Consider the following 72,089-nt stretch of genomic DNA (forward strand, 5'->3'; position numbering starts at 1 on the left):
GTTCATGCCAATGCTTCCCGTTCTCTGCAGCTGCTGCTGCTGCTAAGTCACTTCAGTCATGTCTGACTCTGTGCGACCCTACAGACAGCAGCCCACGAGGCTCCTCTGTCCCTGGGATTCTCCAGGCAAGAATACTGGAGTAGTTTGCCATTTCCTTCTCCAATGCATGCATACCTACTAAGTCGCTTCAGTCGTCTCCGACTCTGTGCGACCCCATAGACAGCAGCCCACCAGGCTCCTCTGTCCAAGGAATTCTCTAGGCAAGAATACTGGAGTGAGTTGCCATTTCCTTCTCCCATTCTCTAGCTGTTCTGAAAAGCTATTGTAAAGAGTAACAAGAGTCCGCCCTCCTGAGCCCATGCCTCCTGGCTCTTTTAATGACACACGGTGTTGTTTATAGTTTGAAGTTGTTCATCACTTATGAATAAAGCTGGGATAAACATTAAAATACAGGGTTTTGTGAGCACATGAGGTTTTGTTTTGCTCAGATAAATACTTAAGAATGGCATGCTGAGATGAGTGGAAAGTGTATGTTTAACTTCATTAGAAATTGCTAAACCGTTTTCTAATGTGGCTGTACTGTATTGCTTCCCGATCAGTAGATTAATGAAAAAGAATATTGCTTCATTCTTCTTACAGTTATTTTGAGAGTTAAGTAAACTCTCATCTGCTATGAGAGTTTCAGATTTTTCCATACCATCATCACTATTTAGTATTGCTATGATACTTTTCGTTTTGGTTTAGCCTTTCTAATAAGTGTGCAGTAGTAATTCAGTACTCTTGCCTGGTAAATCCCATGGACGGAGGAGCCTGTTAGGATGTAGTCCTTGGGGTTGCTAAGAGTGGACAGGACTGAGCGACTTCACTTTCACTTTTCACTTTCATGCAGTGGAGTAGGAAATGGCAACTCACTCCAGTGTTTTTGCCTGGAGAATCCCGGGGACAGGGGAGCCTGGTGGACTGCCCTCTATGGGATCACACAGAGTCGGACACGACTGAAGTGACTTAGCAGCAGCAGCAGCAGTAACTGATTGTGATTTTAATTTGCAGTTGCCTTTAAATGATGAACGGTGTTAGCAGGTTTTCATGTGCCTTTTTTTTTTTTTGCCATCCATACATTTGTTTTTGTAAAACACTACAATATTTGCACATATACTATTGAGTTGTTTGTTTTTCTATTAATGAGTTGTGGGAACCCCTGATATAGACTGAATACAAGGAATATTTTTAATGAAGGCAATATATTTTTAATCATTTTTAATTCAAGTATAGATGTTATACAATGTAAGTTTACAGTATAGTGATTTATAAGTTTTAACAGTTGAATTTCATTTATAGTTATTTTAAAACATTTGTTGTATTTCCTGTGTTATAAAATTATCCTTATAGCTTATTTTATTTCTAATAGCTTATACAGCTTAATCCCCATATTGCTCCTCTACCCTTTCTTTCCTCTCCCCACTGGTAACCACTAATTTGTTCTCTGTATCTATGAGTCTACTTCATTTTTTGAATACAGGTGTTTTTTAAGACATGTGCCTTGCAAAAATCCCAGTCTGTGGCTTGTCATATTTATGTATATGTAGATTAAAAGAGCACAAAACGCAAAAAACAAAAAAGAGCAGATATTAAGATAGCATTCTGTATTATTAATGTAATACATTCTTTATAATTAATGAATCCATCTTGGTGCATTACTATTAACTAAATTCCATAGTTTTAAAGTTCCCTCTTTGTGTCACATAGTTTTATGGGTTTAGACAAGTGAACAATATCATATATTTATCTTTACGGTATCATAGAGACTAGTTTAACTGTTCTCAAAGCCCACTCTGCTTCATTTATTCACACCACCCTCAAAAACCCTGAGCCCCTGGCAAGGGAGAGGGAGAAGGACTAGGAATGGAAAAGTACAAAGTATGGAGTGAGAGTGGAGAAAATGTTTTTAAGGTTCCGCCTGTGCCCCCATAAAGATGTTTTGGCTGAGGTACCTGAGGAAGGCATTGGCCCAAGCTCCAGATAAAGAGACCTTCAGAATGAAGGCACCAGGCTCGGAATGCAAATATCCATAAGAGCATGGCTGCCCAGTAGAGTCTAAATCCTTGACTACAACTCCCTTCCAAGTTGGTAGTGAATGGATGGGAAAGGGAAGTTCTCTGTGCACCCTCTTAGGTAAAGCCTTTGTCATTATCTATGGTTGAACTTGAAAAATCACACTTGGGTTTTTTAGTCAAAAGTCAGTGTCTTCAGTAGATTTTATTGTTGTTTCAATATGAATACCCTTAAGACATATGATGTTGAATATCTTTTCATATACTTGTATGCCACCTGTAAATCTTCAGACACCTTTGTCCATTTTTAAATTGGGTTGTTTTCTTATTATTGAGTTTAAAGGGTCTTTGTGAATTTTGGATACAAGTTCTTTATTAGAAACATGTTTTGCTGATATTTTCATCTACTCTGTGTCTTGTCTTCTCATTCTCTTAGCAGAGTTTTGGCAGAACAGATTTTTAAAAATTTTTTTACTGAAGTTCAACTTACAGATTTTTAAAATTTATTTCATGATTTGTGCTTTGGATGTTGTAACTAGAATCTTCTCTCCAAAGCCAAAGTCACATAGAATTGTTCTTATATTATCCTCTAAAATTATTATAGTTTTCTATTTTGTCATTGGGTATATAATCCATTGAAATTAACTTTTATAAATGACATAATAAAATATATTCTTTCTCATCTGAAAAACTTGCTTTTTCTATATTGAGCCGTTGCTCTTTTGGCAAAGATTAGCTGATATGGGTGTGCTTCTGGCCCTCTATTCTTTTTCATTACGTTATTTTTCTGTTCTTTAACCAGTTTCATGGGATCTTCACTACTGTAGCTTTGTGAGTCTTGAAGTTGGTTAATGTTAATACTTTAATTTGTTCTTCCATACAAAGAGTGTTGTGTTGGCTATTTTGGTTGGTGGTGTTGTTCTGAGATAAATTTTAGAATCAGTTTGTTGGTATTCACAAAACATATGGGATTTCTTTGAATCTATAGACCAAGATAAGGAGAACTAACATTATAACAATGTTGAGTCTTCTATTCATGAACATGAACTATCTCTCCCTTTACTTAGATCTTCTTTGATCTCTTTTAGCAGAAATTTGTTGTTGTTGTTAAGTCACTCACTTGTGTCTGACTCTTTATGACCTCATGGACCGCAGCATGCCAGGCTTCCCTGTCGTTTACCGTCTCCCAGAGTTTTCTCAAACTCATGTCCATTGAGTCAGTGATGCCATTCAACCATCTCATTCTCTGTCACCTCCTTCTCCTCCTACCTTCAGTCTTTCCCAGCTTCAGGGTCTTTTCCAATGAGTCAGCTCTTCTCATCAGGTAGCCAAAATATTGGAGCTTCTGCTTCAGCATCAGCCCTTCCAATGAATATTCAGGCTTGATTTCCTTTAGGATTGACTAGTTTGATCTCCTTGCTGTCCAAGGGACTCTCAAGGGTGTTCTAAAAGAAATTTATAGTTTTTCTTGTGTTGATCTTGTACGTATTTTCTTAGATTTATGCATAACTATTTAATGTTTCTTTGGAAGGAATGATGCTAAAGCTGAAACTCCAGTACTTTGGCCACCTCATGCGAAGAGTTGACTCACTGGAAAAGACTCTGATGCTGGGAGGGATTGGGGGTAGGAGGAGAAGGGGACGACAGAGGATGAGATGGCTGGATGGCATCACTGACTCGATGGACGTGAGTCTGGGTGAACTCCGGGAGTTGGTGATGGACAGGGAGGCCTGGCGTGCGGCGATTCATGGGGTCGCAAATAGTCGGACACGACTGAGTGACTGATCTGATCTGATCTGATCTGATTTAGTGTTTGTCTTTTTAACAAGAGATGCATTGGTTATAGTAACACCCTTTTTCAACAACACGAGAGATGACTATACATGGACATCACAAAATGGTCAATACTGAAATAAAATTGATTGCATTCTTTGTAGCTGAAGATGGAGACACTCTGTACAGTCAGCAGAAATAAGACCTGGAGCTGACTGTGGCTCAGATCATCAACTTCTTATAGCAAAATTCAGGCTTAAACTGAAGAGAGCAGGGAAAACCACTTAGCCAACCAGGTATGCCTTAAATCAAATCTTCTATGAATATGCAGTAGAGGCGATGAATAGATTCAAGGGATTAAAGTAAAGCAGTGTGCCTGAAGAACTATGGACAGAGGTCCTTAATATTGTACTGCTGCTGCTAAGTCGCTTCAGTCGTGTCCAACTCTGCATGACCCCATAGACGGCCTCCTACAAGGCTCCTCCGTCCCTGGGATTCTCCAGGCAAGAACACTGGAGTGGGTTGCCACTTCCTTCTCCAATGCATGAAAGTGAAAAGTGAAAGTGAAGTCGCTCAGTTGTGCCCGACTCTTCACGACCCCATGGACTGCAGCCCACTAGGCTCCTCTGTCCATGGGATTTTCCAGGCAAGAGTACTGGAGTGGGTTGCCATTGCCTTCTCCAAATATTGTACAGAAGGCATAAAAAAAAAAAAAATCCCAAAGAAGAAGAAAAGCAAGAAGGCAAAGTGGTTATCTGAGGAGGCATTACCAATAGCTGAAGAAAGCAGAGAAGTAAAAAGCAAGGGAGAACGGTAAAGGTAAATCCAACTAAACACAGAGTTCCAAAGAACAGCAAGGAGAGAAAAGAAGGCCTTCTTCAATGAACGGTGTATAAAAATAGAGGAAAAAACAGAAGGGGAAAGACTAGGGAATCTCTTCAGGAAAATTGAAAATATCAAGGGAATATTTTACCTAAAGATGGGCACAATTGAGCACAGAAAGTGTAGAGATCTAGTGGATGATGATGAGTTCAAGAAGAGATGGAAAGAATACACAGAAGAAATGTACAAAAAAGATCTTAATGCATCAGATAACTGAGATGGTCATGCAGAGCCAGATATTCTGCAATGTGAAGTCAATTGGGCCTCTAGGAAGCACTGTTGTTAATAAAGCTAGTGAGTGCAATGGAATTACAGTACAGCTATTCAAAACCCTAAGGATGATGCTATCAAAGTGTTGCCCTAAATATGTTAGCAAATCTGGAAGATCCAGCAGTGGCCACAGGACTGGAAAAGATGAACCCTTAACCTAGCTCCAAGGAAGGGTAGTACTAAAGAATGTTCTAACCATCAGACAATTGCACTCACCTCCCAGGCTGGAAGGTCATGCTTAAAATATTGCACACTAGGCTTCAGCATTATGTGAACCAAGAACTTCCAGATGTCCAAGTTGGGTTCAGAAAAGGCAGCCAACATTTGATGGATCATAGAGAAAGCAAGGGAATTCCAGAAAAACAACTACCTCTGTTTCATTGACTACACTAAAGCCTTTGACTGTGTGGATCATAACAAACTGTGGAAAGCTCTTAAAGAGATGGGAATACCACATTTTACCTGTCTCCTGAGAAACCTGTATGTGGGTCAAGAAGCAACACTTAGAACCCTGTATGGAACAACTGACTGCTTCAGGAATGACAAAGGAGTATGTCAAGGCTGTCTGCTGTCACCCTGTTTGTTTAAACTATACACTGAGCACATCATAAGAAATGCTGGGCTGGATGGGTTACAAGCTGGAATCAAGGTAGGCAGGAGAAACATGAACAGCTTCAGATATGTGAGTGATACCATGCTAGTGGCAGAAAGCAAAGAGGAACTGAAGAGTCTCTTGATGAGGCTGAAGAAGGTCATGTGAAAGAGCCGGCTTAAAACTAAATATTAAAAAAAAAAAACAAAACTAAAATAATGGCATCTGGCCCCATTACTCTATGGCAAATAAAAAAGAAAAATATGGAAGTAGTGACAGATTTCCTTTTCTTTGTCTCTAAAATCACTGTGGATAGTGACTACAGCCATGAAATCAGAAGACAATCACTTCTTGGCAGGAAAGCTATGACATCTAGACAATGTATTGAAAAGAAGAGACATTCCTCTACCAACAAAGGTCCATATAGTCAAGGCTATGGTCTTGCCAGTGGTCACGTATGATTGTGAGCGGGACCTTAAAGAAAGCAGAGCACCAAAGAATTGATGCTTTCGAACTGTGATGCTGGAGAAGACTCCAGAGAGTACCTTGGACAGCAAAGAGATCAAACCAGTCAATCTTAATGGAAATCAACCCTGAACACTCATTGGAAGGACTGGTGCTAAAGCTTAAGCTCCAGGATTTTGGTCACCTGATGCGAACAGCTGACTCATTGGAAAAGTCACTGATGCCATGGACATGGACTTACGCAAATTTCGGGAGATGGTGGAGGACAGGGAAGCCTGGTGTGCTGCACTCCATGGGGTTACAAAGAGTCAGACACAACTGGATGACTGAACAACAACATTTGATTTTTAGAAGGTAATGGAATTGTTCCATTTTTCTAAGTTTTGTTTCTGAGCAGAGTTGTTCATAACATTTCCTTATTATTCTTTTAATATCCATGGGATCAGTGGTGACAACCCCTTTTTTCATTTCTGATACTAGTAATTTGTTTCTACTTTTTCTCTTAGTGACCCTGTCTAGAACTTTATCAACTTATTGATCTTTTTAAAGATTAAGTTTTTGGTTTCACTGGTTTTCTCTATTGATTTCCTGTTTTCAATTTCATTGATTTCTATGTTAATTTCATTTTCTGTTTTCTTTAGCCTTAAATTTAATATATTTTTCTCTAGATTCCTAAGGTAAACACTTAGATTATTGGTTTTAGGTCTCTTCTTTCTTAATATATGTACTAAATGTTATACAGCTTTTGTATTTCACTTCTTTAGATGAAGATATTAAAAAACTAAATTCCAATTTAAACATGCCGGTATCAGTTGCACGTTTATCTAAAGTGCAGATATGTACAGTAGCCACTACCACTGTCATTTTAGAATGTGTGCTTTTAATCTTTGACATGGATACATATCAGTTCAATAAAACTGCATAATTTATTTCATCAGAGATTTTTTGTCTTTGCCTGTTAGATAATTAGAATTTTTCAGATTATACAGTGGATATTCTCACAAAGATATTTAAACTTTTGGCTTTCCAAAAATCAGTCACAAGATAGAAAATTCACACAAAATCATTCTGTGGCTGCTTTCTCAATATTATAGAATGGTATACAATCATTTCTAAAATAGTTCTTTCCAATTTTAGTTATGCTATTTAATATTATGTCTTCAGCTTTCAATTATATGTTTATTATTAAATTTATTATTAAATTTCAATTAATGTTTCAATTAAACATTACTGTATGTATGTATAGATTTTAATATCTAATTAAATTTTTACAGTCAAAACTTTGTTATTCATTTCAGAGATCTGTGAATCAGAGAGAACTTGTTAACAGTGCCAAAAAAGAAAATAGTATTAGTAGAATCACTAACATAGATGTAAATGCTTATTTGTACACGTATTCAAATATATTGAACAACATTTTCTTTTTGTAAGCCTCATAGATCCAAAGTACTGTTTTTCTCACTTGATGTATTACAGTGTGTGTGCATGTGTGCTTCAGTCGCTCAGTTGTGCCCAACACCTTGCAACCCCATGAACCCCCAGGCTCCCCTCTCCATGGAATTTTCCAGGCAATAAAACCAAAGTGGCTTGCCATTTCTTCCTCCATGGTACCTTCTTGACCCAGGGATCAAACTCTTGTCTTCTACATCTCTGCATTGGCAGGTGGGATTCTTTACTATTGAGCCACCAGAGAAGCCAATGCATTATAGCAGTTGTTCTTAATAGGGATGGAATAAGGGATGGAATTTTGTTCTCAAGGATATGTTTGGCAGTATCTGGAGAAGTTTTTGGTTGTTAAAACTGGGGTGGGAGGTGCTGCCAACATCTAGTGGGTGGAGGATAAGAATGTTGATGAACATTTTACAATACACCCCACTTCCCCAACAAGAAATTATCCAGTCCAAAATGTAAATATTTTCAGAATTGAGAAACACTATCTTACAGTCTATTACAGAAGATATAGATACATAAATAATTACAGTTAAATTAACAGTAATAACTAGCTGATTCTAGGCATCATGAGGATTATTCTATTTAGCTCTCCTAATTTAGTTTTCAAACAACTCAAGTACTATTGTAATCACTTTATAGAAATATAAGGAAATCTACCTCATGTAGAAAGTAATCATTGTCAATCATTTAATTCACAACATATATTATACTAATAACAAAACTACTGGAGTTTCAACTATGTTCTATGAGTGATGGTAATGTCAAACTTATCTTACTTCTCGTGCAACCAGATATAACTAATATAGAAAAACAAGTAATTCACCAATTACCTGTGTTTCACAAGAGAAGGAAAGAATCACAAATTTTAATTGTTTGATAGTCAATACTTTATTATTCAATTCTGAGATCTCTGAATCAACAACTTGCTGCTGCTGCTAAGTCACTTCAGTGGTGTCCAACTCTGTATGACCCCATAGATGGCAGCCCACCAGGCTCCTCTGTCCCTGGGATTCTCCAGGCAAGAACACTGGAGTGGGTTGCCATTTCCTTCTCCAAAGCATGAAAGTGAAAAGTGAAAGTGAAGTCGCTCAGTTGTGTCCAACTCTTAGCGACCCCATGGACAGTAGCCTATCAGGCTCCTCCCATCCATGCGATTTTCCAGGCAAGAGTACTGGAGTGGGGTGCCATTGCCTTCTCCCAACAACTTGCTAACAGTGCCAAAATAGACAATAGTATTTGTAGAATCAATATAGTGATTCTGCTTTCCTAAAGGATCAATATTAGCCTAGAAAGCATTTAACTTTTTGAGCATTTACTTTGTTTCATTTATTGTTAATGCATTTTTTTTTTGTAAATGCTATCTTATTTACCTCTAGCTACTATCCTATGAAATGGACATTATACAGATTGCATTTCATGCTGAAAAAATGAATCTTAAGAAATATGGCAAAATATCACAGAACCAATCAATAGAAGAATGAGTTTATATCCTAAATGTGTCTGGCCACAAAGCAATGTTCTTTCTAACACTGTGTGGTTTCTTCCTATTTTTTTTTCTTAGAGAAGAGATATTTTGCCATCTGAGCCGGTGGAAAATAACTCAGATTAGTAACGATTACAAACTTCAACCAATGAATAAGTAATTCCCAAGGTGGTGGTTTAGTAGCTAAGCTGTGTCTGACTCTTGTGACCTCATGGACTGTAGCCTGCCAGGCTCCTCCGTCCATGAGATTCTCCAGGCAAGAACCCTGGAGTGGGTTGCCATTTCCTTCTCCAGGGAATCTTCCCAACCCAGGAATTAAACCTGGGTCTCCTGCATTGCAGGCAGATTCTTTACCAACTGAGCTATGAGACTTAGTAATTTCTAGGGACTAATTCCCAAGGACTAGTATATAAATTATAAGTTTTGAAGGCTAAGTTCCATCATTATTAAGATGCTGTACGTGTTAGGAGAGGCTTTGACTCGATTAATAGAAAGCCTTACTTATAGTGTCCTGTCCAATAGGGATTCCTCCATAAAGAGAAAACATAGGTGGCTACCTCCTCTAGTATTCTTGCCTGAAGAACCCCTGGACAGAGGAGCCTGGAAGACTATATAGTCCCTGGGGTCGCAAAGAGTTGGACACGACTGAGCGACTAACACTTTCATGCTTCATTCAGTTCTTCTCATTATAATAGGAGTGTTTCGGTGAGGTCTGTGTCCTTGGCCAGAACCTCTTTTATTCTCCTGAACTTTTTCTCATCGTAACAATTTGTTTGAAGCAGTTTCAAGCATTATTCTGTCACATGACAGACAGCAAGGAAGAGGGAAGCAGAAAGGCTTTATTTTCATACTTTGGGAGGGGGATGTGGGGAAGATGAGACAAAAACTTTTCCAGAAACTCTTAAGCAGACTTTCTTTACATTTTATTGGTCAGAACTATATCACACAATCACCTCTAGTTGCACAGGAGTTAATTTTTCCTTCCCATTCAAGGACAAGGTTGGGAAGTCTCTTAATGAGACAAAGAAAAGTAGCTCTACAGATTTTATAGTTAACAAAACAATTTCTCATGTTTTATCTCATTTGTTGTATCCATAATAAATAAAAATAACAGAATGTTATATAAATATCCTAAATAGTAATGCATTTATTAGTTAGCAAAAGCATTGCTTTTTTAGAGCTTTTATTTATTTATTTAAAATCTTTATTTATTTGGCCGCATCAGGTCTTAGTTGTAGCTTGCAGCGTCTTCATTGCAGCATGCAGGATCTTTGCTTGTGACGCACAGGCATCTCTAGTTGTGGCATGCAGCCTCTCTAGGTTGGTACAAGGGCTCAGTGGTTGCCCCATAGCATGTGGGATCTTAGTTCTCTGCCCAGGGATTGTACCCATGCCCCCTGCTTTGGAAGGCAGATTCTTAAGCACTGGACCCCTAGGGAAGTCCCACAACAAATTATTGAAGAGTATTTGACCATATATATGGGTTTATTTCTGGGGTCTCTATTTCATTGCCTTATTTGTCTTTATGCCAATATCATACTGTTATGATTACTATAACTTTGTAGTATGTTTTTAAGTCAGGAAATGTGAACTCTTCAACCCTGTTGTTTAACAAAATTATTATGACATTTTTGATTCCCTTGAAATTCAATATTAATTTTATGATAGACTTTTAAATTCTGTATATAAATGCTATTGGGATTTTGATAGAGGTTATGGGGAATATGTAGGTCACTGAGTAGTATGGACATCCTAATAGTTTTATATTTTTCAACCCATGAACACTGGATGCCTTTCCATCTGTGTCTTCTTTAATTTCTTTCAGAAATATTTTGTAATTTTCAGGGTACAAGTCTCTCATCTCATTAGTTAGGATTATTTCAATATGTTTTATTCTTTTTGGTGTTATATAAATGGAATTATTTTCTTAATATCTTTTTTGGATTGTTTATTGTTAGTGTATGGAATTACAACTGATTTTTTTTTGTGTGTTAATGTAACTTATCAGTCCTATGAAATAGTTTTTAATAGCACCACCATTTTCATGTGAAAAAAGAAACAAAAATGGAGATATTTACATGAATGAATCAGAGTTTAGAACCATATCTCAACTGACTGAAACTGTGTCAAGACATACAAGATCCATTTAACAGAAAAGATTATGATTTTTGCCTTATGGACTCAAAATACATGCTCAATCTTTGCATATATGTATAACTGAGATGACAGATTAACAGCAGTTCTAGAAAAAATAGCATTTCATTTTCATTGTGTGTGATGCTTTCTAAAATAAAATAAAGGCAATGGAGAGTGCCTTTTTAAAAGTAAGGCATACATTAATTAAGGATAAAATAGGTATGCCATTCTACATGTTGGCAAGACCACTTTCGGAATATTTCATTCAGTTCTGAGACTTGTGTTTTAAGAAGGACCATGATAAACCGTGGGAAGTCTTCTCAAGTACATTTTTAAGAGTTGAGGGTAGAGGGGATGAAAAGAGTGGGAGGTCTACCATCTGTATCTTGCAGCTGTAATACTATAGGCAGAAGTCATGCTGAACAAAACAGACATGTATGAATTGACCCTCAGTGTGTGAAGAGTCTGTGCTTTAATGATTTTGAAGAAAAGCCTTCTGAGCTGAAGTTCATGTTGAACTAGATCAGCTCTCACTAAGAAATTCTAAACAATTTTTTGCCCTTTTAACAAATGTTGTCCATTTAATTTTTTAAATTGGACAATATAAGATAAAACATTTCCATTATATGATTAAATAATTTATTCAAAATACTATAACAGTTTAAAATAGAATAAAATATATCCATATCTTTTATAGAGGTGTGAAAAGACTTAGAAGTCCTCAAGAACATTAAGAAAGATGACAATAGAACTGTAGAGGTAGGAAAGTAATGTGAAAACTTGGAATCACTTATGTAAAGATATAACTCAGAAAAGTAAGAAAATATATAACTCAAGAGAAAATACAGTCTATAAAATTTAGTCACAGAAACCAATTGTGAAAACATTGTCTCTGAACTTGAATGACAAAAATGTGATAAATTAGCAATTTATAAAAATTTAAATTTTACATCAAACTTAAAAGTAATAACATCTATATTTGAATTCAGTTTATTTTTGCTTAGTTCATTTTTCTAATTAAATCCTGGTACTAGTTATGTTGATATATATTTTAATTCATGTGTCTCACACATAAATGTATTACAGTTATTATGTATGTTACATCAAAATTGACATTTTGGATTTTTAAAAATGCAATGATTCTGTGACAACTGGACATTTATTTTCAATTATAGGAAATTTGTAGAAAGACCACTCTGAACTTCGTAGACTTAGATAGAAAAGAGACTCAAAATGTGTGTATGTGTCTGTGTGTGCACACATTTTTTATTTCACCCATCAGTAGTTACCCAGCATCACTTTGATTCTTTCTTCTTCGTATTGAAACACAGCTCAAAGCACCAAACCCATTCTCCAGTGATTGGGACAAAAGTAGGTTAGTAGAGTGGGTTGCTAGGAGACCAATGTCAGCGTCATCTATGACCTTGCAGGATGGAGAAAATAACTATAGATTTATCGAACTCAGTGGCACGTTGTTTGAGTTCTCTGCTCTGGCTGTCTTGTTTCATTTCTGTCTACTTCAGTGTTTTCCCCTTTCTCTTTTCTCTCTTTTTCTCAAACACAAATGTGAACATATAGAGCCATACAACTCCCTTTCTTGATACCTCCTAATTCCTCAAAGTTATTACTATGCTGCGTTTAACCACAACATTGTCTCTCAGCTAACAAGGCACTCCAACTGCAGCGTCAGCAAATTCTGATCTTTTTAAAAGGCTGATTCTTCATACTATCGCTGTAAGAAATGTAGAAATCAGTTCTATTGGGAACAGCATTATGAAAAATGTATAAACATCACAAAGTAATTTTGCTGTCACATTCAAAATGTTTTCTCAAAGTTGCATCCACAATTTTCACAGTTGAGGTGGCTTAGGTTAAATAATCTCATGCAGGCGAGAACTCTAACATTATTGTCATCTTCTTGGCATATCTTTTTTACAAATATTGTTTACAATATGGATTTACCAGAGAAAAGAATGCCTATAGACAAAGCTAAATTAAAAAAAAAAAAATCTCAGATCCCAAACCATTTTTGTTTTCATATTTCTAGATCTAATTCTTTTTAAAGAAATTATAAATTATACTATAAATAAATGGTTGGAAGTGGGATAGGGAGCTGTGTGCATGCACACACTTGTATATACATGATTATTTTCACCAGAGATAGAATCTTAACTGAATTCTTTTGAGAAAGCAGCCCTCATTCCAATTATAGCAAAAGTCCTGTAGTTTAGACTTCATATTATTATACATTTATATAGTTTAATCAGATAAAAACTGAAATAAATCAGATGTACAGATATATACTACCAGTACAAATATTTAGACTTTTGTTAACTATTGACTAGAAAAAATTAGTTCTGTTAAACTAAAGTATACTGCATTTCCAAAATCAATTGAATAGCTTTTATTAAACAGAGGCAGGCTACTCAAATGAATTGTATGGGAACACATGTATACCTGTGGTGGATTCATTTTGATATTTGGCAAAACTAATAAAAAAAATGAATTGTAAAATTTTATTTCAGAATGTGATTACCTTGTGATCACACAAAGAGAATTTTATGCATATCTTAATATATGTGATGGTCTGTATAATGGAATTTGAAATATTTTTTTGTATTTTATTTTTTAAAGTCTTAATAATGATCAGAAAATAGAAAATAGTTACTTAAGGTTGTTGTGTACATACTTACTGGATGTCTAAGAAAGAAAATAGAATTCACCAAATTTTTGAAATATGAGAGGACAGAAAAATGTTCATAATTAACTATTATTCTGTCAGTGTATAAACTAGTCCTTAGAAATGCATCAGTCTATTTTTTCTGTGTTTAAGGTTTTAATGATTTTCATAACCACTGATATATCACTTAGATAGCAAAATTTTACTGTTCTATATAAAAATATAGTGATTTATCCATGAGTTAGGCAAAAGGTATTTAGAGATTAATGGAAGGAATGAATACATTGAGAATACTAATATATTAACTAAAAATGGTGAGGTCTAATAGCTAAAACAAAAATCATTGTATGATATGTATTAAAATTCAAAAAAGAGAAGTAAGGAAGAATTTTTTGAAAAGATATTGGAAGCAGATCATGCAATATATTTTTTAAGTGCAATCATTGAGTTGTTACTTGTGAAAATTAAGCAGAAAATGGCACTCTAAGACCACTGTAGGATTGTGGATGCAAGTTCTTGGGCAAAAAGCAAATGTGTGATCAGACTGAAGAGAATAAGAATTAGGCAGATGAAGTAGGGGAACAATGAAGAGTCAAGTATTGGGTGAAGCATCAGTGGCAGCGCCTTTTGCCAAGTAATCTTATCTCTGAGTATATATATGCCTTCCTTACTTCCAGAAGTCACTAGTGGAGAAAATACAAATTGTATTTTAATATGATGTATTAATAAATACAATGTGGAAATCAATATCACATGCAATAAATGCAAATTTTATTTCATGCATACACTTGATATTCCATTTATTCATTAACCAGAGAAACATCTGAATACCTATTATGTGTTACATCTTTTTACATTTGATCTTTGAGCCTAAGTTAGACAAGTATGTAAAAACATAATTGCAACACAAAGTAATAAAAATTTTCTAACAAGTATAGCAAAGATTGCTGTGATGGTAGGGTGAATTTGCTTGTAATTGGCATATATGTTATTATTATAGTGGTCCCAGGACATGTTTGAGATATTCTGTAGAAACTAATGTGGTTCTTGGGATTTTGCACATTATAAAATTCTGCAAGTGGTGATTTGGTTCTGGTGACTCATTTATTTTCCAAAACAAAAGCAGAAAATAATATTAGAGGACCTGCCATTATATTAGAAATCATATATGCTTCAAAAATCTTTTGGTTTTCCCCTCATAATTCATTTATGGAAATTTCAACATAATTAAAAATGTTATAAAATAATTGTATTTCTGACCAAGCATTGACATACAGAAAATCAGATAGAGATAATATTGAGAAAAAGAAAATTCCAAAGATGCAAAGTTTTATCAACAAGAAACTTCCATAAGCACACCGTATAGCAAATCCTACAGGTTTTACCTTGAAGATATGTAATTACTTTACAGGTTGATTAGGTCTCAAGGGGCATGCAGAACATATAACACAACTGTCCTAGTTCAGATTTTTATCTCCAATGTACAAGTTAAGCTGAAATTTTGTAAATAATGGCTTAATATTACTTTTGTTTTCTTGAGGTTTGGAAAAAAATTTTGGAAAAAAATGCTGAGTTGCCATGGGTGCAGAGAGATAAATGGAGAATTTTTCCCCTCTTAGTTTTTTTTCACTAGCAACTAATCATTCAAATATATTTTTCTGACACAAGATATGAACATGCAGTGTCATTGAGAATGCTCTCTCGATAGTGTTTTCTCAGTAGAAAATTATTTATAAAAGCAAAATCTAAGAGTGATAATCTCCCCCTCCATCTCTTCTGACTCACAGGTGCTGCTTCTTAGAATCAGAGTAAATAAAGTATATTAGGAAGAAATGTATGCTATTAATGCATTCTTCAATTATTCTCTGCTTCAGGACTGACAATGCTTTGCAGTTAACAGAATTTTTTCATATTTCTCTGGAAAGCCATAAAGAAATACAGAATCAATAAGATGAGCATTTAAAATTAAGTTTGAGAAAATTTCTGACAAAGTAGCATGATCTTTAATAAATGCATTAGTTGTAAAAATAAAAGTGTTTTTGATCCATAAAGTTTACTAACTCATAAGTTAATGCTTAGAAAACTGACATAGAACACTAAGTTAAGAATGTTTAGGTAAGTAGAAAGGTATAATTTAAGGCAGTGAAAGGAAGTGGCCATCATATAAAGAAAATATCTCCCAGTTTTGTACAATTGTTTCTTGCTGAATTAGCAAACCCACAATTATCATCTCCTGTGACTTCCTGATTGGTCTCTGGGTACGTCAACTCTTGGAAAGGCTGATGGTCTGCAATCTCAGAGCTAAAGTGGGTCTTGTATGTAATTGAAACATTTAAGGATGTCTTAAATGGCTGCCTTTGAGCCTACAGGGAAAGTATACCAAATATAGGAATGGTGTAGGATAGCCCCAATGGTCTGGTTAATAAAACAAAGGCCACTGCAGAAAGTTAGTTATCAGAGACCTCGAAAGCTTTGCACAACTTTGCATTACATACAACAGCCATTTTAACTTTAAAACTGCAGGATTAATAACCCTGGGAGGTTTAAGAAACTAAAACCACCCCAAGGTAACAAATAGAAATTCACAGGGGCCTCTTTTGGTGCCCTATTGATTCTGTTAATTCAACATGGGATAATTGCAGAAAGTTACTGGAGACATTTAAAACTCCCTGAAGCACAGGTTTCTAATACTGGCCTATGGGCAGAGGGTCTACAAAAGCCTCTTACAACTGGCACAGCAAAGTGAGCACTGTAGTTTTAACCCTCAAAGTGTTATGTGCAGCACCTTCAATTACCCCAAAGGGAAAAAAAAATAATTGTACTTTTATACCAAGGAAAGGAATATTTGCCTATCACAAATCTGTAAAGGGGTGATCTTGGTTTACCTGTACTAATTCAATTAAGGGACAATCCTGCCACTCAATGATTTTTTTAAACATAAGCGGCTGTAATTTTAATAGTATTTTCTGAAAATTAAAATTGAATAGAGGTATTTGCCTATTTTTGATTTTTAAATATGGGTTCGCAAAGAGTCGGACACGACTGAGTGACTGATCTGATCTGATCTGATCTTGCAGTTAAAATGCATTTCTAATGTAGAATAGTTCTGAATTTTTTCCTTTCTGAGTTTGCAAAGGATCTTTGTCAACACTGATTTATTATTTTTTTTTCTTACTGACTGTTTGGGATTGGTGAGATGCTAACATTAATATTTATCCTCACTTCCGCCTTCTGAGCTCTAATCAAATTGAGAACAATTTCCAAAAATGAGATGAGAATTAAAGTATAATACCCCTCATGCAAAATGCTGGGCTGAATGAATCACAAGCTGGAATCAAGATCGCCAGGATAAATTTCAACAACCTCAGATATGCAGATGATACCATCCTAAAGGCAGAAAGTGTAGAGGAACTAAAGAGCCTCTTGATGAGAGTGAAACAGGCAAGTGAAAAAGTTGACTTGAAACTCAACATTCAAACATTCTTGAGCTCCAAAATGACTGAAGATGGAGACTGCAGCCAGGAAATTAAAAGACTCTTGCTCCTTGGAAGAAAAGCTATGACAAACCTCAACAGCAACAGCATATTACAAAGCAGAGACATTGCTGCTGACAAAGGTCCATACAGTCTAAGCTATGGTTTTTCCGGTAGCCCTATGTGGATCTGCGAGTTGGACCATAGAGAAGGTTGAGTGTTGAAGAATTGATGCTCTTGAACTGTGGTGCTGGAGAAGACTCTTGAGAGTCCCTTGGACAGCAAGGATGTCAAACCAGTCAATCCTAAAGGAAATCAACTCTGAATATTCATTGGAAAGAGTGTTGCTGAAGCTGAACCTCCAATACTTTGGCCATCTGATGCGGAGAGCTGACTCACTAGAAAAGGCTCTGATGCTGGAAAAGATTGAAGGCAAAAGGAGAAGTAGTTGTAGAGAATGAGATGGTGGATAACATCACTGACTTAATGGACATGAATTTGAGCAAACTCCAGGAGACAGTGAAGGACAGAGAAGCCTGGCCTGCTGCAGTCCGTGGAGTCACAAAGAGTTGGACACGACTTAGTGATTGAACAGCAACAACAGTGATCCCTCTTAATATTGTTAATATAGTAGTAGAAAAAGTGTCAACTTTGAAAACAAAGTGAGACTTCTTAATTCATCCTGCTTTCTCAACTAGTCCTTGGGTTGTGTTTGTTAGGAATGTTGGATGTTTTGAAAGGTAAGCCACCTTTTCAACCCCATGGAGAATAATAACCTTTAATATACCCCAGAACACAGCAAACTAGGGCTGAGAGAGTCTTGACCTTATTTGTTTTTCTTTTTAATTAATTTCATTGAAATATATTTGCTTTATAATGTTCTGTTACTTTCTACTATACAGAGAAATGAATCAGCTTCATGTGTACAATACCCCTTCTTTTTTTATTTCCTTCCCATTTGGGTCACAACAGAGCACTGAGTAGAGTTCCTTGAGCTATATAGTTCTTGTTTAGTTGCTGTCATGTTAGCCTCTTTTGCTACCCCGTGGACTGTAGCCTGCCAGGCCTCTCTGTTCATGGGATTTCCCACGCAAGAATATGGGACTGGGTTGCCATTTCCTTCTCCAGAGATCCTCCTGACCCAAAGATCGAAGCCCACATATCCTGCAATGGCAGGCAAATTCTTTACCACCTGAGTCACCAGTAAAGCCCTGAGCTATACAGTAAGAAACCTACATATCCATCAACAGAGGAATGGACAAAGATGTGGTACACATATGCAATGGAATATTACTCTTGACATTATTTGAGTTAATGTGGGCCTCAGGCAATAGAGCGGGAATGGTGGGAGAGAATGCACATCTCTGGTGGAAACACCAGTGGCAGAGCGGGATGAGAAAAAAGAAAGCTGAGACTGAGAATGTGGGCCATCTGTGAGCTTTAACTTTGGCCCCAGTACTCCAGTTAGTAAAGTCACTGCTCTTCTCATGGGGAGGAGAGAGTAAGAATGGAGAAAATAGTGGGCATTTCCTCCCCATTGCTTCCCTGACAGGATGGAAGTGTTGGGAAAGATTCCTATTTCATGGGACAAGGCAGGAATGTGGAAAAACATTTCTCTCAGTTCTTCTAAACCAAATAATGAATGGGCTATAATGAATGAATGAATGATGAATGTCTATAATGAATGGGCTATTTTAAATCAGGAAGAGCTGAGGACTGTGTCTTTGGCTTAGTATGAAACCTGGCTCCTAGTTTCCATCACATATGATTCATACAGTGCAATTTAAAAAGACATCTTTAGGAAAAATCAGCCTTTGTTTACACTGCAGTTTAAATTATGGGGTATTACCTGTCTTAATTGTCACAACAACCATTTTTTTCTCCCAGATATCTTGACAAGTATATTTTAGGGCAAGCCCCTTAGTATTAGGTATGACTCTATAAGAACAAAAATAAAAATGAATAAAACTTAGCTTAAGGTATATAATACAGAAACAATACATAAACTTGAAAATTACCTCAGAATAGGTACCTTATTGTAAGTTAAAGCTAACTTTATCTAACTATGTGTAAGTACATTCATCTATTTAAGTCACCTGAGGAGACCTGTGAGAAAATCTTGGGGATATCTTTAAGTCTTATTCTATGGCTTAGTGAGAGACATTAGTAAAAAAAAAGGTTTATAGTTTGAACATCTAATGTATTTTCTGTATTTTCAAAGACATATGGTCCATGGAATTATGTTATCTTCTAGGAGAGCTTTCAATCCCTGGTTGAGAAGGGAATGGTATTGTCTCATGTCAGTTTCTTACTTGCTGTCAATTAGTATAGTAAAACAGCCTTTGTGACTAATTTATCCTACAAAAGGCTCAGAAACCAGCGACACCAAAAGAGTGGATGAAAATTGTTGTGCAACATTGCCTAGATCAACAGCAACTCCTGGTGTTTTCTTATTTTTGCATGAACTAAACCTTTATGTACACCTTTCTGTACACCCATGTGTAGTACTTGAATTTGTAGCCAGGAAGAACTTAATTGGGCTCTTTCCTATCATAGTTTATATTTTTATAAATTTGATATGGCATATTTCTACCATAATTTATATTTTTGAATTTTTTTTTCTAAATAGGGAAAACAAACTAAAAAATGTTGGGTTTTTTTGGGATTGAATTTAATGCATATGGAATAACATGATCCTTCCAGAGCTTTGTTTATTTCTCTTCCTTTCCCTATTAAATTTTGCGTAATGTTCTAGGGTTACCCAGGATATCTCTGTTAAAAATAAATGTTTTTATACTATCTTCTCCCTTGGTTTTTATTTTGTCTTTGCTTTGATCTGATCACCTTGATTTACATACTTCCTTGTTTAAAGTGATATGTAAAATAAGATAATGACTAATAAGATTGAAAATTCTTTCCCTAATGCAATTATCCAATCTGAATAATATTGTTTCAATCCAATACTATCATTATTCAAGGAAAATTCACTTAGTACCACAAATTATTTCAAATGTTCTATAATATATATGCATATGTACCTATATACAATATGTATATGTATGTATATATATATACAGATCAACCTATTTAGAACCCTTATCCATTTACAGTTTTTCTTGCCACACCAATGATGTGATTAGAAGGATTTTTTTCCCAAAAAACAATTCATATTAGTTCTGAAAACCGTCTAACAGTTACTAGCTGTAGATGACATATTTTGAAAAATGTTTGAAAGGCAGAAAAGATAAGGCTGTATCGGTGGCTATAGGAAAGCAAAGATTAAACACCCAGGTAAGAAGGCTGCAAGCAGTGGTAAGCCCTTGGTTCTGAAAATGCACCAAGTTCAGAGTGAGCAAGTGCTACCAGAGTCATAGGCGGTTGTGTGGAAGGCAGCGATTAGAAGAGGCAGTTGGAGGACTGCCCAAGGTATAAGGGAACCTCGGAAGGTAAATCCCTCTACATTATCTGAGGCTACAGAGCCCTGGGTGTAGCACTCATTCTGACTTGAATAAGACAGCAGAAAACTGCTTTCTAAAAGAGGGTGGTGGACAAGTGATATGGATGTTGGGCCTAGAGAAAGAAGTGTAGCATTGTTCACATAGAGAGATAAATCAATAAAAGCAGCTTCATAGCTCCACCGAGTAAAGCACAGCAAAGCTAATTTCCTTGGAATGAAGTCCTTCTTAACTTTGGGAATTACAGGAGCCCCAGGCCAAGAGCCTGCCTTCTCTTAGCCCATGCTCCCTCCATAAAGGGATCCCCAAGTCACAGTAGAAATGACTCTTGTATGATGGTCTTCTTTTACACCTTCTATTTGGTAGAAAGGCATTTTGAGTAGAGTTGAAAGAGATAAATCTAAAAAAATAATTGACCAGAAGAAATACAGGAAATGAACAAAAATAATATATTACAAATTACAATGAATATTCTTTGACATAGTTAAGAGACTATTATATCTATAATGCAAGACCATGCTACCATGAATAAGGAGCAAGCATAGAACAAGAAGAAACAATTCTTGACAATTAAAAATATGATTGCCAAAGCAAGTAAGCAATAAATTCAAAGTCTGGTTGATACAATAGAAACCAAAGTCTATTGTAGAATAAATGAAGAAAAGAATCAGTGAATACATGAAGAAAAATCCACCATTATATACATTATCCTGAAATTTCTGAGCTTCAAGTGTAAATAGATATTTCAAAATCTTCTAGAGAAAAAAAACGGATACCTAGAAAGACAAAATTTTCCTCAGTGAGGGATTCGAAGAATGATACTAAATGCTAGAACTTAATGAAGCAAAACAAGTACTAGAGTTTGAATCTGAAAACTATGAATCATTTATGAGGCCAAATATATATATTTAGTTAGTTATTAGTTAGGCAAAGACAGAGAATTTAGTCCTGTTTTTAGCATTAATCTTAAAATTATCTAAGATTCTGGTCCAGCGAAACAAGAGAAACCTAACAAAAAGACAGTATCAGATCCAAAGCAGTAGAAGCAACCTAAAATTTTGTTTGAAAAAAAAAATCCAGAAAGGCAGATGTGCATCTGACATCTGCACATCTATCTGCCCATTTAGACCAGGAAGTTGAAAGCATTTTTGGACCCAGGTTTGGGGGCAGTGTTACGGAGTGGCAGTCAAGCAATTTAGAAGCCCTCAATAAGAAGATGAAGCTGTGGTTCTTTTCTGTTCAGAGAAAATGAATGAATAATTCTGTCTTCCAGGAAAAGAAAAACAAGAACATCATGATTCAAATACAAAGCAAACTAAAATGTGGTATAAGGAAATGTAAGGAAAAGGGATTTATTTGTGCCTGATGCTTGAATAATTCTGTTAATTGTCATTGATTTATAAACCTAGAATCATGTGTTCCTGAGTCCATTCATTCTACTTGACTCTTTAGTGACCCAAATTCATATCACCAAATGTAAATAATTCATAGTTTTCAACATTTTCAAGTTCAGTTCAGTTCAGTCATTCAGTCGTGTCCGACTCTTTGTGACCCCATGAATCACAGCACGCCAGGCCTCCCTGTCCATCACCAACTCCTGGAGTTCACTCAAACTCACGGCCACCAAGTCGGTGATGCCGTCCAGACATCTCATCCTCTGTCATCCCCTTCTCCTCCTGTCCCCAATCCCTCCCAGCATCAGAGTCTTTTCCAATGAGTCAACTCTTCGCATGAGGTGGCCAAAATACTGGAGTTTTAGCTTTAGCATCATTCCTTCCAAAGAACACCCAGGACTTATCTCCTTTAGAATGGACTGGTTGGATGTCCTTTTACCTTAGAAAAATTCCAGAAGATTTAATATACCTGTTTCGAACTGTGGCAAGATAAAAAGAGATCACAGAAATTGGGTGAGAGACGTGAAAGCTGAAAAACTACAAAAATCTGGAGTTAGATGAGTGAAAGGGAAATTAAAGATGTTTAAGGGGGATAACAATTGCATGTTACAGCTAGAAATCAAAAGAGATTGCCTAAAATTTATCAAACGATAAATGTTAAGAACCTTGCTTAGAATTATAATAATGACCATCAAAACAAAACATAAAGAGTAAAAAGTAGTTGCATCTCAAGAATAGTAAATGAAGTAGGGGGTGGGATGAAAGTAAATAATTTGCTCTTATAAAAACATATTTATATCTGCTATGATGTATAATTATAGGTTGTAAACAGATATGAAGGAGTCCCAATAAGTCAGTGTTAAAAGTCCTGTATCAAGGATGTTTTCAAATGTCAGTACTAGGAACACTGATTCATAATGGCATAAACCATAAAAAACACTGTCATTCGTAACTTAAAGTCCATGGGGAGGATGGATGGCTGTCAGGAAAGGCACCCTATTTACTTGATTGGCTGTTTCAGGTTGTTTTAGCATCAGTGATACCATAGGTGTTATGCTTTTTATACTTAATATTTTTTAGTAACATTATCAGTTGTTTGGATTTGGCCTCAGGAAAAATACAGTTATAAAATGGCTATAGGTGTTCTGGGTGTCCTATGCAAAATGTCAGTGATATAAGAAACAGAGGCAATTCTTAGTCTCATAATTCCTTTTCAGGAGCGAGAAAATCTTTCTCAGATTTAACTCATTGACCAGAATTTGGTTACATAACCTTCTCTATACCAATCAATAACAAAGACAATATTACCATGATATATTTGGCAGTTATGATCTGTCACATGAGCTAAGAAAAAAATTAATTTCCTTTTGATCCATATAAAGAGAGTGCATCCTTTCATTGAACCAGTTTTCTGATTGGAATAAAGACACGTAAATGGATGCTGGGTAGGCAAACAACCATGTCCACATGAGGGGCTGCAGGCAGAATTACTGAAGCAGTGGAGACCGGTGGTGAGCAAACCTTAGTTTTAATTCATACTCCCAAATCACCTCCTAATCTGCATCTGAATTTCCTCACTTGAGAGGTTAGAATGATGACCTCAGTCACTAGTTCTAATGAATCAAAATCTCTTAGGAGGCCTATTATAATATTATAATGCAGATTGCTAGGTATGACCCTCAGATTTTCTGATTCAGTAAATCTAGGTGTTGCTTAAAAATGTGCATTTTTGACCCCTTCAAAAGTGATTCTGAAGCTGCTGGTCTGAGAATTGTACCCTGAGAACCACTGACCTTAGGTGATGATCTTCCTGGAGGCTCATATTGGTATCCTTTGACACACTGCCTGACAGAAGTGACTGAAGATAGTTAAGTGTAAAATGTTTTAAGTTTTAAATATGTTTCCTCTAACATTTAATAAGTCTTAGCTTTTCTCTAGGTCTAGATCCCAAAGAAAGGCCATGCCAAAGAATGCTCAAACTACCACACAATTGCACTCATCTCACAGGCTAGTAAAGTAATGCTCAAAATTCTCTAAGCCAGGCTTCAGCAATACGTGAACCATGAACTCACAGATGTTCAAGCTGGTTTTAGAAAAGGCAGAGGAACCAGAGATCAATTTGCGGACATTCTCTGGATCATCGAAAAAGCAAGAGAGTTCCAGAAAAACATATATTTCTGCTTTATTGATTATGCCAAAACCTTTGACTGTGTGGATCACAATAGACTGTGGAAAATTCTGAAAGAGATGGGCATACCAGACCACCTGATCTGCCTCTTAAGAAACCTATATGCAGGTCAGGAAGCAACAGTTAGAACTGGACATGGAACAACAGACTGGTTCCAAATAGGAAAAGGAGTACGTCAAGGCTGTATATTGTCACCCTGCTTATTTAACTTCTATTCAGAGTACATCATGAGAAACGCTGGGATGGAAGAAGCACAAGCTGGAATCAAGATTGCTGGGAGAAATATCAATAACCTCAGATATGCAGATGACACCACCCTTATGGCAGAAAGTGAAGAGGAACTAAAAAGCCTCTTGATGAAGGTGAAAGAGGAGAGTGAAAAAGTTGGCTTAAAACTCAACATTCAGAAAATGAAGATCATGGCACCTGGTCCCATCACTTCATGAGAAATAGATGGGGAAACGGTGGAAACAGTGTTGGACTTTATTTTTTTAGGCTCCAAAAATCACTGCAGATGGTGATTGCAGCCATGAAATTAAAAGACACTAACTCCTTGGAAGGAAAGTTATGACCAACCTAGATAGCATATTTAATTAATTGAGCATATTTGTCATTGCCAACAAAGGTCCACCTAGTCAAGACTATGGTTTTTCCAGTAGTCATTTATGGATGTGAAATTTGGACTGTGAAGAAAGCTGAGTGCTGAAAAATTGATGCTTTTGAACTGTGGTGTTGGAGAAGACTCTTGAGAGTCCCTTGGACTGCAAGGAGATCCAACCAGTCCATTCTGAAGATCAGTCCTGGGTGTTCTTTGGAAGGAATGATGCTAAAGCTGAAACTCCAGTACTTAGGCCACCTCATGTGAAGTGTTGACTCACTGGAAAAGACTCTGATTCTGGGAGGGATTGGGGGCAGGAGGAGAAGGGGACGACAGAGGATGAGATGGCTGGATGGCATCACCAACTCGATGACTGTGAGTCTGAGTGAACTCCGGGAGTTGGTGATGGACAGGGAGGCCTGGCGTACTGTAATTCATGGGGTCGCAAAGAGTCAGACACGACTAAGCAACTGAACTGAACTGAACTGAGGTCTAGATTTATCACAATTGCAAAATCTATTCTTCATTCCAATTAAGAATATACTGTTGCCAATACTCCCTGAATGCACATATATTAGAAAAATAATTAATTCTTTGGTTTGATATCTCTGTTCATCTACCTGTATGCATTATGCAAGTGTCTTGCAACAATATGTTTGAAATGTTTTTTAATGTTTTGGAAATCACTTAATACTAACAAAATTCTCTACCTGAGTTATTCCAGTGCTCCTGTGTGGTGACCAATATGTAGCCAAAATCCCATAATGATGCCCCAGGCTTCATACTGTGCGGAATCATTTTCTAAGCCTATTTGACTACAGAACACATTTAAACACTGGCAGACTATCAAGCAAAGCTCATGAGATGTAATGTCCATTTGGATTAAAATGGACAACAAAAGTGATCTCACAGATGAATTATTTGCTATAAGAAATAACTGAACCCTGATTTATATGCTTTTTAAGAAACATTATAAACAACAAATTAGAACAATTAAGTCATTGTCATTATGAATAAAAAGGATAAAATAAAGTGAAATAATTTACTGTGTATATTAATATGAAAAATAACACAGAAAACATTTTAATGAGGTCTGTGTTTTTGAGTCACTGTTTCCTTTTATACTGAATGTTATGAATAATTTTATTGCATTAAGTTTTTATTCTGAATGGAATTTTGGTATGATTTCTTTCAATTTTAATGTTGTTTGACAATTTTGTTTGCACAATAACTACGTATGTTTAATACCGGCAGCATTGGACAGAAGTACAAATATCAAACATTTCCATCATCACAAAATCGTCAATTGAAGAGCGCTTATAGTCTATGATGTGTATTTTAGTATCTGTCTTCTAGCTTGTTACAGTTCTTATGATAGTCTATGATGTGTAATTTAGTATCTCACTTCTACTTTATTACAGTTCTTAGTATTTTTTTCTTTTACATAGGAATTCATAACAGTGTTCATCCCCTCATAGGTGCTCAATATTTGGAATCTCATTATATTTTCTCAACTGCAATTGAATATGATCTATCCTTCAGATTATAATTACTCAGTAAATACTCAGATTTTTTTGTTTCCTCCTCTTGAAGAAAAAGTTAGAGAAGCTCTAATTTCCATATGTCAAGAAATATTTCCATTTCATATAGAAGAAAAATATGCTCAATTAATTAAATTGCAATCTTATTCTTGTCTAATTAATGCAATATTGAATAAAGTTGATCTTCTTTTGCTCCAACAAGATTAGGTATATCCTTTTGAAAAGTTATTGCCTCCTTAAATGCTCCTGGTCAATGTTACCATGGTGGATTGTCTTACGCACTTAGGGAGACAGTGGTAATATGCTGCTGCTGCTGCTGCTGCTAAGTCATTTCAGTACTGTCTGACTCTGTGTGACCCCATAGACAGCAGCCCACCAGGCTCCTCCGTCCCTGGGATTCTCCAAGCAAGAACACTGGAGTAGGTTGCCATTTCCTTCTCCAATGCATGCGAGTGAAAAGTGAAAGGGAAGTCACTCAGTCGTGTCTGACTCTTAGCGACCCCATGGACTGCAGCCTACCAGGCCCCTCTGTCCATGGGATTTTCCAGGCAAGAGTACTGGAGTGGGGTGCCATTGCCTTCTCCAGTAATTTGCTAAATTTCATAAAATGCCAGGTAAAACAGTGAAGCTTGCTTTTGTATGTGTGCTACTCTGTTATGAAAATATAAGGTGGACCTCAAGGGAAATAATAAATCCCATGTGATACTGATAGTCTGAAAGCTACTTTCATTCTACTGCTTCTTCTATCTTATGCTCAACTTCCAAGACATTGTAAAAGATAGACAAAAAATTGGTTTGGGTGGCATGTTAAGGGAAAAATGGAGATTTCATATTACAGTGAGACACAATGAGTATCTAATGAGTATAATAGCATGATTTTTTGGTAAATATCCATTCTAGAAAAGTAATTCATTTTAATTTGGGCAACACTATTAAAGCAGAATTTTCTAAGTATGAGTATTATAAGGAAAACTTGCTGATGAAAAATACTCAAAATGACAAACTGAGGTGAGAAAGTGACATGTTCACCTCTAGCATGATTTAATGTTTGGCTTAGAGGTTTTCAACATAATGGAAAAATATTTACAATTCAAGCAGGTAACTATACAAAGTGATGTGAAGTTTTGAAAAGATCAAGTACTTACTCTATTCTCACTTATAGTACAAGGTTTACCTATATAAATAATTTTTCCCTTTCCTTGTTAATCTTCCCACTAGCTTGCATTCTAGAAATAGCTGCCTTAAATAGCCCTCCTTTAATGGTAATAGCTGAACTTTAGTCAATTTTAAAGAGAATTTTTGACCAAATTGAAAAAACTGACTATATACCACCACATCGCATAAAAAAGTGCCTTAGAATAAAGGTCCTGAGATTTTATATTAATTGTTATGTGGAAGGTACAGGGAAACTGTACCTTCCCTGTACAAAAGGTACAGGGTAACTTTGCTATCACTGGTGATTTTTTCCTGTGAATGACAGAGAAGTATCCACACACTTATTGCTTATATCTGTTCATTAAGACACTGCTAGTTTAACCACATATGGTATTCTCCATAATTTATCATAATATGTAGAAATGTTACCTTCAGGCAACTGATATCATGAGAAACAATTAAATAAAATGCTATGGCGCTATCTGTGTCTGTAGGAAACAACTCAGGAATTAAAATATCTGTCCTACCCAGAGGGGCAGCCAGAATCTTCCTCTCCATCCTTATGTCTGAATTTATAGGATTTTTTTTCTTTAAATTGTAAATTTCACTTGCAATGGGATAGATGTGAATGCAATGACCTAGCCCTCTACTCATCAATAAAGATTTTTCTGCATCTTTCTCTTTCTGAAACATTATTCCTGTGGTTTGTATTTCCATACGAATCAATCCTATAAGGTTCTGGAACCAAGACAGACACAGCAGGAACTTTTCTATCCTTCTGTGCTTCCATTTTTGAAACTGACATTAAGTAACACTACCTGGAATAATGAGGGAAAGCGGCATTGGCTTTTGAAGCCCAGAAAAGTGGCAATGATAGAGGAAAAGTCAAAATATAATGATCACAAGTGAATTAAAAGAATTAAAATAAATAACATTAATTATGAATAGTGAGCAGTGACTTGAAGATTCTGTGTAATGTTTGTTGGAGGCTGCTGTTTTAATCAAAAAGAGGAAGATTTTTACCAGTCACTTTGGATTTCAACTTCATAGTATTTACTGGATGAAATTTGCCAGCCATCATTCTCATGCGAATGTTCTAATATTATTATTTTTTTCTGGGACTTTTCTCCTGAAACAACCTGTGCAGAATCCTCTGACTTGTGCATATTTGCAGAATTTAAGTTAAATTCCTCCTGCACCTCAAATCATTTTCTATTTTGATGGTCATTTGGGAGCTATTAATACCTCCCTTAAGTCCACCAGTGTTGAAGTTTCTCTTAGCCTGTTATCCTGCATAGCAATAAGCATCACAGGTATATTGAAGCATGAGAACTATGATTTGAAAAATTCAGCTCAGGCCTGAAATCTGGGCCAGTGCATTTAATTGAGACCACATTTAAATTTCTTTGATATTTCTTTATAGAAAAGTATAATGCCTCAAAGGGGAAACAAATTTTCATCTTAGTTACATTAGCTTTGTTAAATAAGCAAATAACCACTTACCTGTAAGCAAAAGAAACGGACATAAAATTTAAGTCACTGCCTTCCAGAATAAGCAATTGCTATTCTATAGAATTATTTTCAATCAGCAATTAGTCATGCTGAGTAAATATTTCATAAAGAAGTTATAAGAAACAATTCAGCTTTCTTTAAAAAGTAATTGACTATTGTCTGTTTGTAGCTCTTGAAACATTTTCCTTGGCTTCCTTTAATTGGTCAGGATAGGTCAAGACAAGATCAGCACAAATCCCACCATTTTCCTGTTTTCTGAATTGTGGATGTGCATGGCCTATAATGGGCTTCCTTGGTGGCTCAGATGGTAAAGATTCTGCCTGTAATGCAGGAGACCCAGGTTCAGTCCCTGAGTCAGGAAGATCCCCTGGAGAAGGGAATGGCTACCCACTCCAGTATTCTTGCCTGGAGAATTCCATGGACAGAGGAGCCTGGCAGGCTATAGTCCATGGGGTCACAAAAGCGTTGGACATGGTTGAGCAACTAACACACACATGACCTATAATAGAATTATAATAGTCATAAAGTTCAATGTGAATTCTGTATCTGAATTTGCTGAGCCTAGTGTTTTCAACATGTAGGGAATTAAAGTGTCTTTTTCTTCTCTCTTTGAAAATGCAGTTTTCATAGTAATATGTGCAGACACACATGTAAACTACACCATAGGAGAAACAGATTCACAGTCTTAGTCTGACAGAAGCATCTTTGCTTCAACAGTCTGAAATATACCGAAGGAGGGGAAAGGTGGGTCATGATACAACGTGACTATGAGACAGATGAATATAAAGTAGGTGCATGGTACTCATCTGGGTTGTTCTAAAAAAAAATACTGATTTTTATACTTTCTTATAGATTTTATGACAGGCTTGTTCAGTTTCCATAGTATGCATTGGAGAGTTAAGAATGACACATCCATTCATTTGACAAATCATTTATTTCTTTAATGTCCAACTTGTTCAAAAAGTACTTGTGATAATAAAACTAAATTCAATGAAAAAGTTTTTTAAAGATTAATAAATGGAAAGGTAAGGATCAATGAGTTAACATAAAAATAGACTGAGATTAGTTGCCTTATTTGCAATCCTTTTCTCCCATTCTGAAAGTTGTCTTTTCATCTTTTTTATAGTTTCCTTTGCTGTGCAAAAGCTTTTAAGTTTAATTATATCCTGTTTGTTTATTTTTGTTTTTATTTCCATTACTCTGGGAAGTGAGTCAAAGAGGATCTTACTGTGACTCATGTCAAAGAGTGTTCTGCCTATGTCTTCCTCTAAGAGTTCATAGTGTCTGACCTTACAGTTAGATATTTAATCCATTTTGAGTTTATTTTTGTGTATAGTGTTAGGAAGTGTCCTAATTTCTTTCTTTTACATGTATCTGTCCAGTTTTCCCAGCACCACTTAATGAAGAATTTGCTTTTTATTCACTGTATATATTTTGCCTCCTTTGTCAAAGGTAAGATCCCATGTAGGTGTGTTGGTTTATCTCTGAGCTTTCTGTTTTGTTCCATTGATTTATTTGTTCCATTGATTTCTGTTTTTGTGCCACTACCATACTGTCTCAATGACTATAGCTTTGTGGTATAGTCTGAAGTCAGGAAGGTTGATTCTAGCAACTCATGCACTTCAATGTCAGCAAAACAATCAACTCAATTAAAAAAAAAATGGGTGGAAGACCTAAACAGACATTTCTCCAAAGAAGACATAAGATGTCCAATAAACACATGAATAAAAATGTTCAACATCACTCATTACTAGAGAAATGCAAATCAAAACTACAATGGGGTATCAGCTTGACACTGGTCAGAACTGCCATCATCAAAAAAATCTACAAACAATTAATGCTGGAGAGGATGTGGAGAAAAGGGAACCCTCTTGAATTGGTGTGAATATAAATTGATACAGCCACAATGGAGAGCAATGTGGAGATTCCTTAAAATACTAGGACTAAAACAACTATATGGCACAACAGTATTACTATTGGGCATGTACTCTGAGAAAACTATAATTAAAAAAGACACATATACCCCAGTGTTCATTGCAGCACTATTTACAATAGCCGGGACATGGAGGCAACCTAGATGTCCATCAACAGATGAACAGATAAAGATATGGTATATATATACATTGGAATATTACTCAGCCATAAAAAGGAATGAATGAGACTTAGTTGCACTGAGATGGATGAACCTAGAGCCTGTCGTACAGAGTGAAGTCAGAAAAAGAAAAACAAATATTGTATATTAGGGCATATATATGAAATCTAGAAAAATGGTACTCATGAGCCTATTTGGAGTGCAAGAATAGAGACACAGCTGTAGAGAATGGACTTGTGGACACTAAGGAAGAAAGAGAGGGTGAGATGAATTGAGAGAGTTGCACTGACACATATAAACTTCCATGTGTAAAACAGGTAGCTACTGGGAAGCTGCTATTTAACACAGGGAACCCAGCCTGACACTCTGTGATGACCTAGAGGGGTGGGATGACGGGGTGTTGGGGGAAGGCTCACGAGGGAATGGATATGTATGTACACTTATTGCTGATTCACGTTGTTGTATGGCAGAAGCAAACACAACATTGTAAAGCAACTATCCTCCAATAAAAATAAATAATAATTAATTTTAAAAAAGAGAGATCCAGTATTAAATGTTAGAGCTTCCCAGATGGCTCAGTGGTAGAGAATCTGCCTGCCAATGCTGGAGATGCAAGAGACACTGGTTGGACCCCTGGGTTGGGAAGATCCCCAAGAATAGAAAATGGCAAACTTCTCCAGTATTCTTGCCTGGAAAATTCCAGGGATGGAGGAGCCTGGTGGGTTGCAAAAAGTAGGACACAACTGAACAACTGACCACACAAACACACATTAAATGTTTTCAAATTCTATCTTCAAAGTACAAACTGACTGACCCTGGAGTGTGCAAAAATATTTTCTACTCACTATCACACAACAGGATTTACTGCAACAGTTGTTGTATAATATCATACTGGGGTAGGATTCTGGCCAGTAAATCAAAGTTAATTTTGAAACAAAGAAAAAAATAGAGGAAGATACAATAAAGGCTCTAAGAATTAAAAAAAAAAAAAAAGATAGACTAAGGTAATATCTAAAATGGTCATTATGACTAATGGGTCACTAATTTGTCTCTGAGATTTTTGGTAGTAAATGAAAAAGGAGAAATATAAATCAAACATTCTTATCAACTATACATTAAAAAAAGATCAGAGAATTACCAAAGATAAAGTATAACCATGTTGTAAAGATTGAGATCTGAGAAAAATTTATCACATGGATCATAATAAAAACAGTCCCTATGAAATAATAAGTGATGCCTTTGTTGGGCGTACTTCCTTACAACAAATATAATGAATTACATCAGGCTATAACCCACTAGGGTCCTAGGCTGAGGGTGTCATGCCTAAAACACAACTTATTGAAATAAGTTCTTTTTCAGCAAAAAAGAAAAGGAGGAGAAGAAATTGTTCACAAATTGCCATCTGCATATCTTCTTCTATACACTTTGAAAGGATTCAAGCATGCACATGCATGCTCCACACATATAATTCATTGTGAAATTAAAATGCATAATCATACAGGAAATCTGCTTAGGAAAAAAATATATGTAAAGATCCCTATCTATAGTAACAGTATTCTGCCCATTTTTATCTTACAACATAATAGAGCATGACCAAGAATAACACATAATAATTATAGGAGATGCAATTATCCAGATGTTATTGTCAGAAGAGCAGAGAAATTTAACACCCAATGGAGCCTATGAAAGGCTACCCTCCATTGTTTTCTACTACTCTATCTAGTCTTAACCTATACAATGAGGATTTTAGAATTTTTGTGGTTAGTTGATGGGTGCTTTGGGAAATTTACCACATCTTCCAAGTCAATATAGGCGTGCTTTCTACAGTTTTCAACAATGTCTTCTTGAGCACATTCCCTTCATTGTTTGTGGATTTTTTTTTTTTTTTTTTTCAGTGCCACAGTTCACTGTATTTTTCCTGGGAACAATGAGGGGGAGGGAAAAGGAGCAACACATGTGTTACAAAATGATGGCAAATGGTAAAGGAAGTCCCCATCACAGCACAATCAACCATCACACAAATTCCCCAGTGATAGGCTCACCAAAGCACATGGGGACTCAGTCTCCTGCAGTCAGGAAAGAGGGGAGGGGATAAGACAAAGAACAGATAGGTACACATTTTTCCTACCCTTCTTCCTCATAAATTCAAGATTTCGAACACAGTTTTGATTTCTAGCAGTAAATATGGAGCTGTATTCATCTGTCTTCTGTTAAACTATCTTGTGATATTTTGACATAAGTTTATTAACCTGAATAAAAGTTCCTGAGTGACGTGTCTATATACTTCTTTTCCTTCTTTGAGCTTCTGACCCCAGTTTCTGTATGAAAGGCCTGCTCATTGCTTCTCTCTACCCTAGGATTTGAGATTTAAGTAGGTGTGGTCTACCCAGTGTATTTGGCATGAATCATCCAGAAATACACATGATCTAGAAGGTTGAGAACAAGGGATGGAGTGTTTCTAGATTTTTCAGAGTTGTTACTCAAATTGCTTAAATGTTGCGGAGACATCCCACAGGTTAAATGTGTAGTGAGTAGATGTGTGGGCTTTTGGGGAGGTATGAAAGAAGGAGTGTGATATAAGTCAGTTTTTTAGAATCTAGATTTGGTCCAAAATAGAAAATAGAAGAAGGGAAAGGCAAAAGATAGGATGGCTTAAGGTCCTCACTTTGAGACGAAGGATATCCAAACTTATATTTCAATTTCTTTTTCCTGGTACAGAACTTTTTGTCAAAGATGTTTTGGCTATTTTTCTCTTGGTTACAGAAAGAAGTTTGTAAACAATACATCCACAAAAGAACATGGAGAAAAACCAACACATTATATTTATACAAGCTAGGTCACTTGGCAATCAACAAATCAGTGACTTGTGGAGTCCTTACACACCCCAGGAAGTACAACAACTAGATGGGTATAGCAATTAGGGGAGGCAAGAACCCTGGATCAGACACCCAGCACCCAATGTGTCCTTTTACACTCACCCCATCTTGACACACTGAAGTAGGCCTGTGATGATCTCATAGCACATAAACAAAACCCCTTATCTCCTTTAGCTACCATACCACTATTAATCACTGATTCTGGGTAAGGCACTAGCTTCAGGCACCACAAAAAAGCTCTCATGTACGAGTTGGTCTGGAAACCAAGGAAGAAAAGCTTAGAATTTTTAAAGGCTAATTTTTAGTCATTGCTTTATATATACATCCCTGGACAGCACAAGATGGGTACCAAGATATTGTTCTTAAAACCCATCCATACAGATTCACATTTTTTACCAAAATACATTCAGCCTGTTGTACATGGTATGTCCAGCAGCTCAATCCAGTGAAGGGTGGATCTGGTATGTAGAGTGAGTCCGATGCTTTGGGATTAGACTTCTGGAACAGTGTTCAGATTATTTTAATCAGCCTAAGCCCTCAGATACCTGTGTAAAGTGAAGTGGAAGCAGGTATTCATATATTCAAAACAAAAATATTCAGAATAATTTTTGACTCACTGTTTAAATGGTCCATCCAAACTTACTTTGACATCAAGCATTTTGGTAATTACTTGGTTCCCCATCTTAGTTTATATGTGTAGAAATAGCTTTGACAAATATTATTTTTTGAAATTTTATAACATTCTTGTAGCAAAATTAGACTCTATACAAGGTTTTTGGGATTAGAATGGAACTCTGTAACTGATTTTCTGAGAAAGGATCTTCTTAAAGGGTCTTGCATGTTAACAGAACATCCCAACAGAACCTTGGACTAAATTGTGAGAGGACAGAAAATGATGGCAATTGCATTGAGAAGAGTTGGAGTAACAACCCCCATGCAACCTCCTTATACTTTAGTGGAAGTGAAGTATCATTAAACTTTAATACTTAAGAGAGAAAAATGCAAAGTTGGGTGGGGGGAGGATAGCAAGTGGATTGATGAAACGAGTAAAAAATTTGGCATTTACCAGGAAACTGAGGTGAGACAATGTTTTAATTTCTGATCTTAAGTAAAAAGCATACCTGGTGCTTTTTCTCTACAAGGCCAGTATATTTTAAAATGTTACTTTCAGAAGTTATTCTCTTACTCAGTGCCTTGAATTGACAGAATTTTTATTTACTACTTTTGAAATATACAATTGTAAAATGAAATTTCCTCTTTACTCCTCAAAGTAAGTATCTGCAAGCTTGACGTCACTTTTAGGAAAGAAATATTGGGTTAAGCGAATTAAGATGCTCACTGAACTGATGCAAAACAAGGGGAAGAGTTAGGAAAGGTAAAGCAGCAGGAAGGAAAAACTAGGCAATAAGATCCCTTTGATTTTGATGTGAATGGATTGATCCCTCGTTCTAATAGTTTAAAATTAAAGCATTAAGAGCTGAAAGACTCTTCTTGTTCTATTCTTTAGGCATCTATGCCTTCAAAAAATGTTAGAATTAAATAATAAGTTTTCCAAGCAGCATATGTAAACTATCTTTGCAAATACGTCTGTACTTAGAGATTTTGTGTGTGTGTGTGTGTGTAATAAAGTTTTATTAAAAAAATATGGAACACTTCACGAATTTGCGTGTCATCCTTGCGCAGGGGCCATGCTAATCTTCTCTGTATCGTTCCAATTTTAGTATATGTGCTGCCGAAGCGAGCACTGTACTTAGAGATTTTGATCATGCAACCTGGAAGAACAGATTACTTCCAACAACACAAGAGAAGACTCTACACGTGGACATCACCAGATGGTCAATACTGAAATCAGATTGATTACATTCTTTGCAGCTAAAGATGGAGAAGCTCTATACAGTCAGCAAACACACGACAAGGAGCTGACTGTGGCTCTGATCATGAACTCCTTATTGGCAAATTCAGACTGAAATTGAAGAAAATAGGGAAAACCACTAGACCATTCAGGTATGACCTAAATCAAATCTCTTAAGTGACAAATATATTCAAAGGATTAGAACTGACAGACAGAGTGCCTGAAGAACTATGGACAGAGGTTCATGACATTGTACAGGAGGCAGTGATCAAGACCATCCACAAGAAAAAGAAATGCAAAAAGAGAAAATGGTTGTCTGAGGAGGCCTTACAAATAGCTGAGAAAAGAAGATAAGCTAAAGGCAAAGAAGAAAAGGAAAATATACCCATTTGAATGTAGAGTTCCAAATAATTGCAAGGAGAGATAAGAAAGCCTTCCTCAGTGATCAGGGCAAATAAATAGAGGAAAACAATAGAATGGGAAAGACTGGAGATCTCTTCAAGGAAATTAGAGATACCAAGGGGAAATTTCATGCAGAGATGGGCACAATAAAGGACAGAAATGATATGGATCTAACAGCAGCAGAAGATATTAAGAAGAGGCGGCAAGAATACACAGAAGAACTATTCAAAAAAGGTCTACATGACTCAGGTAACCACGATCACTCAACGTAGAGCCAGACATCCTGGAATGCGAAATCAAGTGGGCCTTAGGAAGCTTCACTACAAACAAAGCTAGTGTAGGTGATGGAATTCCAGTTGAGCTATTTCAAATACTAAAAGATGATGCTGTGAAAGTGCTGCACTCAATATGCCAGCAAATTTGGAAAACTCAGCAGTGGCCACAGGACTGGAAAAGGTCAGTTTCCATTCCAATCCCAAAGAAAGGCAATGCCAAAGAATGCTCAAACTACCGCACAATTGCACTTATCTCACACACTGGCAAAGTAATGCTCAAAATTCTCCAGACAGAATTCAAAAGTATGTGAACTGTGAAATTCCAGATGTTCAAGATGGATTTAGAGAAGGCAGAGGAACCAGAGATAAAATTACCAACATCTGTTGGATCATCAAAGAAACATGAGAGTTCCAGAAGAACATCTACTTCTGCTTTATTGACTACTCCAAAGCCTTTGACTGTGTACATCACAACAAACTGTGGAATATTCTTAAAGAGATGGGAATACCAGACCACCTGGCCTGCCTCCTAAGAAATCTGTATGCAGGTCAGGAAGCAACAGTTAGAACTGGACATGGAATGACAGCCTGGTTCCAAATCGGGAAAGGAGTACGTCAAGGCTGTTATATTGTCACCCTGCTTAATTAACTTATATGAAGAGTACATCATGTGAAATACCAGGCTGGATGAACCACAAGCTGGAATCAAGATTTCTGGGAAAAATATCAATAACCTGAGATATGCCGATTACACCACCCTTCTGACAGAAAATGAAGAAGAACTAAAGAGCCTCTTGATGAAAGTAAAAGAGGAGAGTGAAAATTTGGCTTAAAACTCAACGTTCAGAAAACTAAGGTCATGGCTTCTGGTCCCATGACTTCACGGTAAATAGACGGGGAAACAATGGAAAGAGTAAGAGTATTTCTGGGGGCTCCAAAATCACTGCTGATGGTGACTGCAGCCATGAAATTAAAAGACACTTGCTCCTTGGAAGAAAAGTTATGACCAACCTAGACAGCATATTAAAAAGCACCGACATTACCTTGCCAACATAGGTCTGTGTAGTCAAAGCTATGGTTTTTCCAGTAGTCATGTATGGATGTGAGAGTTGGACTATAAAGACAGCTGAGCAACAAAGAACTGATGCTTTTGAACTGTGGTGTGGAGAGGACTCTTGAGAGCCCCTTGGACAGCACCGAGATCCAACCAGTCCATCCTAGAGGAAATCAGTCCTGAATATTCATTGAAAGGACTGATACTGAAGCTGAAACTCCAATACTTTGGCCACCTGATGTGAAGAACTGACTCCTTGGAAAAGACCCTGATGTTGTTAAAGACTGAAGGCAGGAGGAGAAGGGGATGACAGGGGATGAGATGGTTGTATGACATCACCGACTCGATGGACATGAGTTTGAGCAAGCTCCAGGTGTTGGTAATGGATAGGGAAACCTGGCGTACTGCAGTCCATGGGGTTGCAAAGAGTCAGACATGACTGAGTGACTGAACTGAACTCAACTGAACCTGAAAGAGTCAAAGCAACCTCTTCACATGTTTAACCAACTTCGAGAAAATTGCTTGGTTGGTAGGACACTTCATCTTAGAATATTTTAGCTGAAAACTCATTTTGACCCTGCCCAGGTAAGACCAAGTAGAAATATTTCACAAGATACATTATTTAACTAAGATTGCAATTGCCAAAAGATAAAACCTTAAATTTACTAAATTGTGCAATATGATGTTGTTTGAATAAAGTTCTGACATTGTAGGAAATTCTCTGAAAGCTCGGAGTTGCATAGTGAAAGGTTTGTAAAGGAAGAACTAAAAGCATTTTTCACTAATTCATACAGAGTCTCAAACAATGGTTTTGTTAATAACTTGATGCATCTTAAAAGCAACTGTTTGGAGACCAAACAAATAGAGAAGTATAAAATAATAATCATTGCCTAGATTTCAAAATTTTTGAATTTTATTCATTCGAGAGGATATGGTCCACCTGAAAGTTCTGTTGAAGTAAATGGAAAAAAGAAAGATATCTACACATAGAGAAACTTCAGCCATTTGGAGTTTATACATCACGGTTGGCAGCATGGATGATACTGATTTCAGAAGAAGAAATTGATAAAATGAACATTTTTTAAAATAAGATTTTAATTCAAATTGTCATCATAAGTGGATTTCATAGAACTGGCAGGTTAAAAAAAATAACATTTATTCCTTGGTTTGCACCCTCATGGTAAGGTCTTTGCTCATTTTTTAAATTTATATTTAATATGTGTTAATTTTTATGCTTTTAATTATTGCTTAAAGATAAACCATTTTAATAGTTATACCTCTGAGCAATCAAGATCTTAGTTTTACAAGCAATCTTTGTATTACAAAAAGATGAGTGACGTGCAGGTAAATACACATTTAGATTACATTAAACCCAAGTTTTATTTTTAAGGAATAAAACAGTTCTTGAACAGCTGCACATCTCTCAGTTGGCATTGAATTTTGTTATTGATTTTTCCAAGGCACATGGTCTCCCTCAGCCTTCCTCTTTCACCAGCTTGTGCTCTGGAAACATGGCTACTCAAGCTCCAGGGTGAGTGCATGAAAGTCTGAGGACCCAGGTGGCATCTAGGCGCCCCAGACAATGCACACACAAGCGGCACCTGGGTCCTTCAGTTGCCAAGCTCTCCTTTTCCTTTCCCCTATTTGAGTGACCAGAGGACTTGGCAGCCCTTGCCCTCTGTAGCCCTTTTGGATTGTTCTTTGGCAGGAAACATCTGTGGCTGGGTCTGGCTCCTGCTGGCTCTGATACTGGCTATTCTATAACCAGAGCTGTTCTAAAGTTATCAGATTGGGCCAATGCTAAGTCATCAAAGGAAAAGAAATATAAATTGATGCTTAAATTTTACTTTAAATCAGTCCCACTTGTTTTAGATATGACTTCACTAAAAGGCACGGAAGTCATCCTTCTTCAACTGTCATCTTTCCTGTTACTATTTATTATGTGTCTTCCAAACCATTCTACTATAGTCCACGCACAGTGCTAGGCACTTAGGGATATTATTCCTGATCCTCGTAGAAAACATTCAAGTTAGGCAAATGTCTTCCCATTTTGCATAAATGGCAGTAGTTGAGTTCTTATTCAAGGAGACAATGAACAGAGTTGGGTCTAAAACACAGGACTCTTTAACTTCATTAGCCCATGCTACTTCTGACTATTCATGAAGAGCCATATTGCTACGACAGCATGGCTCTGTCTACCAACTCTCAGCCAAAGAAGTACTTGGTGTTCCCAGTAGCAAAAACACTGAAAACCACTGTTAACTGGGTCCTAGAATTTTAGTACGGAGAAGGCAATGACACCCCACTCCAGTACTCTTGCCTGGAGAATCCCATGGACGGAGGAGCCTGGCGGGCTGCAGTCCATCGGGTCACTAAGAGTCGGACATGACTGAGTGATTTCACTTTCACTTTTCACTTTCATGCATTGCAGAAGGAAATGGCAACCCACTCCAGTGTTCTTGCCTTGAGCATCCCAGGGACAGGGGAGCCTGGTGTCTATGGGGTTGCACAGAGTCGGACACGACTGAAGCAACTTAGCAGCAGCAGCAGCAGCATTTTAATAAGTGTTATTCTCTCATTTCTTTACAATAGATTGGTTCTGCTGCCATACCCAGGAAAGCATACATTTTTCATTTTCCCATTTCTGTGTTATATATTCCATTTACCTCCTTCCTGTTCTTTTTTGCCACTGTTACCATACATTTACATCTCCATATTTTGGAAGCACCACAAAATATTATCCTCTTTCAGCAAATAGCTTTTTAAAAAAATCAAAAAGAATGGTCACATACTGTAAATTAATACAAAATATGAATACCAGTTTAATATATTTATGTAATATAATTAGCATATTTGATAGTTTTTATATATATATATATATATATATATATATATAAAATGCTCAGGACTTTTGAGTCTTCCTAAACGGTCTAGAGTCTACTGTTTTTATCACTTTCCTTTAGTCTAGAGAAATTTTTGTTAGTATTTGTTTTTGTGAAGTCACTCAGTCGTATCCAACTCTTTGCAACCCCATGGTATGTAGCCTGCCAGGCTTCTCCATCCATGGGATTTTCCAGGCAATAATACTGGAATGGGTTGCCATTTCCTTCTCCAGGATCTTCCTGATCAAGGTGTTGAACCCAGGTCTCCTGTATTGCAGGTATTCTTTACCATTTGAGCCACCATGGAATCCCTTTGTTTTTGTGTGGGTTATGCCAATTAAAAACCAAATCTCTTAAATTTTACTCAGCTGAATATCATCATTTTGCCTTTATCTCTGATAAAAGAAATTTCTGGTTGTGGAATTTCAGGTGGATATATTTGTCTTTTAGCACTTTCAGTTCAATTCGGTTCAGTCACTCAGTCGTGTCTGACCCTTTGCGACCCCATGAATCGCAGCACGCCAGGCCTCCCTGTCCGTCACCAACTCCCGCAGTTTACCCAAACTCATGTCCATCAAGTCGGTAATGCCATCCAGCCATCTCATCCTCTGTCGTCCCCTTCTCCTCCTGCCCCCAATCCCTCCTAGCATCAGGGTCTTTTCCAATGAGTCAACTCTTCTCATGAGGTGGCCAAAGTATTGGAGTTTCAGCTTCAGTATCAGTCCTTCCAAAGAACACTCAGGACTGATCTCCTTTAGGATGGACTGGTTGGATCTCCTTGATTGCTAAACTTTTGCTTTCTGACATCCATTGTGTCTGATGAAAAATCATCCATTGTTCACATATTGTCCTGCGTATAGTGTATTACTTTTCTTAAGATTTCATGATATCCTATCTTCGTTTCTCAAAAGTATGACTATGGCATGATTAGGTGTAGTTATTTCATGTTATTTTTATTGTTACTTTTTACTTATATTTTGAAAAAAAAATTACCAAGTGGCTCATTGACTTTTTAAATCTCTACCTGCTATGTTTCCCAACATCATTCATTCTGTCTTTCTTGTTCTGTCTGCCTCATGCCACATTTCTTGGCATCATTTACCTTTACACGGTTTCCTCTCACTCACCATATATCCTGGCCTTGCATTCCTTGCCTTTTATACCTCTCAGTCATGCTCCCTGTTTGGCAGATTACACCCCCATACCATTATGTTATCTGAGCACCCTTTGATTATAAATATTAGACAGAGTTGCTAAGTCACAACTGAAGTGACTTAGCAACTCACTTCAGTTGTGTCCGACTCTGTGCGACCCCATAGACAGCAGCCCACCAGGCTCCTCCATCCACGGGATTTTCCAGGCAAGAGTACTGGAGTGGGGTGTAGACAGAGTAGTTGTCCTAATTGTGAACATTAGTGATAGATGTGGCCACATGTGTTTCTGAGAGCAAGTGGTTTTCCTCTCAGACACTTTGAAGACCCACAGATAATTGCTTTATTAACTTGGCTTTTGTTGAACATTTTTTTTTCTTTGTTTACTTAATGTTTTTTTTTTTTTTTTTATCAGATAGAAGTACCCTGGAACACAGGGATGAGTAGCTCAGTCTCTTGAGAACCTTACATCCTATTTGGAAAGAAAGACCAGGAGACAAACATTACAATCTAATGTTATAAACTTCCCAGGAGAGTTTAAACAAAGCATTATGATAAGGAACAACTTGCTTGTGACTGAGAATTCCATGTGGGAGTATATCATTTTACAAAGAGATGCCATTTGTGCTGTCTTGAAAAACTGAGTTGGAGTTCAACAGATGGAGAAGTGGGGGAGGATTTCAGAGGCAAAAGAAACAGAATGTTAAAAGATATAAAGACCTGAAAAATAATGTTATTTGACAAAGTTCATTTGCTGAAAGGATCCTGGCATGACTTCATGGGGCTTGAGAAGAGGCAGGAGATAGGCTAGGAAACAGGAAATAGTACAGTGGTTTGTCTGGCATGCTAAAGCAATTGTAGTTACTTCTTGTAGTAGAAAGATAATGTACACTTCCAATTATGTCCATGTCTTAATTGCCTAAACCTATGAATATATCACCTAACGTGGCAAACAAGACTATTTAGATGTGGTTAATTTAAGAACCTTGAGATGGAAATATCCTGGATTAACCAGGTGACAAGGAACGCATTCTGAAGAAGGAGATGGCAACCCACTCCAGTGTTCTTGCCTGGAGAATCCCAGGGACGGGGGAGCCTGGTGGGCTGCTGTCTATGGGGTCGCACAGAGTTGGACATGACTGAAGCGACTTAGCAGCAGTAGCAGCAGCAAGGAACACATTCTCCCTTAAAACCCAATATATAACAATAAATGTGTGTTTTTTTTAAAGTAACTAAACTTGTGATAATTTACCAATGCACTCCTCTATGTAGTATGCAGCAGTTTAATGGAGGCTTTAAGTGACATCGCATTGGTCAGTGGAAATATGAGTGATAGCTTGACTTGGAATTAGAGGTAAAGAACAGCAGTGGAGAGACTCATTAGAAGGTAATTTTCATAGCCCTGTTGAGAAATGAAATGGGATAAACACAATATTGGAGGTATTGGAAGGGGGTCATGGTTCGCATCTTTCCAGAGGGAGATGTTTATGTCAGCGATGATACAATTGTCAAATAAGCACAATATTCTATGACAGTATAAAAATTACAAACACTTTTTCAAGAATACCTTGAATGCTTTAGTTTAGATCAATTAAGATGTTATAAGCATAAAAGAAAAAAATGATAGAAAAAAGAAAAACTATGTATATGTACACACATATGTATTTGATACACAACTGTAGTTAACTCTTGATGTCAGTACGTTCTTAGTCCCATATCTCCTGATTCATAGACTTCATCTTCTTCAGTATTCTTCTTGACTTAATCATAGTGTCCTGTTGGAAAAATACATTTCTCTTGTATCCTCTAATCCCCTTTTTTATTTAAAATTCTGGGCCAATGATCATTAGTTGGTGGTAAAATCAATTTTTATAATGAAATAGAACATAATAAAAATATAAAAATATTTCACATGTAGAAAATACATGTTGTTTCATGAAACTTACCATTTGATACCTATATATAAGTATGTATATATATATATATGTGTATTAGTGCTTGATCACATGGAAAATGGTTTCTATACACTTATACACATAAAATCGCTGGAATATACTAGTGACATGTCTGTATTTCATCAGAATTTAAACATACTATACCTATAATTTAGGGTCCACCTAAGACCCTAGTCCTAGAGCCAGGAAAGAAGTAAGTATTTGAGAAAATTTTGTCAGCAGAGTGAAAATGAGTCTAGTTAACAATACATTGATGGAAGTAAAAGAATAAATGCTAAGAAATTATAATATCATGCAGAAGAGCATTTGGTACCATTAATTTGTTGCATGCATTTTAAGAGCTGCAGATATTTTTGTTTGTTTTATTGGTGTTTTCAAAGTGAGACCTTTAATATCTGGGACCCACATAATACAAATTGAGTACAGAAGTATTTGTGCCAGGAAACAAGGAAGTGCTCCAAAGCAAATGCAACTATGTTGAATGGAATTGATGTGAAGGGGTTTCACAAGCTGATTTGCAACAATTTTAGCATCAGAAATGCAATAATTAATTATAATATACTACATATTTAAATATTTACAATCCATAATGGCATTTAAAGAGAGAGAGAGGACATATGGGGTCTGGATGAAGAGAAAAACTTCTTTAAGATGAATTACAGCTAATAAATGTAGAAGGAAATATAAAGAGCACGTCATTTTTCAATACCCAATGTAAAAAGTTGGATCAGATACGGCCCATTAACCAGTAATTAGACTGTTGGCTGAGATATTGTTGAGGAATAATATTTTTTAATTGATGTGTAATTGACAAGATATTATTTTAGTTTCAGATGTATAGCACAGTGATTTGATATTGGTATAGATTGTATACTATCTACAGTAACTGAAAAATAATGGCTATAATCCCCTGTGCTGTACAATATATTATATTCTTGTTGTTTATTTGTCTTATACATAGTAGTTTATATCTCCTAATCCCAAACTACTATCCTGCCCTTTCCTTCTTCCCTCTCTAGATACTATTTGTTTGTTTTCTTTTTTTTTTTAATTAAATTTTTTGGAGTATAGTTGCTTTAAAATGTTGTGTTTGTTTCTGCTGTACAGCAAAGTGAATCAGCTATATGTGAATATATATATATCCTCTCTGTTTTGGATTTCCTTCCCATTTAACTCACCACAGAGCATTGAATAGAGTTCCCTGTGCTATATGATAGGTTTTTATTAGTTATCCATTTTATGCCATGGTAGTGTATAGTTTGTTTTCTATGTCTGTGAGTCTGTTTTTGTTTTATTATATACATTCATTTGTATTGTTTCTATATTCCACGTATAAGTGATAACATAGGGTGTTTGTCTTTCTTTGTCTAACATTTCACTAAGCAAAGTACCTTTTAGGTCCATACACATTGTTTCAAATGGCAGATTTTCATTCTTTTTTGGGCTGAGATATTCCATTTTATACACCACATTTCCTTTATTCATTCATCTGTCAATGCGTACTTTGGTTGCTCTCATATCATGGTATTGTAAATAATGCTGCTATGGACACTGGTTTGCATACATCTTTTCCAGTTAGTATTTTTGCTTTTTTTGGATATATATCCAGGACTGGAATTGCTGGATCATATGATAGCTTTCTTTATTTTTTTTGAAGAACCTATATATTGTTTTCCATCGTGGCTGTACTGATCTACATTCACACCCGCAGTGTACAAGGATTTCCTTTTATCCACATCTTCTCCAACAGTTGCTATTTTTAAACTTCTTTTTTTGACCATGCAGTGCAGCATGTGGGGTCTTAGTTCCCTGACCATCAACCCACACCTCTTACAATGGAAGCATGGAGTCAACCTCTGAACCACCAGGGGAGTCCCTATTTGTAGACTTTTTGATGTTCATCATTCTGGCAGATGTGAGGTGATATCTCATGGTTGTTTTGATTTTCATTTCTCTAATATTAGTGATAGGTATTTTTCCATGTTCCCCTTAGCCATCTGTATGTCTTCTTTGGAAAAATGTCTATTCAGGTCTTTGACTCATTTTTTAAAATCAGTTTTTTTTTTATATTGAGTAGTATGAGATATTTATATATTTTGGGTATTAACCACTTATTCAGTAGCCTGTATTTTCATTTTGTCAATGATTTTCTTTTCTGTGCAAAATATTTCAAGTCTAATTAGGACCTATTTATTTATTTATACTTTGATTTATTTTGTTTTAGGAGAAAAACCCCAAAATTTTTGCTATGATTTATATCAAAGTGTGTTATGTCTATGTTCTCTTCTAGAAGTTATGGTTTCAGGCCTTCCATTTAGATATTTAATCCACTTTGAGATTGTTTTTGTATTTATTGTGTATTAATATCCTAATTTTATTCTTTAAATGCAGCTGTCCAGCTTTCCCAACACCTCTTACTGAGAGACTTGTCTTTTTTCGCAGTATATTCTTGCCCTCTTTGTTGTAGACTAAATGACAATAGGTGCATGAGTTTATTTATGAGTGAGCTCCCTATTATTCTACTCTGTTGATCTATTTTTGTGTCTGTCTTTGTGTTAGTACCAAGCTGTTTTGGTTACTGTAACTTTGTAATATAGTGTGAAGTCAGGGATACCTCCAGCTTTGTTCTTTTTTTTATCAAGAATGCTTTAGCAATTTGAGGTGTTTAGTGATTCCATATAAATATTTGAATTATGTTTCCTAGTTCTGTGAAAAATGTCATGGGTATTTGGTAAGGATTGCATTAAATTTGTAGATTTTGAGTAGTAAGGACATTTTACCAATATTATTTCTTCCAATGCCAGAATGTCTTTCCATTTCTTTGTATATATCATTTTCAATTGAGAAATGATATATTTACCCTATGCCAAAGTATCACCCCACATCTAACAGATTAAAAATGCTTACCTGACTCTTGCAACAGAGATCTGGTGCTTAACAGCTTAACCAAATAAAAAGTCTTGTCATTACTTGTATGTAGCACTTATGAAATACATGATATGACTAGAAATTATTCTAGCCAAAAATGTTTAGTGTGAACCAAATATTGTTAGATCTAATTTTCAGTTTACAGAAAATTCAGGAGAGAGGAATGTATCGAGAGGAAACAATAAGCCAAATTCAAAGTGCAGAACATTCCACAAGAAAACTAGCTTGGATTCTTTAAAGTCAATATCACTAAAAATATTCTAGATTTAAAGAAACTGCTAAGTCACTTCAGTTGTGTCCAACTCTGTGTGACCCCATAGATGGCAGCCCACCAGGCTCCCCTGTCCCTGGGATTCTCCAGGCAAGAACACTGGAGTGGGTTGCCATTTCCTTCATGAACATAATGATTGAAGGCATTCATTATGTGAATCTTGATTTGGATTCTAGATTTAAAAACCAAAATATTTAGCACTCCTTGCCCTTTGCCATGAGGGGATACAACGAGAAGTTGGTATTTGCAACCCAGAAGAAACTTCTCACCAGAACTCAACCACGTTGCCACCCTGATCTCAGAATTCTAGCCTGTAGAAGTATGAGAAATAAAGTTCCCTTGTTTATGGGTCAAAAAAGAACAAAGTCCCAAACAAAACACTTATAAAAGGCATTTTGGAGACTATTTAGGAAGATAGAATATGGAATTGATGGTAGATAGTATGGAGTTATTGCTGATTTTCTAGGTATGAAAATAATACATGTATGTAAGAGAATACACTCAAAAGCTGATACGTTAATCTTTGGCAGTGATATTTTGTCTCTGGATCTCACTTCCAAATAGTTCAGCCTAAATAAAATAGATTAATTCTTGAATTATAGAGAAGGGTATCGGAGAAGGCAATGGCACCCCACTCCAGTACTCTTGCCTGGAAAATCCCATGGATGGAGGAGCCTGGTAGGCTGCAGTCCAAAGGGTCGCGAAGAGTCGGACACCACTGAGCGACTTCACTTTCACTTTTCACTTTCATGCATTGGAGAAGGAAATGACAACCCACTCCAGTGTTCTTGCCTGGAGAATCCCAGAGACGGGGGAGTCGGGTGGGCTGCCGTCTATGGGGTTGCACAGAGTTGGACACGACTGGAGTGATTTAGCAGTAGCAGCAGTGAAGAGTATGAGGTTTTCCTTTTTAAAGTATTTTTAAAAAAATTTTTATAGATTTGACTATTTTGTAGTTAAAAGGTATCAAGCCTAAGTTTTCACCTTAAATATATATCTTTCAACTCTGAAGTGCTTACTAAAGCTTTTTTTTAAAAATACCTTTCATGATTTATTCTGTCGATGATATTCAGCTGCCATTTTTTTTCAATTTTTATTGATATATGCTTCACATATCACAATTCCATCTTTTAAAAGTGTACAATTAGTGGTTCTTGGTGTATTTCCAAGTTTGTGTGACAATCACAACTGTAGTAAGTCTCCTGCATGCAAGTCTTCAAGTTGTGAACTTTCAAAGATGCAAACGTGATTTCACGTGTCCAGTTACTTAAGTTTGTTCATGTGTCTCCGTGCATTGTCACGTGTGCACATCCTGTATAAGTGGCTATGCCTTAGTGTACTTTGCTGTACAATACTGTGTGCTGTACAGTAGTACAGTATCTTCAAGTCAGGATGTCCAGAAGCTATCAGCAGCTACAGATACACCTGGACCTGCTAAGAAGAGATTCATACATCAGTGGATCATTTTTTCAAGAGGGTGGATAGAGTTGAATCCATCAAAGAATCAGAATCTGTGCCATCAATGACAGACGTGAGCAAAATTGCAGGTCACCTGTCATTTCCTTTGCTGACGAGCCTTCATCCCTACCATCTCCCACCTCCTTGCCCTCCTACAGTCAGTAACTCTTCTTGCCTGTATACTCGATGCCAGCCCCTGTGTGCCAGCTATTGTACTGGACTACAGTACTTTTCAAGGTACTGAAAGTTTTAAAATGTTTTCTTGATTTTTTTCATGTTTTTTTAATGCATCATTTGTGTGAGAAGTATTTTAAGCTTATTACAGTATGGTACTAGATACCTGATTGTGTTAATTGGGTATCTAGACTAACCTTGTGGGACTTATGAACAAATTGGACTTAAGAATATACTCTCAGAACAGAACTCATTTGTATGTGGGAAGTTTACCATATCTAATTCTAGAATACTAAAGAAACTCCATGTTCTTTAGCATTTACTATTTGTACCTCCACATAGAAACCTGTAATCTAATTTATGGTTCTACAGATTTTCTACTCTGGAAATTTCAAATCATTGGAATAATACATGTAGGTGGCCTCTTTTGTCTGACTTTATAAATTTGGTGTTATGCTTTCAAGGGTAATTGCATTATAATATTTCAGTACTTCATTCTTTTTTATGGCTGAATAACATGTCATTGTAGGACTTATCACATTTTATTTATCTACTCATCAGTTATTGGACATTTGAGTTGTTTACACATTTTGGCTGTTACGAATGAAGCTAGAGTCATTTTGTATAAGGTTTAATGTTTTCAGTTTTCTTGGGTATATATCTAAGAGTGGAATTGTTGGGTTATATGGTAATTATTTAACATTTTTAGATTTAAATGCCTGAAATGTGTTAGGCAAATTTTAAATAATTGTTTAACTGCTCAAACTTTTTTCCAAAAGAAATACATCATTTTACATTCCCACCAGCAATATATGAGGATTCCAATTTCTTTACTTCTTCACCAAAACTTGTTATGGTTCATCAGATGGTGACTGCAGCCATGAAATTAAAAGACGCTTACTCCTTGGAAGGAAAGTTATGACCAACCTAGATAGCATATTCAAAAGCAGAGACATTCGTCTAGTCAGGGCTATGGTTTTTCCAGTGGTCATGTATGGATGTGAGAGTTGGACTGTGAAGAAGGCTGAGCGCCGAAGAATTGATGCTTTTGAACTGTGGTGTTGGAGAAGACTCTTGAGAGTCCCTTGGACTGCAAGGAGATCCAAGCAGTCCATTCTGAAGGAGATCAGCCCTGGAATTTCTTTGGAAGGAATGATGCTAAAGCTGAAACTCCAGTACTTTGGCCACCTCATGCGAAGAGTTGACTCATTGGAAAAGACTCTGATGCTGGGAGGGGTTGGGGGCAAGAGGAGAAGGGGACAACAGAGGATGAGATGGCTGGATGGCATCACCTATCACTGACTCGATGGACGTGAGTCTGGGTGAACTCCGGGAGTTGGTGATGGACAGGGAGGCCTGGCATGCTGTGATTCATGGGGTCGCAAAGAGTCAGACACAACTGAGCGACTGATCTGATCTGATCTGATCTGATTATGTGATTTTGTTTTCTGAAAATAGTGCTAGTGCATGGGTGATGATACTTCAAAGCTTGTCAGAAAGTATTTTACTTTTTCTCAACACAGGTGGATCTTTTTTTTGTTTTGTTTTTTTAATTTTAAATTAATTAATTTATTTTAATTGGAGGCTAATTATTTTACAATAGTGTAGTAATTTTTTCCATACATTGACATGAATCAGCCATGGGTGTACATGTGTTCCCCATCCTGAACCCGCCTCCCACCTCCTTCAGGGTCATCCTGAACCCCCCTCCCTCCCAATGCACCAGCCTTGAGCACCCTGTCTCATGCATCAAACCTGGACTGGCAGTCTATTTCACATGTGATAATATACATGCTTCAATGCTATTCTCTCAAATCATCCCACCCTTGCTTTCTCCCACAGAGTCCAAAAGTCTGTTCTTTACATCTGTGTCTCTTTTGCTGTCTCACATATAGGGTCATCGTTACCATCTTTCTAAATTCCATATATACGCATTAATATACTATATTGGTGTTTTCCTGTCTGACTTACTTCACTCTGTATAATAGGCTCCAGTTTCATCCACCTCATTAGAACTGATTCAAATGCATTCTTTTTAATAGCTGAGTAATATTCCACTGTGTATATGTACCACAGCTTTCCTATCCATTCGTCTGCTGATGGACATCTATGTTGCCAAGTGGATCTATATATAAGATTGTTCAAAATAATTTTTGATCAGAATTTTTAAAGCACCATCTTCTAATCTTCAACAAGGATATAAAATTAGGATGAGTCTCATCACCTTTCTGATAGTGTTGAGTATATGTGAGTTTGTGTGTATATGCACATGCATGTGTGTGTGTACACATGCATATTTGTTTCTCTTTAGAAGCTTTCAGAATATTCTCTTTATATTTGCAATTTTAGAATTATACAAGGTTGCGTCTTACTATGAGTCACCCTTTATTTATCTTTCTTGGCCCTCAATAGGCTTTGTCCATTTTAAAACCTTCCATTTAAAAATTAAAGCTCAGGAGAATATTGTTCTATCAATTTTGTTTGTTTCTTCCATCCCATTGTGACTCTTCTATGAACTCCTATTAGATAAAACCTGAAGTTCAAAATCTCATGTATGTGTGTCTATTTTTTCCTGATCGTTTCTTTATATTTGTTTTTTAAATACAATTTAGGAGTAAGTTTTTCAGTTTTTCTTTCTGATTATAGGTTAATCTTTAGACTAACAATTTCTTTTTCTAACTTTCAGATGACTCTATTACTCAACATGTGTATTTTTAAGATCAAATATTATTTCTTCTTGTTTTCATAACAAATTTTATGTACTTGATGAAGATAAAAGTGTCTTATTAGAAATATGTTCTAAATTTCTACTCAATGAATTATAGATTTTTCCTCTAGGCTAATTTTTTTTTGTTTGTTCATCTTTTGCATCCTTGCTATGAGATTCCTGAACTATTTGGTCCTCTGAAGTTCTTGTTTCATAGGTTGATAATTATGCTCAGCTGAAATGGAATTCCTGTGTAGTAGTGTGATTCTATGTGCGGGGCGTTCACAGACAGGTCTCTTTTTAAATTTCATGAACATGGAGCTGACAGGCAAAGGAATCAAAGTAAAGAGAAATATAAATTGACTCCTGGGCATAACTTCCTTTTTTTCTCAAGTTTTTAAACAAAGTTCTAAACTAAGCTGGGAGTTGGATGGTCTAGCATGGTCTCAGTGAGGATGACTCCTCTCTTCTCTATGGGATCTCACATCCTTCAGAAGGACTTTCTGAGATTATTCTCATGGAGGACACAGTATTTTTAGAGTGAAAGCAGAGGCACATATGACTCTTTGAGACCTAGCACTCTGCCTTTTCTAGCATATTCTTTTCGTCAAAGTAAATCTCAAGACCAGACACTATTAAAGAGCAAAGATTTAAACTTGATAAGAGCAGTGAAACATATGAAAATGTTAATTGCTCAGTCGCATCTGACTATTTGTGACCCTGTGGACTGGAGCCCACCAGGCTACCCATTCATGGGATTCTCTATGCAAGAATACTACAGTGGGTAGCCATTCCCTTCTTGAGGGCATCTTCCCAACCCAGGGATTGAACCCAGGTCTCCTGCATTACAGGCAGATTCTTTACTGTCTGAGCCACCAGGGAATGAGGTTGTATTACAAGGGATATAAATAAAAGGAAGAATGAAAACTTGGGCCATTTTAATCAATCTACCACAGCATCTTCCCAAAGTTCCTCAAATTTCTCTTCCTACTCTTGTCGCTGTGCTAATTCTTTACCTATTTCCCCTCACCTGCAAGCCCTCTCTTTAAATTTTTTTTCTTATGTTGGAGATGAGATTCTGCAACTAAATATTTTATGCATGTTATAGTCAGCTGGCTTCCAGAGGTTGTGCAAATGGGAAGCAAAGGAAGGAGAGAGTGGAAGGCAGAGGAAAGGAAGAAAAGCTTGCCTTTTGTTTTCAGCTCTGGGCATTTTCCCTCCACCAGGGACAATGGACAGCTATAGGCTCTTTGTTATTTCTTTGCCACTCCCAACATTCCCTGTTCCCTCAGAAGTGTCAGTAGTGAGCAGCAAGTCATATACCTCTTAGTGAAATGGAGTTTTAGCAGAATGGTACTCATCTCCATGTAACAATCATGGAGGGACTAGGGGATATATCTTCTCCAATCTCCTAGGTTTTATTAACTTTATCATTTCTTCTCCTTTATATTTCTGCCCTAGGAATTTTAACTGCTTCCTGGAGTTACTGATATCTATTTTAGCTCAGAAATGGTTTAGCTCTTTCTGCTTTCCAACACCTGTATAACAAATGTTATTTTTTCTGTTAAAATATCTCATATGGTTCCCATTTCTTGACACACTCTAAAATATAAAGTCTCTCTCTTCTTTTCCAGAATTTTGGTTTCATTTTTAATATTTTTTTCAGTAATTTTTATAAGATTTTCAAAGGAGAAATAGCTGAAAATGCTCAGAGCCCTGTATTAGTATTATTTCAGCAACAGTATTTAACTTGAGAACTACTTTCTTAATAAATGCTTAAGTGTACAATCCAGCAATCCCACTTATGGGTATATATACAAAATTATTAAAATCAGGCTTTTGAAAAGATAGATCTTTGTACTCTCATGTTGATCACAGGATTCTCCACAAAAACTAAAACATGGAAGCAACCTAAGTGTCCACTGGCAGATGGATGCATGTTGGAAGCAGTATTGGTATACACAACCAATGGAATATTATTCAGCCTTAAAAAGGAAGGGAATTATGACCTATGCTGCAAAATGGACGATACTCGAGGACATTATGCTAAGTGAAATAAGCCAGTCACACAAAGACAAATACTGTTTGATTCTGCTTATAAGAGATAATTAGAATAGCCAAAACTTATAGAGACAAAAATTTGAATGGTGGTTGTTAAGATCTGAGGAGGCTTTTGTGGCAGCCCCCGCCACAGACCTCAAGAGAACCTAACACACACTGGAACTCAAAGAATACATTTTTATAAATGCTGATTCAAATGAAAAATAGAATATTTTGCAGTTTGCAATATTTTGTAATTTCTTGCATAATCCTTAAGTAAGGCCAAGAAAAGAAGAGGAACTTTGAGGTATTGGACGAAAATGAGAGGTTGACATTGACCTCAGAAAGTATAAAATTATAAAAGTCTGTGAAAATCCAAAAAGTAGGTGATTATAAACACAGCATGGTGAATACTAAAATTGTGGTAAATACATCTCTCTGACTATTTTAGAATAAAGAAGACCAGAGAGACTGTGTGTTTGTTTGTTTGTTTTGTATACCAAGGTCATTTCGCACTGGCAGTAGTGAGCGTGTACCTGCAATGACCCAGACTCTCACATTCACTTGCCTCCTCTCTATAAGTCAACTCAAATTAGAAAAATTTCCACCTAAATGTAAAAATGCCCAGAAGGAAACCATTGATTAACCAATGGATAAATGTAGTCGAACCATTCGCTACTTAAACTTATAAAAGCCCCAAGGTCATACTGGACTCAGTCTGTTAGAACGGTAAATTTGTATTGCTAATCTCATTCTGACATCTGCACAATTCTAGTCTCACCATCTTAATGGCAAATGATACATGCTGCTAATAACCTAAAGACTGATGTCATGCATGAATGCCCTGGAGAGCAATGCATCGTCTCATTTTCAACGGTTATAGAACAGAAAGCAGTTTTCAAAGCTATTTTTTCCTTGCAATAATATACATTTTTTTTTATTATTATCGTGTTACTGTTTCCTACCATGAGTAGTCATCCCTATAGAGTTAGTGATTTACTATATGGAAAGGGGAAAGGAAACAATAATTATTCATTTTTTTAAGTCCTAGATTAAGACCTCCAATGCAAGTGCCTATTGAGTTATAGCTTAATACTGTGATAATTCTCCAATGGCTAAAGTAAGTCATATGCAGAAATTAAAGATGCCATTTGAAAACATGCCTATTATTGCTCCCAACCTGCTTGATACATCCCTTATTAACACTGCTTTGAAGCAAAAAAAGGGGTCTACTTTGAAGTGACTGGTTTAAAAAGAGTCAGTGCTCTAAATTAAAACATTATTTTGTAGTCTGATCTGCCTCAATAAATCTCTCAGTATGAAAATTTATTAGATGGAATTCCTCCTCCTCTTTTAAAAAGTTTCCAATGAAATACCAAGTGAGATATGTTATGCTTATTGACTGGATAAACTATTGTTTAATTCCTGTGGCCACTGCAAAGTTTTCAAGTATAGAATTGATGGTTTGATAATGAATAGAAGTAATACAAAGTTAGGAATGGAGACTTTTGTTAAATATATACCATAAGGTGTGTATTACTGCAAAAAATGATATAAAAAGATGTACGTCCCAACATACATCTCTAAGCTATTTTGTTGCAAGTAGGAATGATTGACATTTTCCTATTTTGGCAAACAGGCTAGACATATTGTTTTAAAAACTGAATAAAACAGCAAAACTTATTCACATGGATTTCTTGTTACAATATGCTCTTGCATTATTGAGATACAACTTAAATTCAACAGAATGCATATATTTTACATATACTATTTTATGAATTTTGACAAATATATATTCATGGTTAACATACACCCTTATCAAGATATAGAAGATTTCTTCATTTCACAATGTTCCCTCATGCCATATGCAGTCAGTTCCTGCCCCTCCTTCTTATTTCAGAAGTGTTTTATTTAAGCTTATTTGCTTGAAAGGTGCAGAAGTCCAGTTGAGGCAGATCAAATAAAAAGAAGATTTTGGAAAATAATACCTGTTGAAGGATAGGGAATATGGAATCTTGGGAACATCTAAATGGCTGGGAAGTTTCTTTTCTTTGAATTCACTCATGCATATTACTCTCAAAATACTTCTTACATATATGAAATTATTTACAACCCAATGTATCATAGGATCATTAGCAGTACTTATTATATCTTGTTAGTATTTAGCAGAGTACAGAACCTGCTGTCTGGTAAACACTTTAAATTTGTTAAAGTGAATCGATATATTTGTTTTTTTCTGTATTTTTTTTTTTTGTCTGTTAAAATCCAGTTGATTCTTGATTCATCTCAAAATTACCTTTCTCCGTGGAAAATTAGTTGACTGAATATTCAGTTATGTCTTTCTTATTTTTCACCATATACTGTATATTACTCTTATTACCCTTAAAGCTATCTGTGACTGTTTACATGCCTGTGTCTTCTAATAGACCGTGAGCTCCTTGAAGAAAGTGTTTTTCTTTCTTCTCTTTTTCTCATCTAAGACAAGGTGAGTCAATGCTGATTAAACACATTATTAAGTTCGTCACTCAATATTTGACAAATATTTCTTGACCATTTACTGTATTCAATGTACTCTTTTAGGCATTGTGAATTCAGTGATGAACAAAACAAGCCACTTGACCTCATGTACCTTGCATTTCTGTGTAGGAGTCAAATAATAAACAGAGAGTGTGATATCATGTGAAAATAAGAAGACAATAGAGGTGGATAAAAGGGTGAAGGCATTTATGTAGAGTGATCATGGAGGCCTTTCTAATTGGTGACAGTTGATTAGTGATCTGAGTATAGTTAGAAGTCAAGCTTTTAGATAATTTGTTAATAGAACATTCCATTTTGAGAAAACAACAAGCAGAGGCCAGAGAAAGAAGTGTGTTTGGTGTAGTTTTGAAAATGGAAGAGCGCAGAGATCAGAGAAGGAAACTGAGTCCAGATCTTTTAGACTACAGTAATTAATTTACATTTTAAAATGCTCAGAGTAAATGAAAAAAGGGATGGACATTATATTCTCATGAGTTTGTGACTATTGCATAATGTGACTATTTTTCAAATGTAACAGATTTAAGATTTTCTAATAAACATTGCCCTCATTAGAGCAGTTCATTTGGAATGAAGGGAAATATTTCAATGGTGTTCTGACTGTTCAAGACATTTTGGAGAATATCTCTTATGTTAATGCCTTCAAGATTCCATGGTAAATTTTTTTAATATCTCAGATTGATGGTAGAATCATGATTTGAAGTTGGATTTGGTTTTTGGAAGCAGACATTAGCCACTGAGGGCCAAGTTTACTGAATAAAATGAGTAAAAATTCAAGCAGCGTGACTGACTCCAAAGAAAGTTCTTTAATGTAATGAGGCTAAATGTGAGGTTTGGAAAACTGGCTCAAAAACAAATTTCAAAAGAAAATGGCCCCTCTAAAAAAAAAAAAAAAAAGACTATTTTCTTGCTTTGAAGGTGAGAATATTCACTGTGAAATTTGTGGTACATTGGATAAAGCAAAATTTGATGTTATTATATCAAAAGTCACAACTTCTACTGCCAATAACTTCTTTAAAAATTGGATTACTAGGTAGGTGTGTAAGATACAGTGGGAGAGCATGCGATTGTTATTATACTTACTTTAAGTAGAGAAAAAAAAAAAAAAACTGTTTAAATCAACCAGTATCACAAAAGGAAAATTATTTTTTCCCAGCATCTTGACCTACCCTTAGGTGTGAAAAGTGCAATTTTATTTTGGATTTAGTGTGTAGTGATCTTAGGACTAATTAGTGAAGTGAAGTCACTCAGTCGTGTCCGACTCTTTGCGACCCCATGGACTGTAGCCTACCAGGCTCCTCTGTCCATGGGATTTTCCAGGCAATAGTACTGGAGTGGATTGCCATTTCCTTCTCCAGGGGATCTTCCCAACCCAGGGATTGAACCCAGACCCCCTGCATTGTAGACAGATGTTTTACTGTCTGAGCTATGACTTAATTATTAGTGGTCAATTTGCTATATTTTAAGTGTTTATATTAGATCAGAGAAAAGTTGGGAAAAGAGAAAAGTTGGGTTGGATTATGAACACATTAAGTGATCAAGTTGCCTCTAAGAATTTTATCTTTTTTTTTTTTTCTCTTTGGAGAAGTTATCGGTCCATACTTTCTGAGTAAGAGCTGATTTTTTTCTTGTAAGTCATTTGTCTCTTTATAAACTTAGTTTAAAAAGCAGGAGTAAGGTTCCACATCTAGCATTAACTTTGCTGACAATGTGAACTGCTGGAAACAGCAAGCAGCTAAGGAAAGAGTACTAAAATAGCTTCCACTGTGTGAAAACAGTCTTCACTATCACTCTGAACAGCGATTTCTGTGTTGATGATACTTTTATATTATGAATGAATAGTTTTTAAAATTGCTTCTTGTTACTTAATGTTAAGTGACTCTGAAAACAGATAAAATGTTTATATTTTATTTTTTCCATTATAAAACACTCAAAACACAAACAAAAATACATCCTTCCTTCAAGTAACCAAATTGGCTCTCAGCCTCTAAATCCATCAGTAAATTCTTGATCATCAGGAATATGGATATACTAGATTATCTAACAATCTAAGGCTGTGTCAAAGCAAGCCTGTTCTATGGGACTAGTAGAGATATTTTTTCATAAATTGAGTGTTTTTACTACCATCTCTCTGTGATTTCCTGTTGTTGTTCAGTTGCTAAGTCATGTCCAACTCTTTATGACCCCATGAACTGCAGCACACCACGCTTCCCTCTCCTTCAATACCTACCAGAGTTTGCTCAAACTCATGTTCATTGAGTCACTGAAGCCATCCAACCATCTCATTCTCTGTTGTCCCCTTCTTCTCTTGCCAGTGATCTTTCCCATGATCAGGATCTTTTCCAATGAATTTGCTTTTCACATCAGGTGGCCAAATTATTGAAGCTTCAGCATCAGACTTTCCTATGAATACGTAGGGTTGATTTCCTTTAGGATTAACTGATTAATTCCCCTTTTTGTCCAAGAGGCTCTCAAGAGTCTTCTCCAGCACTGCATTTTGAAAAACATCAATTCTTTGGTGCTCAGCCTTGTTTATGGTCCAACTCTCACATCCAAACATGACTACTGGAAAAACCATAGCTTTGACTATATGGAACTTTGTTGGTAAAGTTATGTCTCTGCTTTTTAATATGCTGTCTAGGTTTGTCACAGCTTTTCTTCCAAGGAGCAAGCATGTTTTAATTTTGTGGTTTCTGGTCACTGTCCACAGTGATTTTGGAACCCAAGAAAATGAAATCTGACACTTTTCCACTTTTTCCCCATCTATTTGCCATGAAGTGATGGGCCCAGATGCCATGATCTTAGTTTTTTGAATGTTGAGGGTTAAGCCAGCTTTTTCACTCTCTGCTTTCACCCTCATCTTTAGTTCCTCTTCAGTTTCTTCCATTAGAGTGGTGTCATCTGCATATCTGAGGATATTTCTCTTGGAAATCTGCAATCTTGATTCCAGCTTGTGATTCATCCAGCCTGGCATTTTGCATGATGTACTCTGCATAGAAGTTAAATAAGCAGGTTGACAATATACAGCCTTGACATTCTCCTGTTCCAATTTTGAGCCAATCTTTTGTTCCATGTCAAGTTCTAACTGTTGCTTCTTGACCTGCATATAGGTTTCTCAGGAGGTAGGTAAGCTGGTCTGATATTCCCATCTCTATAAGAATTTTTCACAAGGTGTTGTGATCCATAAAGTCAAAGGCTTTAGCTTAGTCAATGAAGCAGATTTTTTTTGGAATTTCTTTGCTTTTTCTGTGATCCAATGAATCTTGGCAATTTGATCTCTGGTTCCTCAGAGATTTCCTGTAGACACTTCTAAACTTTTCTGTACTTTGTTCATTGAAAGGGGTATAAGTGACCAGATATAAATATGCTGATCACTTCTAATAGGTTGTTTGCTTTTTCAAGTCTCAGTTTCTTTTAGCTCTACACTCTCACACAGTAAAGGTCAATACTTTCAAATTTTTCATATATATGAGATCTCAGCTAGAATGTATTTATACATCCTTGGTAGGAATGTGAAGTAATTAGCATTGCCCTTATGCCATTCTCTTCCTTGATGCACACATGGAATTTAACTTTGCACTGCCATTCTCCTTGGCTCCAGTAGAATGAATGTTATAAGAGTTCTTAATCCTTACTATAGGGCATGCTACTAAGTGTGATCTTGGCAATCACTGAATAATTTGACATATTTGGAAGAAGAAGCTAATTGCACATATGAAACCAAGCCAACTCAATCATATTTTAAAAATACTTCACATATAACCTGCTACATTAAAAATCTGCATTTTACTTTAAAACCCTGCTTTTGAAAATCAATATTAATTTCTGCTCTTAGTGTATCTTAACCTGTGAGGCCCATGAAAAGAAGAATGTGATGCATCTATCAGTCATCTAGTAATCATGTATTTATCATCTATTTTTAAAATCTCTTTATTTAGCAGACATTTATTGTGGAGGCACTATGTCTGGTGCTAAGGATGTAAAATTAACATCATTTTCTTCTTGTCTTGGAAAATCTTATATTTTGGTCAAGGAGACTTATGTAAAAATGTTTCTCAACATACAAAGATAAAATTTATATCTTAGTTATGGGCTAGCATAAGAAGGAGTGATCAACTATCTTGAAGAATAAGGAAACATTTCACAAAAGACATGACATTTGAGCTGTCTTCAGACAGTAAAGCATCTGTCTACAATGCAGGAGACCTGGGTTCAATCCCTGTGTTGGGAAGATCTCCTGGAGAAGGAAATGGCAACCCACTCCAGTATTCCTGCCTGGAAAATCCCATAGACGAAGGAGCCCAGTAGGCTACAGTCCAGGAGTTGCAAAGACATGACTGAGCAACTTCACTTTCACTTTTAAGTATGAGTAAGAGATTTCTAGGGTATTCAGGGATATAGGCAAGAGCTGGTAGAAAGAATATGGCCAAATTACAGAGAAAAGATTAGGGTAGTGTACAGAAAAATGGAGCAGAATCCAGACACAGAAGTGGAGCAGTGTTATGGAATGCCTTGTGTGATGATCTAATCCTGACTATAGTAATAACAATCAGTTATAATTTAATGAGATCCCCAAAGTAAAACAAATTAAACATATTATTTCTCATATTCAAAATAATCCTACAAGATAATTATAAATATGCCCAATATACAAATGAGGAAAATAAGACTCAGTCCATGCCAAAGATTCTAAAGCTTGTGTGAATCAAAAACAAGATTCAATTCTAGTTCTGTTTGATTCCAGAGTCCTTATTTTCAGAATATTCTGGTTCTCATGGATCTTGCAGAAGATGGAAAGTTGTTGTAGGGAAAAAAAGAGTGAATTATGTCATGGAAATGATAACAATATATTAAAGAAATCACTGAGCAAGCTTTTGCAATAATTCAAAGATCTGATAATCTCTTCTGGTGAGCTAATGAAGAGATTAAATATATGAGTAAAGGAGATTGGAAATATGTTAGAGCATTAATGAAAAGTGAAAGGGCTTCCCTTGTGACTCAGCTGGTAAACAATCCACCTGCAATGAAGGAGACCAGGGTTTGATCCCTGGGTTGGGAATATCCCCTGGAGAAGGGAAAGATACCCACACCAGTATTCTGGCCTGGAGAATTCCATGGCTGTGTAGAAAAATGTAGCAGAATCTACACATAGAAGTGGAACAGTGGGTGAGGGAAATTGGAAATATTTTAGAGCATTAATGAAAGTGAAAGTGTAGTCATTCAGTCATGTCAGACTCTTTGCGATCCATGGACTGTTGCCCTCCAGGCTCCTCTATCCACGGAATTCTCTAGGCAAGAATACTGGAGTGGATTGCCATTTTCTTCTCCAGGGGATCTTTCCAACCCAGGGATCAAACCTGGGTTTATCCCATTGCAGGTAGATTCTTTACTGTCTGAGACCAAGGGACTTCAATAGGGCATTAATGGGATTTCATGATTGTCTGGCTATAGAAACTGAGAGAAGGAAAGCCAGGAAGGAATAACTTCAACGTTTTTAGATTAATCTGTGCCCTAGGTGCCGTATTATTGCTATTAGAGACCCATCTAGATCCTTTGGCATTCACCTCTTCACTCTAAAGTTGCCTTCTGGGATACCAGCAACTCTGTACTCTTTTGTCTGAATATGAGGAAAACATCTTTATCTCACTTTGAGGGAAAGGAGGAAGTGCCAGAGCCCCAAGAAACAGCTCTCAACCAGTATCAATAAAGGAATTGGCTGGTTAGTATCCCAGTTTCTTTTGCTTCCTTTTCAACAGTGCCCTGGTGTTTGATACACTGGATCCCAGAGTCTCCTGGTGGAACTGAATTCCAGTTACTGGCACTGGTAACTGGCTGGACAGCAAACCCTTTACTGGCTATTTCTCCTTCTTGCCCATTTTTTCCCACTTTTTTTGATATTTCTTGACATCACTTCTCAAGTAAACTGCTTGCACTTGAATCTCTGTTTCAGTGACTGCCTCTGGTGTTGGTGATTTAGTCACTAAGTCCTGTCTGACTCTTGTGACCCCATGGACTGTAGCCTGCCAGGCTCCTCTGTCCATAGAATTTTCCAGGCAATAATACTGGAGTGGGTTGCCATTTCCTTCTCCAGGGGATCTTCCCAACCCAGAGATCTAACCCTGATTTTCTGCATTGCAGTCAGATTCTTTACTGACTGAGCTGCCAGTGGGTAACCAAAATTAAGACAGGTGTCAGTATCTTCTAAGGGAGGAGAAGACAACTAAGAAGAGGAAGAATCTGAAGTACAGAAAAAGGAGATCAATCTGGCTTTGGTTGACATCTTATTCTCAAATGGAATGCTTAGAATTAGAGAGGAGAAATGCCCATTCCTCTAGGACAGAAAAAGAAGGGGAGTAAAGGGAAGTGGTGTTAAGTGGAACTGTAAATAAAGAGAAAGCACATTTGTGGATTTTCCTTTCTGTGAAAAAGAAACACTTATGTGCCAAGTTTGAGATGATAAGAAATTAGATGGGGATTTTTGGAGAAACATGAGTGTACTCTTTCACTATGTAGAGGGAATAATTGGGTGTGATGAGGGAGGGAGGCCAAACTGGTATCAGGAGGATTTTTTAAAATATTAAATTAATCCTTTTTGTTTTACTTTCAATTAGGTTGCCTTTATATTCTAATTTAGCAAAACTTAATGTAATTTAATTTCACAATACTAAAGCATTTCTAATGTAAATTACCTCATTCTCACGGACTTCATTGACTTTCTTTTTAATACAGTATGAATTTATTATTATATTATTATTTAAAATTTTTATAAAAGTATTTTATGTAAGTAACATTGAGTTAAATATTTAAGACTTGAAAATGAATATATCTGCATTTCCCAGTGGCAATCAGTTACAAATGTTGTAATCATTACTTCTGGATTTTAGCTACATATTTCTAAATGATGAGTATATTTCTACCGGTAGTTTCCCTTAGTTATAGACATTACCTATGTACTTTATGTTGTAAATGAAGATTTTTATTTACTTTACACCTTACCTGGCATTATCACTATGTACTGATTTTTTTTGTTGTTAAGTCCCTATTAGCTCCTTTCAGTTTTACATTTGTGATAGTGTTGATTACTGTTGAAGTATAATTCTATGCTCTATTTATTTTCTTTTATAACTTTCATTTTTTGAGGTTAATAATTGCTTCAATATTTTATTTGCAAAAACATTTAATACCTGATTAAATCCTCTAGCTTGGCACAGTGTCTCTTTAATAGAAATTTTTTAATTGGTCAAACCTTAACCTGGAGCTATCCTTATTGGAGTCCTCTAGTGGTTCTTCTACGGTCCAGTTGATCTATATATCAGTTGTACAGTTGTCATCCTGGATCTTTATGTGGCTTTTGTCAGTAATTCCTCCTCCTTTCTCCAGTGGTAAGTCCTCTGCTTTCTAGGTCCTATGTCTTATTCTTTCTTGGTTTTTGCTCTTATTGAAGCACTTTTATTTCTCAAAAAACTATCCAAGAATGCATGAATGGGAAGTCTTTTTTGAGACTATGTGTAAATCAAAATGCCTTAGTTTTTGCCTCATATTTGATTAACTACCTAGACAGAAAATTCTCTGTTGGTATGATTTTAACACAGCAGTCAAAATATATTGCTTTCTTACCTTCTATTTTCTTTACTATTGAAAGGCTCAATATCTGTTTTTCATTTAAATTTTTATTGAAATACAGTTGATATACAATATATTATGTTAATTTGAGAAATTAAATATCACTGATTCTTATAATTTATTTATAACAAGTTGTTTCTCTTTATCAGTGGCATTTTAGTATTTTGATATTTTGTTTTCTTGTGGATTTTTTTTTCTCAATAGCTCTTTGTTTTTCTCTGATGTGCCTGTTTGCATGATGTCCTGTTCTTGTTTTATAGATGCAGTGTTCAATATCTATGCTAGCTCCATGAGTATACTACTGAAAAGTTTTAGACCTATTTTCTGCTTCCTGGGTTGTTTTTTCACTGACTTACTTTTTTTTTTTTTTTTTTTTCCCCAGTAGTGAAGTAGGCCTTTCTTGTCGATCTCTACCTTCATATTAAAAGCTGTTCTCAGTGTCTTGTGTAGTACTTCATTGACATTTCAGAGGAACATAACAAATTCTCTGTGTGTTTTGACAGAGTTTTGGCAATGATTTTCTGGATAACTGACCTAAGAGTTTGAAATCTGACTAGATGGCCAGCTATCTATTTGGGGAATACACAGATGTCAGCATTTTAGGTCTTTTTTTCTGAGGTGATTTCTTTTTTCCGATAGAATCCCCCTGTCTCTTGCCTAAGGAAGTGTTTTGGTGCTCAGAAAGGAAGAGAACCAGATGTTGCATGATTTAGGGTTTAGAATTTCTCTAATTTCTCTCTCTCTCTCTCTTTTTTTGTACAATACCTCACCATCAGCCACCTCTGTGCCTGGAGTTCCAATGTTCAGAACTGTTCGGTTCACTTTCAACAAGATTTCTGATCTATAAACTAGAAATGAACATTTCTCCAACTGCATAAGCTTATAGATAGGAGCAGAAGGTTATTTGATGATGTTACAGACATTAAAATACCAATTTTCACTCATCTTACTCTTCCTTCTGTTGGTGTGCCACTAGTTTCTGAGTAATATTTTGGAGCAAAGCAATCTCTATCTTGTCACTACCCACATGATTTCAAATATGAAGGTTAAATACGTCTCTCTTCTGTGAGTTTTTCAGTTTGCCTTCTCTTTGTAACATTATATATTATGGTTTGGGTTAAGTATATTTGCTACTTTGCATTCATATTTTTCGTGATATTTCAGTTATTTTCCAGAGAATGAGATAAGGAAAATTCCTCTACAAAGTTATCTTGTCTTAATAATTTTATCTGTTAGTTGTCAACATCATGCAGAGACATGTATATAAACATCAGCATAGCTAACTAAATATATCATGCTTAAACAGAGTTGATGTGATGGACTTAGAATTTTGGCATTAATAAGAAGAAAAATTCAAGTTTCATTTTTAATGAGATATACTTGATGTGGGAATCAATCTGGGGTGTTAGTAAAGGATTAAATGATTATCATAGCATTTTTAGAACTTTTTACAGAGACTAGCAAGAAAGAGCTTATAGTGTTTCAGGTGTGAATTCCTCTGTTTACTGGCCATTTCTCTTTGGTTTAGTATTTAAAATTACTTTTTTTTTTCTTAAATCAGGTGCACTAGGAGACCAACATAGTGAAGATGGCATCCAGCATTTTTATTAACACTCCTTAGTTGCCAAGTAAATGAGTTCAATTTTATTAATTTCTATCCAAGTGAAATTTGCATATAAAGCTGTTTTCATTTGAATTCAAAGATTGCTTGTTCTATATACTAACTTAAAATGCAAGGTAAAGAAAGAATGTTTTCTTTTCCATTGTCTGTTGTTTTCCTTGAAATTAAAAAAAATATTATGAAACAACTGGCAAAAATAAAGATAAAATTATCTTTCAAATACACATATTAAGAATGTAGTATATGGTTAAATGAATTAAAAAGAGAAAGATACTGACTCAAAAATTATCTAATATGCTTGCACAATGCATATGTTTTGGCTTGTAAAGTTAGAAAAAGCTTTTTTACAAGATTATAGCATACTATAATAATGTAATTACATGTATTTACACTAATTATACACTTACATGTAATTATGCTAATTATGTAAATACATGACATTTTATAAAATATGACTGAAATTCACTCAATAAAAGCAGAACGAACTGGCTGGTAGAACCATGTGCCAATAATGAAGGACGGAAAATGAAAGGTCTTGAATAAATAATCTCTGTGCTGTATTTTCGGAGAAGGCGATGGCACCTCACTCCAGTACTCTTGCCTGGAAAATCCTACAGACGGAGGAGCCTGGTAGGTTGTAGTCCATGGGGTCGCTAAGAGTCGGACACAAGTGAGCGACTTCACTTTCACTTTTCACTTTCATGCATTGGAGAAGGAAATGGCAACCCACTCCAGTGTTCTTGCCTGGAGAATCCTGGGGACGGGGGCGCCTGGTGGGCTGCTGTCTATGGGGTCGCACAGAGTCAGACACGACTGAAGTGACTTAGCAGCAGCAGCATGCTGTATTTTTTCTCTAAAACTTCTAATTCTAAAATTTAACAATACAGCACAGAGCCATTGGCAATAGATTTGAAGTTGAGATACTTATTTTTTTGTTTAAGAAGATTTCCACTTTTTCTTACAGCTTCAGGTTGGAGATTTCATGAAAACAATGATTGTGATTAATTATTTTAAAGAAACTTATATGTAAATATAAATGAAAATGTGAACCAGTTGTTAGTCTAAAGGATTAGCAATGACTAGACCATTATACTTCAATATCTGAACAGACAGAAGGGACTTCTTCTCACACTTTAGTCTTTCCCTGATACCTTGTTCATCCATTCACTTTGTCTCCACGTGAAGGGAGGAGGAACAGGATATAAACAATTGGTGGAAAAAATATTTATATATTATCCATGTTTCTGAATAATATCCCTGCCATTTTTTTTCAAAATTTGGAGATTAAAACAATGATGAAGATGAGGAAAAGTCCTTGATTCTATTACAGATAGCTCAGTATATTCAGAACCTTTCTCTGTTCCCAGAGTTGTTATTCTCTGAGGATACTGGCAGTGAAGAAACTTCATCAGAAACCAAGTTCAGAGTCGTGGTCATTCAGGTTAGGGACAAACATTTTAGGCCCTTGTACTAAAATCTGATGTCATTTTATTTGACCAACCATTAATAAGCATTTACTATGTGAAAAGTAGAAGCTCTCCCATCAAAGATCTCCCAGGATAATACTGATGGAAACAAAAAAAAATCAACAGCTACAATTATAAGAATAAATAGCTCAGTCAGTCAGTCAGTTCAGTCACTCAGTTGTGTCCAACTCTTTGCAACCCCATGAATCGCAGCACGCCAGGCCTCCCTGTCCAACACCAACTCCCAGAGTTTACTCAAACTCATGCCCATTGAGTCGGTGATGCCTTCCAGCCATCTCATCCTCTGTTGTCCCCTTCACCTCCTGTCCCCAATCCCTCCCAGCATCAGAGTCTTTTCCAATGAGTCAACTCTTCGCATGAGGTGACCAAAGTATTGGATTTTCAGCTTTAGCATCAGTCCTTCCAAAGAACATCCAGGACTTTAGAATGGACTGGTTGGATCTCCTTGCAGTCCAAGGGACTCTCAAGAGTCTTCTCCAACACCACAGTTCAAAAGCATCAATTCTTCAGCACTCAGCCTTCTTCACAGTCCAACTTTCACATCCATACATGACCACTGGAAAAATTATAGCCTTGAATAGACTGACCTTTGTTGGCAAAGTAATGTCTGTGCTTTTGAATATGCTATCTAGGTTGGTCATAACTTTCCTTCCAAGGAGTAAGCGTCTTTTAATTTCATGGCTGCAGTCACCATCTGCAGTGATTTTGGAGCCCCCAAAAATTAAGTCTGACACTGTTTCCACTGTTTCCCCATCTATTTCCCATGAAGTGGTGGGACAGGATGCCATGATCTTTGTTTTCTGAATGTTGAGCTTTAAGCCAACTTTTTCACTCTCCTCTTTTACTTTCATCAAGAGGCTTTTTAGTTCCTCTTCACTTTCTGCCATAAGGGTGGTGTCATCTGCATATCTGAGGTGATTGATATTTCTCCTGGCAATCTTGATTCCAGCTTGTGCTTCTTCCAGCCCAGCATTTCTCATGATGTACTCTGCATAGAAGTTAAACAAGCAGGTTGACAATATACAGCCTTGAGGTACTCCTTTTCCTATTTGGAACCAGTCTGTTGTTCCATGTCCAGTTCTAACTGTTGTTTCCTGACCTGCATACAAATTTCTAAAGTGGCAGGTCGGGTGGTCTGGTATTCCCATTTCTTTCTGATTTTTCTTCAGTTTATTGTGATCCACACAGTCAAAGGCTTTGGCATAGTCAATAAAGCAGAAATAGATGTTTTCTGGAACTCTCTTCCTTTTTCCATGATCCAGTGGATGTTGGCAATTTGATCTCTGGTTCTTCTGCCTTTTCTAAATCCAGCTTGAACATCTGCAAGTTCATGGTTCATGTATTGTTGAAGCCTGGCTTGGAGAATTTTGAGCATTACTTTGCTAGCGTGTGAGATGAGTGCAATTGTGTGGTAGTTTGAACATTGTTCGGCACTGCCTTTCTTTGGGATTGGAATGAAAACTGACCTTTTCCAGTCCGCATTACCATTTGTGAAAGCTTATCTGTGCTCCAGTCGTTTTCAGTCTGATATATAATCTCCTGTAAGGGGGAGGGGAATTTCAACTACTCTGAATAGATTTATTATTATTTTTATTGGTGGCTGTTGTTGTTATTACATATATATATATATATATATATATATAATATTTACTTAGAAACTTGTTCCAGAACTGAGAAAATTTTGGTGCTTTGAACTAATTGTGTTGATGGCAGAACATTTATTTTATAGACAAATGCAAATGTAGGAGCTAGCAGGCTGGTTGAGAAATGATAAGTTTTGTGAGAGCACCTTGATTACTGCATAAGCTATTTGAATACCTAATTATGGGCATTTGAATCTGTTGACCTTCTTTTAAAATTTATTTATTTAAGCCCCAAAATTGAACCCAAAAATAAAGGCTTGGGTTTCTGTCTCCCTGAGAAAAATCTGGTAAGGTTATATACATTTTATATGCTTCACTTTAAGTTTTAAGAAGGCTATGGAAACTGATTCGTACTTCAGTACAAGCAGGTGTTAAAAATAGCAGCATCAATGTGTGTTTAATCAGTATGTTTAAGAACTATTCTAATATCTGTTCATCAGATATTTGGAACAGCAGTTTGATAATCAAAATGCTAATCTGCACATACGATTTGTAATCTAGTTGTGCCTGTAATAAATAAATCTTGAGGGCTAATATGTATTCCTTATGTTGCTGTTATTTGGATAGAAAGAAAAGAGCCTCTAAATTCTCTTATAAAATCAAAGAACCCATCTTCTTCTTGTTTGTATTCCTTTCTCATAAATCCTACCAAGCAGATGTGTGCACTTGTTGTCAGCTGTATTTGTCACTGTACGGGCTGTCTCTTCCAGCTTGTCAGCATGTTGTTAGGCATGATTCATTGTGTGCTGTCGGTCCTGTAGTTTCTATACAAAGAAGCAAATCTGACTTCCAGGCCTGAATAAAGAAGTCATCAGGGTGGTAATCAGTGATGTACAGAACTTATCTAGTCCAATGGAGCTTGACGCCTTCTAGATAACCCTTTGGTGAGTCAGTGCTCCAAGTTTGAACAATGTCGAATGAAAAGGAAAAAAAAAATAGGCATTGAAGTATTTCTCAGATTAAAAAATAAAGTAAAATAAATGCATTGATATTTGGGGTATTCTTTAATAGAATGGTTATTCTTCTTAAATGTTCTTTATTAGTAGAACTGAATCTCCTGGGGCTATCAGAATGCTGAACTATTGCCCAATTACCACATCATAAAACTGCTCACAGAAGATGATGCATAGGACTGGAATAAATTGAGATTTCAAACTTTGTGTCACTTCATAAATCTAGCTCAAGCTGAACTCATCAACATAATCTAGTTCACCTAATGAGGATGATTTATACTAGAGCAAAATCACATTGGCTCCAGAAGTGGTGACAAAGGATGGGGTAGAAAGACACTGGTCGGGTGGGGGGCATCAAAAACATAAAGCACACCAAAATCTCATTAATGCAGAAATGATCTCATTATGGACTTTTAGGCATTGGCTGCTTGGTTAGAAAATTTCAGTTATTCACTTGAAGGTTTTGAGTTGTTTTTTCTTATTCTCCAAAACATCTAAAACCTTGTAATAATAAAATATTTTTACAACCTAAGAGAATGTGATATAAGATCATTCTTTTTACTGTGATTTTAGCTAAAAGTGAAACATCAGTGATTGGTCATAGGAATCTGACATTAGTGTTCTTGCCTGGAAAAATTTCTGCTAATTTAAAGAAATAATTATTCTAAAAATAAATAAAACTAATTCATGAAGAATAATTACCATTTGCAAGAATACCCTTTCTATGTACATTATATATGTGTATGTCACTTTTAATTCATAAATTTTTATCTTACATTAGTTCCCAAATAATAATTATTTTTTTACTGTTTGTGCCAGACATTATTTACTTATTAAAGATATAGTAAAAAGCAAGATAGACATGATTTCTTCCCTCAGTAAACTTACATAGGATGAAGGGAAACATTTACATATTTATTATTTGATGTAATTTATTCATTTTATATATTTTGCTCTGTATATTATATGGAACATGAATACATATCACATTATTTCTAGTTTAAATATGTTTATTTTACTGAAGACCCATAGTGGTTATCTATGCAATAGCACTTAAGACATATCATATTCATATACCGTGAATGTCCAACAGAATACAGTGAATTGTATGAAATGAGTTTGTATAATAATATCAGTGCCATCAGATCTCAAGTTGCCTTCTTTCCATCATGATATCAGAGTCTTAAAAGCCTATGTTACATCCATATTTTGAATGTAGGGAAAGCAACTCTATGAATAAGTATAGATTTTATTTTTATTTTATGGAGGTCTATTATAATGACAGAAAGTCATTTTTTAATATGGCAAAGACTATATGGCAAGATTATTTAATATTTTTTGACAGTCAGCTTTTTCACTGAACACCCCCCTGATGTTTATTGCCAGTCAACAAACTGCAATCCTTCAGTATCTTGTGATCTGTTTTCTCTCATCACTTTGTACTGTCACCATAATGAGTCGAGTGAGGGTCTGAAACTACATCTAGTCTAACAGAAGCTTGAGTCTCATCCATCGATAAAACAGTGAATGATATTGAGGCTTAACTATAAATACCTTCACTGATGAGGAGTCCTTATCTTTCATAGGAGCCCATTTCCACCTCTGGACAGAGCTAAAAATTTCTTTATTATATTCAGATGAAATCTCTCTTCTTGTAGCTTCCATCCATTTCCCCCAGATCTGTCCATTGAGGCCTCTTTGAATAGGTATAAACCATTTTCTTCTGAAGAATCCAATTTAGAAAGCCACATGTTCTTCTCTTTCACAGCACTTATTATAACTAGCAACTAACTAATTACATATGAAGTCATTGACTAAAAGGCTCTCTCCTAAAATCTTCTGTCTTTTTTCTCAGCACTTTTACAATGAAAGCTCTTAATAAATATTTGTTGAATGAAGGTGTGTGAATGATAACATTCATAATCTATCTTGTCTTGTGTATTAGGTAGGGTAAACCAGAAGCAGTAACTATAATGAAAATGTGTTGCCAATGACTTATTAAGGGAAAAATAGTAAGAGTGAGGGAAGTTGAACAAGGGGATGGGGAGCCAATTAAGAATGAGATCTCAGGCAAGGTCTTCTAAAAGGGGCAGCTTCAGCATGACCCTGCAGGGCATGTCTACAATGTAATTTATACTAAGAGTTGTGCATCCTGAAGCAAAAAGAGCTGGCCTTGCATGTGTCAGTAATTAGGTAAGGGCCAAGACACCTAGGGGACAGTGGAAAGAAAAGTGAAAGTGAAGTCGCTTCCGACTCAATTGTGTCCGACTCTTTGCGACTTCATAGTATGTAGACCAGGCTCCTCCATCCATGGGATTTTCTAGGCAAGAATACTGGAGTGCGTTGCCATTTCCTTCTCCAGGGGATCTTCCTGACCCAGGGATCAAACCCAGGTGTCTCGCATTACAGGCAGACTCTTTACTGTCTGAGCTACGGTACAGTGGAGTCCCAGGCAACTGCAGCCTTCTAAGCTTCAGGAGTAAAGAGCAAACAGGTTTCATAGCTTCAGGGACACCTGCTGAAGAAAAGCTACAGGTATTGAGTATTAAAAGCAAAAACACACAGAAGGTGAGAGGTGGGAGTAAATGCAAGAAAGAGAAAATTGATCCCAGGGAAATCTAGGTGGACTGTCAATATTATCACAACTGCTGTTGAGTATCATTCGTAAGTTTGACATTCTAGTGCCCTTAACCATTTCATATTATGTGTTCAATTCACTCTTAACACACCCTCTTCTCCGAGCTTCATTTTGTTACAGTTTAATCTTGATCAAAAAAAAAAAAAAAAAACAGAAGTTAGTGTGAATTCTTCATGATCTGATCAAATTCTAGGCAAAATCCTTTTATCCTGAATCTCAAAAATTGCTTCATTCAAATTCAACTATAGGTAAAACTTCAAACTTTATCTTCTTTCTTGAAAGGAAAATGAGACCCATATAGAATTCTGGGATGAAAAAACTCAAGATGAGGCCTCTAAACAAAACTGAACAGAAATTAAGTATATGGAAATA

At 36.2% G+C, this 72,089-nt stretch overlaps 1 non-coding gene across 1 annotated transcript; it reads right to left on the reverse strand.

Annotated features, from left to right (window-relative positions):
- Positions 1-35,706: 35,706 nt before the first annotated feature.
- LOC138989054 (U6 spliceosomal RNA) lies at positions 35,707-35,813 on the reverse strand. The gene has a single exon (XR_011465288.1). It is a non-coding gene; the product is annotated as a U6 spliceosomal RNA (small nuclear RNA).
- Positions 35,814-72,089: the final 36,276 nt, after the last annotated feature.

This window comes from Bos mutus, chromosome 8 (assembly GCF_027580195.1).
Source record: "Bos mutus isolate GX-2022 chromosome 8, NWIPB_WYAK_1.1, whole genome shotgun sequence".
NCBI lineage: Eukaryota > Metazoa > Chordata > Mammalia > Artiodactyla > Bovidae > Bos > Bos mutus.